This window comes from Gossypium hirsutum, chromosome A06, assembly GCF_007990345.1.
Source record: "Gossypium hirsutum isolate 1008001.06 chromosome A06, Gossypium_hirsutum_v2.1, whole genome shotgun sequence".
Classification (NCBI taxonomy): domain Eukaryota; kingdom Viridiplantae; phylum Streptophyta; class Magnoliopsida; order Malvales; family Malvaceae; genus Gossypium; species Gossypium hirsutum.
Window position 1 is genome coordinate 7554056 of NC_053429.1, and position 72089 is coordinate 7626144.

The 72089-nt window shown below is 32.0% G+C and overlaps 2 protein-coding genes, 1 non-coding gene and 1 pseudogene across 7 annotated transcripts; 2 read left to right on the top strand and 2 right to left on the bottom strand.

The window, feature by feature from the left end:
• The first annotated feature begins 7025 nt into the window (after nt 1–7025).
• On the top strand, nt 7026–11955 carry LOC107962522 (filament-like plant protein). Of its 5 annotated transcripts, none has more exons than XM_016898936.2 (5): nt 7026–7311; nt 7999–8158; nt 9177–9372; nt 9493–10925; nt 11058–11955. In XM_016898936.2, the coding sequence occupies exons 2-5, from the start codon at nt 8048–8050 to the stop codon at nt 11457–11459; spliced, it is 2142 nt and encodes a 713-aa protein (XP_016754425.1). In that variant the 5' UTR covers nt 7026–7311; nt 7999–8047; the 3' UTR covers nt 11460–11955. The 5 variants fall into 5 exon arrangements, with proteins under 5 accessions (XP_016754425.1, XP_016754428.1, XP_016754424.1 ...); XM_016898939.2 differs by having other exon boundaries at nt 7054–7226; XM_016898935.2 differs by having other exon boundaries at nt 7055–7298.
• Nucleotides 11956–15388: 3433 nt separating this feature from the next.
• Nucleotides 15389–15460, top strand: TRNAQ-UUG (transfer RNA glutamine (anticodon UUG)). The gene has a single exon. It is a non-coding gene; the product is annotated as a tRNA-Gln (tRNA).
• A 2000-nt stretch (nt 15461–17460) lies between these two features.
• LOC121230377 (uncharacterized) lies at nt 17461–18722 on the bottom strand (annotated as a pseudogene).
• A 7972-nt stretch (nt 18723–26694) lies between these two features.
• On the bottom strand, nt 26695–40103 carry LOC107962524 (protein transport protein Sec24-like At4g32640). The gene is made up of 25 exons (XM_016898942.2): nt 39862–40103; nt 38784–39719; nt 37666–37908; nt 37368–37442; nt 37129–37227; nt 36908–37019; nt 36355–36482; nt 35613–35732; nt 34718–34798; nt 33682–33759; nt 33455–33547; nt 32821–32875; nt 32606–32682; nt 31763–31834; nt 31505–31588; nt 30710–30829; nt 30532–30600; nt 29592–29669; nt 29336–29474; nt 28887–29051; nt 28507–28652; nt 28256–28435; nt 27529–27617; nt 27372–27403; nt 26695–27218 (listed from the first exon to the last, which is right to left on the bottom strand). Exons 2-25 carry the CDS (start codon nt 39648–39650, stop codon nt 27112–27114), a joined length of 3309 nt encoding a protein of 1102 aa, XP_016754431.2. The 5' UTR covers nt 39651–39719; nt 39862–40103; the 3' UTR covers nt 26695–27111.
• Between the last annotated feature and the right edge of the window lie 31986 nt (nt 40104–72089).

Genomic DNA, 72089 nt, shown 5'->3' on the forward strand with positions numbered 1-72089 from the left:
TGTCTTTTCATGATAAAGACTGTTTTGGATCTGGATCTCCACCCATAGTGATGTCTTCTACAACTAAATTGTCTTTAAAACTCACTTTTTTAGTATTCTGATCACTTTCGGAATGAGAATCACCGTCTCTATTGATACTAGAAAGTTGCGAATTAGAGAGCATCATAAAGTTTTTCTCAATTTATTTTAATTGTCATTAATTTGTTAGCGAGTGACGACAAGTGAACACTGACATGTAAAATATTTTTGAATGTATATATATATGCAACTTTTTTTACCTGTGAGGCGAATTTTATTATATTTTAGCTTTATATGTTCAATTTTAATGTTTATCCCATTAAGTGTAGTCTTCCTTTTAATTGGTTAATGCAAGCGTTGACTTTTCAAATTTTCAAACAAAGTAAACTATAAAAAGTAATATATTATTATGATGCACCGACCGGTGCATCATGTTTCATCAATATGATTGAAATTGGTCGGAATAAGACGGTACGACCGGTTCGAATTTGAATTTTTATCGATTCAAAAACGATCATTTGATGTTCCGTTTTAACACTGGAACAATGCATACTGACCGAAACGGCTAAAACCGATGCAAAACCGACCATCATGCAAAGAAGACCAATGAATGTTAACATTAAGTACTTTCATTAATAAATGAAACATGTCTAATTATGATTAGTTGAATTTAAAATTTTGAAAAAATTATATAATTAATAATATTAAAAGAATAAAAAACCTAAAACTAGAAAATAAAATTTTCAAAAAAAAAACTTCTTAAACTTTTTAAACAATTAAAATTTTATATTATAACATTAAATTTTAAACAAATAAGTAAAACTTTTTAAGAAATAATTAATCTAAAATCAACTTTATATAATTTATAGTGACAAACGGCAAGAATTTAAGTATGCCACATAATATTATATTCCATAATTGCTATTTCGGATTGCTATGGTATATATGATTTAATCACATAAAAGTTGAGTAACAAGATTTACCAAACTTTTCAAAATATGACTACAAACATCAATTAAAATAAAATGTAATAAAAAATTTTAATATTCACTTATAATATAATAAAATAAAAAATTTGTTCTTTAATTTATGTTTATTTCCAAGTTGCTCTTTAATATAATATAATACAATATTTTTCATCATTTCAGCTATGATTCAATTGAATGATTTATGTTGATTGATATCTGCATTATTATTAATGTAAGAGAACGTGACCTTAAACACATTAAAACGTATTTATCATTCTATTTAAAGATTAAAGAAAGATAAATATTTACCTTTTAATAATTTTTCGAATTTGTGTATATAGGGTAATCTTTTGAATATTAATTCTCTACTGATTTTTGATGAATCCAAGCTTTTAATAAGACGTGCATCCAAAAAAATCACAACTTTTAAATCTAGAATCAAAGTTTGGTTCCATTTTCCATGGAAACACTAATTAAAATACAAAAAAAAATACTGTTTTAGCCGTAAAAAGAAAAACATTTTACCCTGAAAAAGAGGAGCAGATATTTTATAGGCAGCTAGACCAGATAATAATATACCACAAAAGTCCAATAATTTGATAGCCTATTTTGCATTTCATAATCACATTATATATTTAATAAAACTTGTATTTATATTATTTTTAATTACATTTAAATTATATACCATAAGAAATGGGTACAAGTACAACATGCAAAATCGAAGTATATCGTTATGCATCTGGGCCTTCACCACTGTATATTGTCCTCCACGTGAATTCGAAGCCATAAAATAGACTAATCAGCTTCACTTTGTGACTCACTCCTATGAACAGAGTTACAGAAATAGGGTTTTTGGACTCCAGGTTCAGCGGTACCCACTGTTTTATTTTTAAATTCATTTAATGAGAAATAGTTTTATTTGTAATAGATTTACTTTTACTTGAAATGTGTAAATTAATTGCAAAAAAAAAATATTCGAATTTTTTATTTTTTAATTATTAAAAATCTTTTCATTTGGAAAAAAATGATAAATTATTTTATGTACCCTTCTCACCACAGTATTTATGATCTCTTTCCAATGATTTAATGACATAACATTTTTTTCTATGTCATTAACATATAATTTTGGCAATTTTTTTTTACTTTGAACCTTGAAACTTAAACCTAAACCCTAAATTTTGAACCTTAAAATTACATGTGATATCATGAATCGGATTAAAAAAAGCATGATTTTTTTTTAAATATTTTTTTTATTTTATATGCTAGGGATAGAAATTACATTTGCATTAGGATAAATATATAGGTGCTTGATAGTGAATTCAATTAGGGTACTAAAAAATGGTAATGTTTGTTGGTGTACTATAATGTATGGAAATTATAGTTGGAATATCTCGTCACCTTTGCAGGCAACCTGTGCTTCATATGTTGGCAGTGTTAACTACTACTATACTTTCTATTTTTTGCAAATATTTCAGTACCAAATTCTGTGATAACTTTTTTCAGCATGTGATTAATTCTATAATGGATATAATCTTAATATATATCCAAGTTGATAATATAATGATAAGATGATCTCGGTTAAGAGGATTGTTATATAATTATAGTAAAAATAATTTGACTCAAGATTCGACCCAGAATCTGACCCAAAAAACTCGTGGTATAAGTAATCCCAGATACTCCATTTAAAAAGGGGAAGACACACGAAATGGTACATGGCTTATACTCTTCTTCTCTTGAATGTTTTATGTCTCCTTACTCAAAAACCTTCTTCAAAACCATCCTATCTTCTCTTTTTTCACTCCCTTTGATGCACAGTATCAAGAAGGAAGAATATTTTTGAAGCTTTATTTGGCATTTATTAAGAATTGTTATTGAAGATAATGTAAGAGATATTTGTTGAATATATTGATGATAAAAGGTATTTTTCCACCTATAATAAGAAGATTACAAGGCAATTTTCCTTGATAATATCAAAAGCATTTTGTGATGATTTTTGAATATAAATGAACCATGATCATAATTCTAATAACTTATGTTTTTTTCTAACGCCGAAAGTTAAATTTTTTTTTTGAATTTTTCAACGTCGAATAAGTATTGTTTAATCTAAAGTGTTAAAAAATTTTACTAACAACTTCTAATCTTTTTGGCAAAGGAAACAAGAAATCTTAGAGTTTTCCTACGTTGAATAACAACAGCTAAGAGTATAAAATAATAGGTAGAGAGAGACAAAAAGCCCAAGAATTAGGATTAAATTGATACATTTTATAAATGTTGAGGGCCAAATTTATTAAGCTTTTAAGAATTAAAACTAAATTGATAATAGTTATAAATATTGAAGGACTAAATTTCTTGTTAGACCAATAAAATAAATGTTGCGTCAAACTTTTTTATCTAGCGACTAAAAAATCTAATTTAAAAAACTCTAATAACTAAATTGAAAAAAATTATTGTTAGATGACAAATAAAAACACTCTTATAGTTGAGTGACCATTCATGTAATTTATAACGGCTACTCCATCCAGCTGTTTCAATCTCAATGACACAAGAGTAAAAAATACGAATTCAAATAGTTTGGTGATCAAATTGAAAGTTTTAATATTTCAATGACTAAAATAAAAATACAAGAAAAGTTCAGCGACTAATTAAAGAGTTTACCCTTTTCAATTTTTAGCTTTTTACTGTAGCCGAAGTATGAACTGTTCACCCATGTAGTAAGAGTAAAAATTTCTACTTCTTATAGTTTGTTAAGCTCCTCCAAAGCTTTGTTCATGTCTTGATAATTAACTAACTCTTAGCCTTGATGGTGTTTCACTTGTCCTCACCTACGGTAAAGATCTCAATCAAATTTCTTTATCAAATTAGCTCTTGTAACTCAAATTTAACCGCGCTTCAGCGTATTTGAATTTAGACTTGATTATGGGTCGGGTCAGGCTGATGTCAAATTTTAGGTCTATTTTTTAGGCCGAGAAAAATGGATCTAAAATTTTACTCAAGCCCAACCTAGATAAAAAATGCTAAACTGAGCCCACACATATCAATTTTTTATATAAAAATAAATTTAAAAAATATAATATATCAAATACACTAAAAATATTAAAATAAATGTTTCCCAACAAATTGAAAGTACATTAAAAAAAATCTTTATACTTAAATAACTCTAAGATAGCTATAGCAAAATTAACAATAAAACAAGAGTTATACAATATTTAAACAATAACAACAAAATATTAGCAATATAATAATAAAATGATAGCAAAATAGCAGTAGAGAAAAAAATTAGACAAATTCGGGTAGAGTTGGGCCTGGGCCAAGAAACTTACTCGAGGCCTGACTTGTTTAGAAAATAAGACTTTTTTTCCCAAGCCTATTTTCCGGGCCTATATTTTTGCCTAAACCCTCCTATTTTTTGGACAAGCCTAAGCCTAAGCGAATGGCTCGACCCATAATTAGATCTAGTTCGAACTCACGTCCTTCTACATTGACAATAATACTAATATTATCTGAATGGCAAAATGATTACTTTTGTAACTGGTAACAACAAGTCTGTGGCATAATAGCAATATAATTAATGCGACTCGAATTCAGGTTACACCTGAAACAGTAAACACTCTAACCATCAGATCAACACATATCATAACATTTAAATGTATTATATCATATTTTAAATTAACATCACATCATTTAATTCACTCAACGCCATAAAATTATTAATTTTTCAATTATTACAAAAAAATATCATAATTTACTTGTTTTCTTAAAATATAAAAACCAAAATACATTCCTCACTATAATGAACGAATCTATAAAGTACTTTTGCCATGGGAATTGTAATCAGTTTGATAAAAGATTCACTTACTTTGTACTTATCTCATTATGGTTTGATGAGTTTATGTATTAAATGATTTTAAAATAAAAAGAGAATTTTACCTATAATTACTTAATTATTATTTTATTTATTTTATATTTTTATCATTATTTTATAATTAAAAAAATTAAAAATTAATTAGTTATAAAGATAATTTAATTATTGTGAAATTAAATTTTAAATTTCATTATATTTTAATAATATGTTAAATATAATATATATTTTCAATTATATATGTAAGTTTATTTTAAGTTAGAAGTACACCCAAAAAAAATTGCAATTACAAAAAAATGCATTTTAATAATTACAACCAAAATTAATCATGATTGGATTTTTTAACTAGAATATCTCTAGACCTAAATTAAAATAAATATAGGGTAAATTAAAATAATAGTCATCCAATTATGCCTTTGGTTTTATTTTGGTCACCTAACTATTAATTTTGTCAATTTAGTCACTCAACTTTTTTAGACTAAATATTTTAATCACTCTTCCATTAGTTATCGTTAGATGAGTGACGGAAAGTTGACATAGACTTTTTTTATTGGCCTTATAACAAATTTAGCCCTCCAGTATTTACAATTTTTATCAATTTAATCATAAATATAACAAATTCAACAAATTTAACCCTCAATGTTTGCTAAATTTATTATTTTAGTTTGAATTTTAAAAGATCAATCAAATTATCCCTCACCATTTAGAAAAATTATCAATTTAGTTCTAATTTTTTAAAAAATAAAAAGAAAATTATTTGTAAACATTGAGGGTTAAATTTGTCGAATTTTTTAGATCTAGGATGATATTGATAGAGTATGTAATATTGGAGGGCTAAATTCGTTATTAGGTCCAAAAAAAGCCCACATAAACTTCTTGCCGCTCATCAAAAGACAATTAATGGGAGAGTGATTAAAATATTTAATTTCAAAAAATTAAGTGACTAAATAAAAATAATAATAGTTGGGTGATAAAAAAAAATAAAAGACATAATTGAGTGACTATTTTCCATACAAATATAGAACCCGTAGGACATACACAAAAATAAATATGGACTTAAAATCTACAAATAATTTACTTAAGACTTAAAATTCTTAAGGTCTTAACCTCTCCATTCAAATGAGGACACTTTGAGATAAAAATCATTTTTTTCTTTTATATTTTATTTCTTTTCCATCAAAATCTTCTAAATAATGAGAACTAATTAATTTTACATAAATATAACTTCATTAATTTATCTCAAGGTGAATACATAATAGAATTAAATATAAAATTAAAATACTTCAGTTTAATTGAAATATAAAAAAAAATTATAAAAGAAATAAAATATATTTATTTTTATGGTACATCAATATCTAATTAAATTTTTATTATTTTGTGTTAAAAATAAATAAATAATACATAGATAAATTATAACAATGACATAATTGTCTTTTTATTTAAATTTTGTTTAGTAAATAAATCTCAAATGGATTTATGATATTTTTTTAAAACTTGAGGGGATTAAACAGATATTTTTCAAATCATAAGGGATAAGTGTACCTGTTTTGGTAGTAATCAAGTTGTCGATCTCTAATTTAGTTATACACTTCAATACATTCGAACTCACATATTTTTATATTAATAATAATACACATATCAATCGAGTTATACTCAATCGACTCACTAACATAATATTTAAATATTTTTCCATTTAATTAATAAATCAATCGGAAAGAAAGTATAAGTGCAGCATTTTCTTCTCCAAATTTGAACCGTGTGATGAAATGAATCAAACCCACACAGAAGACAACAGTTAAAAATAGCAAAGGCTAAGACTGAGACACTCAGTAGACAGACACACACAAAGATTCATTTAACAGACAAATTCAATTAAAGCCTCCATTAATGTTCTAAGGGAAGATGAAGCCCAGTTTCATTTCAAAAACTAAATGAATAAAGTAATTTGATTTAAGGACCAAAAAGCAAGAAACAGGAAAAGCTGAAAAAAGTTGGTCCTTGTGTTTGAGGCTAAACTCATCATCACATTCAGAAATCACATGCTGTTTATCTTTTGTTTAATACTTTAATACTCCTTTTAAAAGGATGGTAATGTTCCCGTAATCAAAGTTTTAAATAACAGACAAAGCACTTTTCCAACTTTAAAACTTGAATTTAAGATTTTATTAATCTTTCCATCTACCTTTATACTATATTAATTTGAATAAAAAACAAAACCCAAAGAAAAAAAAAATTTAAAAGCATTGAAAAGGCCAAGAAATAGAATAGAAATATAGAAGCCTGCATTATCTAAAAGCTTGTTCCTTGTTAGAGTATTGTTTTCTTTTAGCTGATTAGCTACTGACATTCCAGAGATTTTTCCTCCCAGAGTTTGTTTTAAGGTTTTAACACTGAGATTTTAAATCTGAATCCAACTTTGGGTTTTAATTTCTTTTCTGAATCCTAGTCAAAAGGTATTTGATTTGGGTCAGTTCAGCTGCTCTCATTCCTTCAAAATTTTCCTTTTGTTTTATTTTATTTGGTATTTTCAGTTGGTTGCATATCTGGGTTTTATTTAGTTTTTGCTGAACTTTAAAGAACAGCTTTTTGAGCTTTTTTTAGCTTTGATTTGTACCTCAAGTTTGGGGACCTTTTTTTTATTGTTTGTTTTTTCCAGCTACTGTTACATTAATTATATTTTATTTTTCTTGGTAGTGTGGTTTTTAAAAGATTTGATAGAATTAGATGGGTAGTTCCAGTTTTGTGATTCAAGTAAGTGAGCTTTCTTTACGGTACATTTCAAAGTACTATTGATGGTAATTAAAACTGCCGCAGTCTATAAAATTTAAAGAGCTTTTTGGGGGTTCTTTAAAAGTTCAATCAATTGCTGTTTAGGCTGGAGAGTGGAGACAGTTAGAGACAAGAGGGTTAGATTTGAAGCAAAGCTGAGAGAGAATATTAAACCCAGAAATGTTGTTGATTTTTTTTTAATGTTTTAGATTGTTGAAATGTTTTGCTTTTTAAAGGTTTGCTCATATTCTTTTAGGGAAATAGATTTTGTCCTAGGCTGTTCCTTCTTATCTTTATTTGAGAAGATTGATTTTCTGGTAACTATGTGGTGACATTCGAACAATGATTTGCTTCTTTTCCTTTTTTGTGTCTTTGTGTTTGCAGATGAACAGTCCTTGATGAGCTGATTGCTGTTGGACTATTGGAGTTTGATATGGAAAAAAAGAGTTGGTTGTGGAAGAGGAAGTCTTCTGAGAGAAGTCCTGGTGAAACTGAAAGTTCCGGATCAATATCGTCGCAGTCCGAGAGATTTTCAGATGATCAGGTAGTTGGATAATCTCATCCTTAATCATCATCAATTTTAGCTTATATACTTTTCTTTCATCATCTCATGGTTTAGTTACTAGATTCTTTAGCTGTGCTCCCATTAATGTGAATTCTGGAGAGTTTCTGTTTGTATCATTCATGCTTAACTTTGTTTATATCATTCGTATGAATCCATCTCTCTTTTTCAACTGCCAGAAATTCCTTGATGACAGTTTCGACTTATGCTCCTTTTCCTTATAGCACTGAATTACAGTTCATATTTTTCAACATAGTTGTCTTCTATTTCTCTTGTCAAGTTGATATATCTATAGTAAGACATTAATGGGGGTAATGGGGTTATTTCATCTGATAATCATGTTAGTTACCTATCAATTGCTTGAAGTTCTTCTGCCGTTACTTAGGCAAAAGAAGTAATATCAAGTAGAGGAAAGCATATTGGGAGGTTAAAACTGTGTTTTAAGGTGCTTTTGGTGCAATGAGTGATGCTGCCATTAGGATTAGAGGGCACAAATTAAATGATCTTTTTGGGTAATGCATCTTTTAATCTGATACCTTAAGCATATTGTCCAAAATGAAAAGTTACTAGTTTTAGTTGAACAAGGTGAAAGTTGATATAAAGCAACCTGCATGATTATTCAGTAGGCATTTTCTAAAGCTACATGTTGCCTGTCGGTTGAAAGCATCTTGTGAAGCATGATAACAAGACAGGTAGAGACGATGTAGTTACAGTCTCATCTCCGGCTAAAGTTTCCATGTTTCCATTTTGAGATGGTCTGAGCTGCTTTGCTCTCAAATTGTATTCTTGGAAAAATTATAACCCGATGTCTTCACCAAAGATATGCTTATTTCAATCAGATGTAAATAGAAAATAGAATAAAGCTTAAAGCAGTTATATTTCGATGAGTTGAAATTGTGCCCGAGTTTTCTATTAAGGAGATAATTTTCTAATTTGAACCAGATCCAGTTGGTTGTCTCCAATTCAGATTGATTTTCATCTCTCTAATTTGTTGAATCAGGAGGCTTTCAAGGCATCATCACCTAATGATTGCACAAAATCACCGGAAGTGTCGTCAAAAGCTTCAGCCGTTCCTGAAGAAGTTAATGATAGCATTAGGAGTTTGACAGAGAAATTATCAGCTGCTCTAGTAAATGTTAGTGCCAAAGAGGATTTGGTGAAGCAACATGCCAAAGTTGCCGAAGAAGCTATTGCAGGTATTACTTTACAAGTTTGGGAACTTGTTCTAAATGGTTCTTTTTCTTTTCCGTCCATCTTTGTTTTCTTGGTTATAGTCTACTTACTATAATCTAGTTATATTTTTTATTGAACTTCAGGTTGGGAAAAAGCTGAAAATGAAGTAGTGGTATTAAAGCAAAAACTAGAGACTGCAGTTCAGCAAAACTCAGCATTGGAAGACCGGGTGACTCATCTTGATGGAGCTCTTAAGGAATGTGTTAGGCAGTTAAGACAAGCAAGAGAGGAGCAGGAGCAGAAGATCAATGAAGCTGTCGCAAAGACTACCCGGGACTGGGAAACTACCCAATTTGAACTCGAAAGCCAGTTGCTTGAGCTCCAAAATAAAGCCGAATCTGTTAAGTCTGAGCCCCCTCCTCCCTTCAGTCCCAATCTTTTGCATAAGTTTGAAGCTTTGAAGCAGGAAAATTCAGCCCTCAAGCTTGAGCTCTCATCTCAGTTAGAAGAGTTGCAAATCAGAACAATTGAAAGGGACTTAAGCACCCAAGCAGCTGAAACAGCTAGTAAACAACACTTAGAGAGCATAAAGAGGGCCGCAAAGCTTGAAGCAGAATGCCGAAGACTCAAAGCCATAGGCTCTAAATTGTCCTTCACAAATGACTGTAAATCCCCTGCCTCCTCAATTAATGTTGAATCCTTCATGGGTAGTCAATCCGACAGCGGAGAACGGCTGCATGTGGTGGACACTGATACCCAAAAGATGAGTGGCCTGGAGGCAAACAAAGGAGAACCTAGTTGTTCCGACTCATGGGCGTCAGCCTTAATTGCTGAACTTGATCAATTCAAAAACGAAAAGGTCATCAACAGAAATGTCCCTAGTTCTTCTATTGAGATTGATCTCATGGACGATTTTCTTGAGATGGAGCAACTTGCTGCATTACCTGATACCAAGAATGAAAATCAATTTCTTGAATCAAAAGCTACAGTCAAACAATCCAATGATGGTGATAGCTCTTTGAAGGCTGAGCTTGAAGCCATGATTCATCGAACAACAGAACTTGAAGAGAAGTTGGAGAAGATAGAAGCCGAGAAAGCTGAACTAGAAATTGCTCTTGCCGAAAGTCAAGAAAGTCTAGAAGCATCGGAACTAGAGTTGAGGGACAATGAATTAAAATTGGAGGAGTTGCAAAGAGAGCTCAGCAAGGCAAGTGAAGCAAAGCAACATCTCGAGTCTCAACTCAGTATCATGGAAACAGATGCAGAGACAATGTCAGCGAAGATTGATGCATTAGGAGCAGAAATTGAAAAGGAAAGGGCACTGTCAGTGCAAATTTCAGCTGATGCAAATGAGTCAAAGCAGCTTCTCGAGTCTCAACTTGTTAGCATTGAAGCAGAGGCTCGGATGATGTCTGCAAAGGTTGGTTCATTGGAAACAGAAGTTGAAAAGGAAAAGGCATTGTCAGCAGAGATTACAGTGAAGTGTCAAGAATTGGAAGAAGAGCTTTCAAGAGCGAGACAGGAAGCTGAGCTCCAGCAAACTGCAAACTCGAACGTTGAAGTGAAGATAAAACAGGTAACTCTTCAGGCTTCATGCATTGATGAAATTACACTAGCATAAGACATCTCTATGCAATTATCGAATTTATTAGAGTGTTAAAGTTATGGTATGTTGCATCTTTCTGATGGTCATGAGACCCAATGGCAGGAGGATTTGGCTGTTGCTGCTGGAAAACTTGCTGAGTGTCAGAAAACAATAGCATCTTTAGGGCAGCAACTGAAATCTCTTGCGACACTTGAAGACTTTTTAATTGACACCACGAGCATACCGGAGTTCTCTAGAGGAGTGTCGTTGATTCCGAAATCCAGTGAACCTTGGAAGTTACATTCTAATGAAACATATTCACCTAAAGCAGATCCAGAGTCAACAAGAGTTGGTGCTGACCATTCTAGCCCTCAAGTAAATAAGAATGATGAAAATGGCAACACACCGCCATCTTCATCCTCGTCTTCAATTGTGTCATCAACTCATGCCAGTTTAGAGAAGAACCGAAATGGTTTCGCAAAATTTTTCACTCGGAGTAAGAATGGGATCCAACTAGAAATTTAAGAGATTTAGATTAGTGTAAAACCAAAGAAATCATTTGTCATTTGAAAAGGTAGTGGTTAAATACTGTTTAATCACCATTAACTAGTTCACCTTTAGGTTGTCTCATATATAAATGAATGGTTGTCTGGATTCTGGATACAAAGTTTGAAGTTGAGAACCTTAATTGCCAGTACCTGGGGCTATAGTTTCTCCATCTTTTGAAGAAAAATACAGCAAGTTCCTTCAAGTTATTAAGAAGTTATTTAGTTGTGGTTGATCATCTAATCCATTTTAATCACTGTGGTTAGTTTCTTGGGAAAAAAGGAAGAAATTAATATTGTTGGTTTTGCTGCAGTGCTTTGTTTATGAAGGCTTGCAAATGAAGTTTATGTCTGGCCTGCATGGTTACATGTAATTTGATATGGATTCTGTTGTACCATTGGATTCTGTTTTTTCATTGGATTCTAAATTTCCCAAAGCAGGAATATAAAATGTTCATTGTTCTTGGAATAAGTAATAAATGATCCTTCAAAAAAAGTATGTAATTAAAGAGCACATGTTTCTTTAATCATTCTTATGAATTCAAATATGAAGACTCTAGTTTCTAGGTGACATTGGATGAAGCAATTGACCAGTTGACCAATTGATGGAGCTGGTAGGTCTAATTGAACCCATAAATTTGCTAAAACAACCCGATTTAGACGTTAGGTCCTAAGTTACATATTTGAACAAAGACTGCTGCTTGAAGTGAGTATTCAAAATTATGATTTTAGGTTATATTTATGTATATTTGGAGAAGATAGAATGTAAGATTCTTTTTAATAATAAGATTATATATTATATTATTTAGGTAATTTATATTTTTTTGTTTGGTTTATTTGGTTGAAACTTAAAATTTTATTGTTTAATTTACAGAATATAATATTATCTAAAATATATTTTATTAAACTATCCTTATTATAATTTCTTCCCTACAAGTTTAGTTCTTTAACCTTAGCCAAAAGATATTGGTACGAAACTAATAGAGCTCTTCCTTTGGATTCCTTATATTCTCATTTTTATTATAGAAACTTAAATCTCATTATGTATCTATACCTATATATACTACTATAGAAATGGAAAAATCGCATAAAATGCGACTGGAGTGGTAGAGTCAAAGTCGAAAAGAGGATCCTTTACTTTTTTCTCTCATGAGACTTTCATCCCGCATGGCTCCTAAGTGATAAAAGTAAAGAGCTTATTTTCTTTCTTCTTTTTTTGGTTACCTTCCTCAAGTATGTATAATATCGAATTTGTTTGATTTTTAAAACAGATTACTAATCTTTTAACTTTTTGAGTAATCCTTCATTAGTTTCATGGGTTGTCTCATGCCTTACAATTCACCATTATCTAAGTTTAAATTGATTATGTTTCGCCTCTTACTTGGAGAAAGAAGATCAAATAATTCCCAATCATTTTATATAATTCACAAAAAAAAATTTCAGATATTTAATATCTTTCTCTTGGATGAGATCTCGATTCCAACTATAATTTTATTAGACATCTTACAACTAACTTGCTTAATATACTATTTATATTAAATATGATAACCAATAGTTTTATCTATTTTTGTTAATATATTAAGTTGAAATATTATAATAAATTTAGAAAAATATATACATAATATGTTTACTTAATATATATAAAAAAAGTCATACAATGAAGAGATAAAATTAACCAAAATTATAAAAAGGAAGGGTAAAAACAGGGGGGAAGGCAGGAGGCTGGCATGGGCCCGGCCCCCTAAAATGTAAAATTATTTTTTAGGTTCTTAATTTTTTTTAAAAAGTTTTAAATTAGTAAAAGTAAAATTACACTTTGGCCCCCTTAAAATTATAAAAATTCGATTTAATCCTTTACAAATTATAAAGATGTAAACTATAAAAAATTAAAATTTCATCCGGCCCCCCTAAAAAATTTTTCTGACTTCGCCCCTCGATAAAAATATCATAACATGAAGAATACCTTTGGAATCGTACATTATTTAAGAAAGAGCCGGTATAGAGATTACCCCTATATTTTGAAATCTTGATATTATTACTAGATAGATTAGTTTGGCTTATTTGTCTAGTACGAAAGATTCTAATGTTTGGTTGTCAAAATATAAGATTATTAAAGAGTATATTTGATTAAATTGTTATTGTTATAAAATTTACTTTTTAACAAGTTTAATTCTTTTAAATTGATTTAAATAGTAAAAGCAAAAGATAAAATTACTTAAAATTACCTCTATATTTTTAAAATTTAACACTAATGTGAATACGAGATTACCACCTCATCCTAATGTTTGAAATTGGAACATGAAAATCACATTATGCAATATTATATTTATACCAACAATGATCTTTGAGCACTAAACGTGAAAATATTATGTAAGAACATAAAATTGGCCCTCAAAAATTGAAGTGGCAATTTAAGATTATAGAATAACAATCTTTTGTTTGGATTTTGAAGATTATTTTGAGTTAAGAATATCATATTAAAATGTGGTAATAGAGGGATAATCTCGTTACCACATCTTCTTTAGGTTGTGTAAGATTTAGGATGGAATGTTGACTTTATGAAAAATTTACCCTTCTTTTATAAATTTAATTTAATTGAATAACCCTTATTTGTCCTTTTTAACGTATCTAAATATCTGGATATTACCTTCAATTTGTACCAAACTTTACTTAACACTTTATAGTTTTACATTTGAATTAAATAGTTATAATAATAAATTTACCCTTAATATTTATTATTTTTGTCACTTTGGTTTAATTCTTTTTCTAGGATCACTTTTATCCTCAACTTTAAATTTTAATCAAACTGTTTTCTTTTAGATAGAAAAGTTAATCGGACAATTAAAAAATTTAATATGTATACTTCATAAAAATAATAAAAATTCAACAAGTTACAAAAGTGTTCAAAAAAGTTTTAGAACAATTATTCATGTTAGATCATGTAGATAGCCACGTAGGCTGCCACATTTGTGCTATTAAAATTATAACAGTTCAATCAACTTTTTCGTCTAAAAGAAAATAATTTGACTAAAAATTAAAAGTTGTGGGTCAAAGTGATAAAAAAAAAAAAGAGGACCAAAGTGATAAAATGGGTAAATATCAAAGGCTAAATTTGTTTCAATGCCAATTAAAAATACATATACTTATTATATTTTTTTAATTTTATAAGAAAATTATTATTTATTATTATTTAAAAAAATATTTTGAGAGATAAATGTTATTTTACTAATTTTATTGCAATTATAAAATTTCATCGACGATAAAAGAAATAATTTACATAATAAAAATGTCAAACTGTTTGACTTCTTTCCAACTTAATAGAATGTGCTTTTAATGTTTTGTTAATCAAATAATAAAATTTTATATTCTAACTAAATAAACCAAATATGATAATGTATTGAATAATCTTATATTTTGTAAACTAAACTCCTCTCAATATAAAAAAATTATAGGCAAAAAGAATGTTAGTGTTACGTTCAAATTTGTTTTTTGCAAGTGAAGCTTACTCCATTAGTTCCTTCCACCGATGATGGATTTTTTCTTGTTTTATTATAGACATCGAATTAAATTAATTTTTGTACTAATAAAAAAGAATTAAATAATATCAAATGTCAACAATATTAACATTTATTGTTTAACGAAGTTAATATTTTCGAAATTTTATGATTTTATAAATAAAATGTTTTATTCAAAATTGGATTGCAAATAAAAAAATTTCATGTCATTTTTTAAATATAAAATGTTAATTATATTATAATTTAATCTTATTTAATTCCTTTAAATAGTATAGGAACTAAATTATTTTGGTTATATTTAGACGGTGGTTTCACCAATTAACATGTATCAAATGCACAAGATTTAAAATTTCTTTTAGTTATTAATATTTATAGGGATCATTGTTACCAGTGAGGTTCTATGGTGTAGTGGTTAGCATTCTGGACTTTGAATCCAGCGACCTGGGTTCGACTCCCGGTAGGACCTTTTTGTGGTCTCTTTCATAGAAAAGAGAATCTCAAAAACATAATTTTTTGAATAAAGTACTTCCCATCTTATTTTGAGATAAAGGTTCAATCGAAGTGTTGAAGCTTGCAACATCAAAGGAATCTGCTAGGATTACATTTTGTAATGGAAAAACCCAAAGAAAACCCCAGAAGTTGTATTTTTGCTAAGGAACGAAAAATAACTGGAAACTAAACTAAAACCTGGACCAAGGAAATAACGAACACCAACACATCCGAGGTGGCAAGGAGCCCCACAAGAACAAAGATATGTGTCTCAATCGAAGATCGCGCATATTGGCACTTGCATTCACTGCTGAAAATTAAGCTTTAGACCAAATAAATGTATAATGTTTCAGCTAAATTTGTGTGCACACTTTCTTACCTTAATAATTTAGTCTTTGGGTAGCTTTCATTTCAACCTTGGAAAATATTCTTCTTTGTTTGCTTGAGTGATATGGGTACTTGATTTTATGGCTTCATTAAGAGATTGGTGCAGTTTCAGGGCGTTAGATGGGGCTTTGGGGTGCCAGGCATTGGAAGTGGCCAAATATGATATTCAGTACCGTGACGGGTGGGCTGGACAAGATTTGCTCACAATCATGCTTCTTCGTGAAAAGGTTAAAAGGTCTTTTTCAATCTCGATGTTTATCTCTTTACCTATTAATCTTTTGGGAAGCTTTTATTTGCGTTAGCTTGTTGGATGTGCTTGTAGGCAGTGGAAGTGTTGAATACTTTGGCTCGTGAATTCAAGTCTATGGGCACCATGAAGAAGGAGCTCACAGAATTGCAAGGAGAACTTGCAGAAGCTGACATACAAGTAGCCAAAATTAGAGGTTAATGGAACTGCGAGGTAGATAAACTGTGATTCTTATAATTTCTACTATGAGAAGCATGCAACAAGGATTACAGAAAAATCCAATGATTCTGGGTCAGACTTGAATTAATTACCATAAGCATCATAGTAATGATAATAGTAAAAAAAGAACAACCACAATACGTTCGGATTCAAATTGATTGCTTCGAGCCATGGGTTATTTTTTGTGGAAACATTGGCAAATCAAGAAGTTTTCCAGAACACCTGTGCACATAGAGCATGTCCTCTGCACCTTGGTTCAGTGAAAGGTCATATCCAATGTCCCTACCACCATTAGTAAGATTTGAGGAAGTTTACAGCCACTCGGTATCGTATTTTTCTGAAAAGGAAAGACATATATTGATGAATGGTTTACACACTAGATATGCTTTCACTGATATCCAGTCCATCAATGTGTTTAACCAGTTGTAAAAAAATGTTTCAAGAACATGTGTCAGAGTGGGAATACACATCAGATGGAAAATGTTTAAAATTGCCATCAACGCGATTGCACAATGTGAAGATGAAGTCATTGTGTTAAAACAGTATCTTCCTTATTGGTATTCGAACATCTCAGTTTGGTTAAGTTCTATACACCGTCATCAAGGCTCCAAGGATACTGGGACCCTTATCCTATTGATATGGAATTTCGACCACCGGGTTTGGTACTGTTGACGTCGGGATATCAAAGCCTGGGAAAGTACCAAAGAGTGCACAACACATCTTCACCAGGTTCATGTATGCTTTTACCTTTCATCAACAACGACAACAAGATTATTATATAGAATGTTGTCACGGAGGCATGTCTCATTTTTCCATTATTTGGGTAGTGGATTAGCGGGCTTGAGTAGCTAAAAACCTAGTTGAAAATTGAAACCCCCCTTGGCTACATAACCAAATGACTTTCTGACAACATTTGGTAGCTATGATAGACCATTCTCGTGATAGTGCTTATGACTAACCTTTTGAAAGCAGCTAAACTTGAAAATTCTTCAAGAATATGGTCAGTTTTTGCTTTTGTATTGTCTTTCAAGACTTGAGCAACGAGACCATGTCAGTGGCATTAAGCATTTATATGAGCCTGTGTCTTTCCTATCATTGGTGTTTGAATGGGCAGACATGTATGATACTTTATCAATAAAATTTATTGATATACTAATCAACACCTTATTACACAAGAAAGAAACTAAAAATCCAGTATATACAGAAGCAATCTAAACCCCTTATTACCCCATCAAGGTTCTTCACCAAAAGGGAAAATTTTAGATAGCAGAGCCACAAAAGGGGCAGAACCTGAACTCGGGCTCAACAAGCTTGTCACAAAAACGGCAGCAGATGAAGAATCGATCTTGGGAGGTGGAAAAGACAAATCCTGAGGGAAGAAAAGTTTGCAATTGTTACAATGCAAGAGTGGGTCTTTCCCAGGCCATCTCCAAACAGGCACAAAGAAAAGCTTCAATACTTTCTCATACTCCACAAGATCAGCTCTGGAACCACAGTTTATGCACCTTCCCACACCTGATTTCAGCACTTGTCTTGCTTGTTGCTCTAATCCACCCACAAAGAAAAAGAACATCTTCTCTTCTTTTTTTTTGAAAGGTAGGATTGTTTGCCTGTGTTCTTCTGGGGTTTGATTGAAGCTCTTGCGGGGGCTGGGTTTCGCCTTTTATTGATGAGAACGGAAGTGTAGGAATATGAAGTTTAAGCTAAAAAAGGAGCAAAGTGGAGAGTTCTGGGTTTTTCTTCGGCATCAAGGTATTGGGCAGTGTAAGGTTCTAGAAATGAGTTCTAGAAATGAGTGGGCCTTTTATTTTTTTTTTTTTTTTATGGAAACTTCATTTAGCAAAGAAAAGGTATAAGCAAAACGGGAACACAAGTCCTATCCAGCCAAAAGCCCATTAAGTTATAGACTCACTCACCTACATTGAATAGAGAAAGTTTGATCCCATGCCCATTAAAGCCCCAAAATACTAGTAAACCTAATGACACAGAAAAGCACTCTCATTGCTTGAATCAAACCTCCCTATCAAAATTGGGAGCAAAGAGATTCTCGTGATTGTAGAAATATCTCTAACTTGAATCAATAGATGTAATAGAATTTTAGACAAAATTAAGTTCTTGTGGAACCTAATAGACCAAAATCCGAGTGGTCCAAAGACATTAAAAAAAAAAAAAAAGGGAGCAAGATGGAGAGGCGTTTGTGTGCTTGAAATGAGGGATGCTGGATAGCAGTTGAATTGTTAAAAACTTGTGGTGTAAGAAGACAAATTTGAGGGAAATAAGATACAGACTTGAGGCGTGACTATTCTTTAGGTTTTAATTTTGCCTCTAGAATATAAAAAGTCTTAAAACAACAAAAAAATAGAATAATGAAAATAGCATTATTGAGTTTTATATGTGCATAATGTGTTTTTTTTTATTAAAGAAAGTGTCACTTAATACATAATTTATGACATAAATTATGTTTTTCCATAATATAATAATTATCCAAAAACTATGTTTGTTCATTACGAGTCTTTTGCAGAAAATTATATTTTTTCAAATAAATTTGTTCAAACACAAATAAAAATAAAAATAATTATAATTATAATTATCTCAAAATATAAAAGTAATAATTATATATAAAAAACTATTTACATCATCAAATTCAAGCTCAAAGTGTCTTGTCCTTTTACCATATCCATGTACATAAAACTCAATAGGTAATCACCCAATTTAATTAACCAAGTTATAAAAAAAAATTCTATTTAAATTCTTTATACTATATATCTTCCTTCAAGAAAAAAGGACATTGCAAACTATTATAGGGGGAAGTGTGTGACTGACATAAGCAAAGCAACGATGCAGCAAGGTAATGAGTGGGCGGAACCACCACCTTGCCTGTTTAGGATGAGGCACGATGCCGACAGGGGCTTAACTGCTGGGCAACTGGACGGAGATGCAAAAGCAGTGTAGAGCAAGGATAAGCAAAAGGACCGATGAGCTTGTTGCTAAACGTCAGCAAGGAGGAGCAAAAGGAGTTGCCTTGGAATTGCAAATGAGAGAAAAATAGGGGGAGATTTTGTTGTGAGTCTCCTTTTATTTTGAAAGTATTAATATATATATTTGATATGATTGTGAGTTTGAACTATTTGGTTAAATAAGAAATCGATGGTTTCGTATTATAAAATTATGAGAGGATTAAATCATTGTAAAATTAATTGAACTAATAAAAAAATAATTGAATTGATTAAAAACTATTTGAATAGGATTTTTATTAATTTAAATATTTAATTTTGTGATTATAATTTATAAAATGAATGTTTGGGTTTATATTATTATTTATTATTTTTCTGATTTTTTATTTTTATTTGGGGATTGATGGTCTAATTTGTTTAACAGTTGATTCTTACAACATTAATATTTTAATCTCTCAACTTAAGAACTTGTGCCTCATTGATACCTAATTTATTTTTTGTACCTAAATGATATTTGAACTTAGAAAATGTTAATCAAGTTGTATTCTATTGTAATTATATTTTGTTTAGCCCAAACTCGAATTGAATTTGAATTTCATGACTTCTCATATTATTATGTCATAATAATTTTATTATTTTATTAAAAATGAGAAAGAAGATAAAAAATAGTTTTTTTAAAAAGGTTTTGAATGAAACAAAAACATCATAAAATAATCAAAAGATTAATTAAGCTCATAATTAAAAATTACAATGAATATAACCCCTAATCGAAAATTATTATGTAATAAATATAAAAATGTTGGAAATTAAAAAATAAAAAAATTTATTAAATCTATAAAAAAAGTCTTAGAAGAAAAAGTAAAAAAATAAATAAATCCTTAAAAAAATTATCCTATAGGACATCTAGTAATAATAAAAAAAACAACTAGAGCCTCTTGTTAATGGAAATTGTTGTAACCATTAATAAATATTGACATGTGACATGCCACATAGATAATATGTTGACTTGGCATCCCACATCAATATATATTTAAAAAATAAAAATCCTAAAAAATTATTATACATGTATTCCCATAATGAATTTGGAGACATAATCATCAAAGTTCATTTGAATCTAGACACTAATATGTTTAGGTTATTTTAGATGCAATTCAACATTATCATAAAAATTATTAAAAATATAAATAATCATTATTAATAAAATTATAAATAACCTTTTTTCTAGAAATTATGGCAACCCTAGTTTACAAACACACAATCAATACACAATTTCAACTTCGCTAAAACACATAATCAACCTTAAAAATTCAAGAGTAGTTTCGAAATTCACATCGTATACATTATTCTTTTGAGAACATTTTGTTTTGTTGATAGTATCACATGTACATAAGTTTATGTTAATGGAACAAGTCTTGTATATGGGAGGAGAAATATTGATGAATTATTACAGGTTGAATTGAGTAAATTTGAGTTCAATGTTGAAATTCGATTCACATGTGGATGATTATATGTTATTTTTTTTATGTTATTTCAACTATTTAAATTCCTTCGATGGTTGGTTATTATGAATTGGAAGTGTTTAAAGTGTGAAATTAAATTTAATAATAATAAATTAAGTGAATAAAATATCAAAAATTATTTTTGAAAATCGAATATAGCATCGTTTATTTGGACTCTTTGTTGGTTCAAGTAAAGAGTGTTATATTAACAATCAATTAGATTGGTTCAAGTAAAGAGTGTTATATTAACAATCAATTAGATAGATTCCAATAAGGAAATATTTTCAATACACCTATCACATTCCACAAATGTAAATTTTCAAGTCATGTTATCTCTATTATCTTGCTTAAAATTGTTTCTTGTTGTATCCTACTGTGTTAAAGCTTGCTTGTAAGTTTTCTCAACCTCACCTCCAGAAACAGTGGAATTACTTGTTGTTTGGGGTTTTGGAATCACAATTTTCATGTTGGTTGCATGTCTTGTTTGACATATCTTTCAATATGAAGAACGAGAATTGAACTTGAACACATTAGCCTAACTACAATGATTAGAAAGTCAAAACCATCCAACTATTGTTTTTGTAATGTATCTTTCCATGTCGAAAAAATCAATTTTAAGATTAAATTTATTAATTTGAGTCATTTAAAAAGTTGAAACGAGGACGTCATGAGTGGAATATGGGAGTGAGAAATGAAATTAGTTAGTAATTATATTGATTAGGTTATTATACAAATAATACAGGGAGTAAATTGTAAGGTTAATTAAATGAGGAGATTTGGTTAAAACTTTATGTAAGCCCTTATTGTGCAATTAAGCCAAGGATTAAAAGACTAAAAAACCATTATTAAATTTGGTTTAGTGGATTGTAATGAAATGATTGCTTGATTGCCACTATTGAAATTTTGAGAAAATCATGACCATTGAATTTTCATTAATTATGTTTAATTAAAATGTAAAATTATAATATTAACATAATTAGTTATTGATCTTTCTCCACCGAAATATCTTGAGGAAAGTTTGGTCTCTCATTTCTCACTACTGCCGTAGCTTATAACTAAAAATTGATGAGTATTTCCTTTTGATTTTTGTTGGATATTTTGATATAGATGATAGATAAACATAGCACAAGTGTGTTAAATTCATGAATTAACTTTTAAGTTTTGATTATATCTCCATTATTGGATTGGAAGTTTAGATGTCATGGTTGAAGAGGGTTAAGTTAACTTATGTTAAAAATCATGTTAAAATTGTAGTGGGTGGAGTTTGTTGAAGTTGAATTAAGTTTTAGTTGTATAGATAATTATGTATCATTAAATACCTAGGAATAGGAATTTTGAGGTTTGATAATGATTAATGGTAAGGCCCGATCAAGAAAATTAAAAGATGAAGGATTCTCGGATATTAAGGTTTAAAAATAATTTATTTGTAAAGTAAGCAATTATGCTTGATTCTTGGCTTTATGTTTGTTGAATATGAACTATTGTTATTTTTGTAATTGAATTCTCAAATGTAGGGCGAAAATGAGACTATATTGTCGAGGATCTAAGGTGATAGCAGGCCATGAATAGCAATATCGGTTTGTGTTTGCATAATTTATTTTTGCTATATTTATTAAATAATTAAATTAAAAAATAGAAATATAATTGATGACATATATATATATATATTTTCATGTTTGAGGACTTGATGGTAATTGAAATAAGGTGGAATATACTCAGTTAAACACAAAAGTGTGTACTGATTGCATATGCATATAATTTTGTTTGTGATTATGTAATGAAAATTATAAACGATATGTGCCATAACGATATTAGACTTTGAATGCTACTATGAATTTATAAATTTAGTGTATAGTTAAATGATATGATTATTAGTAAATTTTATAAAGTTATATGTTTGAAATGTGATATTTAATGATTTTTTTTTGTGATTGTAATTTAATTATTAAAGAAAGAGGAAAATGTCCTATTAACAGTGTCGGATAAAGTTATGGGTATATTTGACATGTCATTGGGCCTGCCTTTATCAATTAGTACATATTATTGGTTTAGATCTCAAGATTAACCATGCAAGTCTTGAGACTAAGTGCCCTGTATCTTGAGACAATGGCACATTGAAACTAAAATAGATTTGTCATGTTTCAAGTCTTGACACAATAATCACTTGTCTCGAGACATTCAAACAAATAGGCTAAATGAAGAAAATAGGGACAGGATGTCTCAAGACATGATCCCTAATGCCTCAGACATATCTGTATCAAATCAAAATAGTAAGTTAAGGAAGGTTTGTCTCTAGACATAGTATCATTGTCTCGAGACACGTTATTAAGTTTTGATATTAAGAGTTGGAATTCGAATCCCAACTCTATGTTTGACCCCGTGTAAACCCTAAACAATATATACATGAGATCAATTATCATTCATTGAATTATTTTTGTGCGAATAATTAAAAATTATATGCTACTTAATTGTTCGAATGTTGTGTTATTTGTCAAATGATATTGAATTAGTTGGAGTTGCTTCGATAATATAATATGATGTCATATATTTAAAGCAAACAATCAAATCAAATGCGGACGTGACATGTTGACTCCAAAAATAAATTATCTTCAATATATCAATCACATTCCATGAATGTAGATTTTGTAGTTATGTTATGTCTATTATCCTATTTTGGATTGTTTCCAACCAATATCATATGGTGTCAAATCTTGCTTGTAGGTTTTCTTAACCTTACCTCTAAAAGGCAGCAGTATTAATGTCCGTTGGGGGTTTCAAAATCACAGTGTTTTAATAGTTAATACATTGTCTCTTTTTATATATATAAATAAAAGATGAGGAATAATATATTTATATCGGTGTAAAATTAAAATAATTTTAATCATTTCATATATTTTTTGTACGATTAATATTTTAATGATTCAACTATTAAATTTATCAATATAATTGTACTTATCATATATGTAAAATTTTGAATCGATCCGATATTTCTGTCATATTTATCAAGAAAAGTGTATATACTAATATTTATTAAACAATTGAAATTTTTTTACATAAAATAAATAGTTAAAAAATTTTAATTTATGTTAAATTTGATATGCATGATTTATATGAATGAAATATGAAATATGATGGTTAGATCGTTAACATAATAATCATACAAAAATATATAAAAGGTGTAAAACTATTTTTAGTGTAAGTGGATCCTTTCCACAAATAATTTAAATTTTATTAACAACAATGTATAACTAAATTGATGGTAACGGCAATGAAAATAAGTAATATTTTTAATAAGAAATTAAAATATAATAGTTGATTTATTGATTTTTATATTTGAAAAGATATATGTCATAAATAAAATATAATGGAGAATGAATTATTCAAGTTTTATGAATAATAATTTATTTTATCTATGTAAATAAAAAAATAATGTAAAAATAGTAAATATTTAATTTAATAAAAATAATCAATTAATAAATTATACATTAATAAGAAAAATTAATTTTATCGATAATAAAAATAATTAATATTTTATTTCAATGAAAAAGCAAAGATTAAATAATTAGTTTTAAAAATTTTAATGAGAAAATAAAAAAACCTTATATATAAGAAAAATTGATAGAAAAGTTAGTTAATATTTAATTAATAAAGACAATCAATTAAGGAATTTTACTTTTTCTTATTATTTTAATAATGATAAAAAGCAGGATTGAATCATTTAAATTTTAACATTTTTTTTTTTACTCTACGTTTGATAAATTGAAAAATTAAGTGTTAAACTGAATTTTTTAAACACTTTGATAAACTATAATGAAGATTATTAAAAATTATAGAAAATGATAAGTAGATAAATACCAGTTTATCACTTAATGGGAATAAATTCAATGGTTTATTTTATTTTATTTCATTTAAGATTATATTATAATTTAATTATATTTAGTATTTTATTTTAAATAAAATATTAAATATATTTTATAACTTAAATTCAACACTTAATTTTTCGAATTCGATTCGATAGGATAATATAATTTTAAATAAAATAAAATAAAAATGGTAGATATTCTACCTGCTTTATCATTTTTTACACTTTTTTTGTGAAAAAAATTATACCCAATGAGTTATCTTAAGTATTTAAAAAAAGGATTAAATTGTTAAAAATATTAATTGTTAATTTATTAAATTTGGAAGTAAAAGTTTAAGCAAATAATGGATGAAGAATAAAAGGATCCTTGGATTCAAGTTTCTGGGAATCTTATGAACAAAAACAATTCTGGGTTTACATGTTGCATATCGAATTTCAATTGTTAAATTGTTTTTTTGATCGAAACGATTGCTAAAATCCAATTTTGGAAGAGAAATAGTCAATAATAGTTACAATTAGGCCTTATATATAATACAGCCAAAAATCCGAGTCTGTCAAGAAAATTCAACAGCTTACTAAAAGAAAGTGAAATGGCGGTTGGAAAATCCGATCTAACATGGCACCTGGTGGCGGCACAATGGGCACAAATGACTCGTCTCCAGCCACCTAAAAATGCAGTGGCTGTGATATACATGTCCGCAAGGCATCGACGCCACTTCTTCACCTTCCAGAACCTCATCCAAACAGATACTACATTCCCATTGTTTCCTTGAACTCAATCCCTCAATCCTCCCCCTTTTCTTCAACGGCAAGAAAGCTTCATCCTCCCCCAATTTCACCCTTTTCAAGGACTGAATAAATGATCTACTCGCCGGCTTGAAATTCAACGCCGCTAATGAACCATCATCATTGGTGGCCTGAACCAGTAGTTCGACAAGCAAAGTTATCGTTTGGCGTCGGAGGTTAAAAGGGTCGGTGTTAATCTCCCATGCAAAAGACAAGATATCATCAATGGCAGTTCGAAGGAAGTCTGGGGATGCACCCGTGTTGGCCAACATTAGAGACACCACCTTTGGGCCGTACTCTTGTGATAAGAACCAGTCTCGACGACATATGAGTGATCGATGAAAGGATTCCAAGGTTGTTCCGTGAGGTGAAACGTATTGAAACGCCAATCCTATGATGAAAACATGGTGTGGGATCCGAGAACAGAGTTGTTCTAATGTACTATCTTGTTCTTGCCTAATCTTGAAACAGTAATTGGAAGCCATGGGAAGGGGATTTGGGAATGGGGCGTTTTTTGAGGGAAGGGGGTTGTTGGTATGTGAAAAAACAGGTGTTTTAGTCGAAGTAGTGGGCTTTTCTTGATGACGGTTTTTGGAGCAAGAAATCACCGACTCTTATATACGCTTTATTGTCCTTGATGTTCATGTCAGTTGGCTTTTATTTATCCCTTCCTTTTTCTTTTCCCAAATTTAACCCTTTGTTTATCCAGTTTTATCCTTTATTATTTATTTTCCTTTTGCACTCTATTGTTTTTTGTTTTGCCAAATTTAACTCAGGAGTATCTCTTACAGGGTATGGGAATTTGCTATATTGCATGTTCCTACAAATTTTTTTGTGAACAGTTAATAATTCTCAAATCAATTCAACCATTATAACTCTTTTTCCTTGGCCTTACAGAAATTGAAGGTGAATGATTTGGGGCGTTCACCATTAATATTGGTTTTTAGTCCAAACTTTTATTCTGATACAAGTCTCTAGTTGTTCATTTTGATTTTGTTTCTACATTATATTATTTGATTTCACTTATAGCTATAAATTACTATGAATGTACATTACACAAATGTTTTATGACTGAAGATAGCAGCCCTGTAGGTCATAAATGTTGTAATTTAAATTTCAAACTTTTTGAAGGCTCAAGTTACTAACAAGTACTAAAGTTTGAATCTCACTAGTATACACCAGGTAAAGTTTATTTAGCCTTTAAATGGAAAATAAGGGATAACCAAGAAAAAAACAATCCCACGAATGGGAAGCAAAAATCTGAATATATATATGTATATATTCAATTATTTTTACTTGAAGTAACTTCCACTGTAATATCAAGTAGGGTGAAACTACAAAATCCTCTATTTAGCAAAACTTAGCTGAAATTGGGTTTCTAGGAAAAAAAATAATTGATTGAGATCCTAAATATCAGAAATACGTCTCATCTCCAAATGCATCACAAAAGTTGGATGATCATAAACAAACTGATAAATGCATAAACCCCCCCAAAAAAAAGGAAAAAAAAGAAGCCCCATTTTCACTCAGAATTGCTACTCAATATGTATGAGAAACTCCAAGTTGGAAGCCATTTAGATGCTTGTCATCTGACATGCAACTACTTGCTCTGTGCTCCATGCAATGCCGAACAAAAATCTGGTACTCTGAGCTGAATCAATCAAACTTGAAATATTATGACATTTTCATTTGGATTTGCCGATGAATATGTACGAGAAACTCGACATAAGAGGGACTGCTTGCATTCTTGTCTTCTACCATGCATGAGAAGAACAGCATTCCTGGAAAATGTAACAATTTCAAGTCATGACAATGTCATAATTGCATAATACACCTAGTCAACCTATCCACATGTATTTTGGCTAATATTCCACACAGATTATTTTTCAAGCAGTATCATAGTTTGCATGAGAGGGAAAGTTTTATGCACTGACCTGATGGATCCCCTTTCTTGCACAATGTCAAGCTGTGAAACAATATAAAGATTAAATGCAATTAACAGAGATATACTTCAATTTTTTTATTAAATAAATGGAATAAAGATTTGGTTTAGGAATAAAGTAAAGCTAAAGAAAGAACCATTAATCATACCGGAGATAGGAACATCTTTGGCGCCGAACCACATTTACTACATCATTGAACTTCTTTGATAATGGATTGTCATATTGCTGAATCACAAACTGAACATACAGAAATGTTGAGAAAAGGGCGTAAGTGTCCGTATTAGGCATGCAAAAGGGTCAAGACACAAAATAACAATGAACAACTAATTACAAATTAATACTCCCATCCTTTTCCATAGTTCCTTCCAAACTTATTACAGGAGATTCACTAACCCAATAATCCTAACAATTGAATCCAAGGCCACTTATTTGAGTGTCATACTATTAAGTTATCATGCAGAAGACCTTTCAAGACAGTTATCATCCAATAAAAAAATTACATACTCCCATAAATCACAAAGAGAAGTTCACACTATTAAAACAAAAAGGAAACAAAGAATGCAAGACCAAGTGCCATCATAAAAGGAGTTTAAAAGCCACTAAAATCAAAACATGGATGTGACAGATTCAATATATAATGAGCAATCTGACTTATAGCATTTAATAGCGAAATTATTCAAATTAGGGTAACAATAATACATTTGCTTATCAAGGCCAATGCATAAATCTGACCAGGCTGGAAACACAAATTGAGATGCTCAATAATTTGTGTGATTATGGGCATTCTCACAAGTTGTTTCTTTTTAAATTAACCTGTTAATGAGGATTTATGTGGACATACACACTTCAGGAAAAGAAGAAGAAGAAGAGAAAACCTGAGTAGGGGCTTCATCAACTGAGGTAAAGCCAAAAAGTTGTTGCAAGATGCTTGAATCCACTGAGCTCCCAAAATATATTAAAGCATCCTCACCATTCTCCAGAAAATAGATTCCATCATCGCTGACATGTTCACTAGATAGAGGGATTATAGGAGGAAGAACAGACTCATCTCCTTCCTGTCAAACAAGCATAAACTGTCTGTTAGCATGGTTGAAATACTCTGGACTGTAAAACTAGAAATATTTACCTTTGTACTAAGGTTGTGAATAGCAAACATCCTAGGGTAAACCAATGGCACTGCCAAAGGAGTAGAAAGAGAGGAAACATAATTGAACCAGAAGGAACGGTCATCTATTCTGCCATCATTCCGCAATCCTGTACTCTTCATTAGTGCTGAAAAAAGAAAAAGGGGGAAAAAAATGCACCAACATTATCAACCAATGGAAAACATTTAATTTTTTTTTCTTAAGATGACTGAACCACTGCCATAGTATATTCAAGAATGGTAGAGAGAAGAAGTTTGAAGATGCAGGTTGACTCAAGATAATAATAATAATGGAAGAGAATGAGATAACCAATAATCTAAGAATGAAATCAGGTATATAATTAGCAAAAAAACATATATACCAAGGGTGTATAGGGGAAGTAGCTTCAGGGCCTCAGGAAGAATAAGCTGTCCAGATGATGATACAGTGGCGCAAAATTTACGATATGAAAACAAAATGTTGATGCAAAGATTTGTCACTTGTTCCCTCACTTGCACAAGTGGGCTTGTAGGAATTTCAATGGCAGCTGCATCCAAGGTAAATTAGAAAAAGGCAATACATGGTCAGTAAAGAAAAATGCCTCAAAAACTTTTTCAGATAAAAAACCAACACCTCATCTGTATAGAAAAGATTCGATTCATAATTTGAAAAACCATGCAGACAAGGAGAATCTTCAAATAATAGTTTGAAGCAGAGAAAACATAACATAAGAGGGGAAAGAACAATTGACAGAACCAATAAACATGCACAAGCAACTCACCAAATAGGTAAAAGAAAGTAAAGGAAGATGTACAAAGCAGACTCAAATACCTCGTTTTAATAAACATGCAAACTGAGTATCCAAGTCAGCAGAGCGAAACAAATTACTTAGCATATTTGTGCATGGCAAGGATAAGTTTGTAACTCGAATTCTTCTTTGGCCATAAACAGTGGTATAGAGAAGGGCACACTGGAAGGTGAAAGCCAGAAAATTATAGAAGAGTTAGACCTATCAACTTCATGAAATTAAAAGAAAAGGAAGGAGGCATGATGGACATTAAAAGTCCAGGCAGTATTAAGTTAGAACCTGAAAAGCACATTCAGAACCATCTTGTAATTTGTCATCATGCTTTAGGGTTACCAATATACATTTGTCACAGTCAATCTGCATAACAGAAAGGATTGGTCATGAATGAAACAAATTGATAAAAAAGTCAAATTGCTAGGTGAAACTTAATCATGTCAACAATCCCTCCTAGCAATAAAACATGCAAAACCCCTCTCTCAAGAAAAAAGTTAATACATATAAGAAGCAAAGTAACCAAATTCATGAGCTCTAAAAATATGGCCCACAGGAGCACATAAATACATATGCGACCTGGGAGTATGTTGAATAAGGAATATCTCATAATTGGTTATATGATACTAAATATGAAAACTACATACAAATTGTTTAATATAAGAATTGATGTATCAGTATCTTAACCTCAGTTTTCTTCAAGTAACCAAGTTACATACACTCAACACCTCAAACAGATTATGAAGGTATAACTCTTCAAACAGAACACAAAACAAAGTAAAATTTAAACATGCCCATGCGGAAAAATATCTATAAACCAAACATATAACAAACAACGAAACCAACCATCTAGAAGCATTCATATACAATATTGACTTAAATCACAACACCACAAAAATGTAAAATCTTTTTGATAAAAGATTATAGAACCATCGATTCAATTTCAAACACTGGGGGATTGTAACTAATATTTTAGTAATAAATCCTTCAATACATCAGTTCACGAAATAAGACTATTCACCAGGTAGGAGCATTTTATCCCAAACAATCACCTCTATGAAGCTTATGCTTTCCTAAGCTCAACTTCTCAATCATTCTCTAATTGAGAATCAGATAAAAATTGTAGTGAAAATCATTCTCTAATTGAGAATCAGATAAAAATTGTAGTGAAAAAATTGCTAAAAGACAATAATGACAAATATAACAGTATTTTTCAAAAAGCACAAACCCCAGGTAGGTCAATGTCGGTCGGAATGCGTTTGCAAAAGTTTCCAGAGTAATCTTGAACTTGAATACCCTACAAGTATTCAAAAGGGAAAAAGATCAAAGTTAAATTACCATCATAATGTGATGAGAATTATCAATATTTCACTTTATGAAACAGACAAAACATCAGAAAATGATACCTGGCTGCATCTCACACGCATTACAGCCTCAAAACCTTGGGGCCTGGTGATGTTCCATCTAAGGTCATTGTAGAGCTTTGCAGAATCAGATACTGCAGAGAAGGGGTAATAATAATACACCTGTAATTTAGAGAGAAAAGTGTTGAAATGCGAGTCTTCCACTCAAAAAATAACTATGTTCTGCTGGTACTGAGGACCTAATACATAGAAGCTCAACAACTACGGATTTGATAGTGAATAATAAATAGATCAATACACAGTCAGGCTCTCAAGTTTCACCAAACATGCATCAGGCCAAAAGTTAGTTACTGAGATGGCACTAATTGGAATAGAATTTTAAAGCCAGCCAACATGCAAGGTTTGCAGCTAGGCAGTTTGCAAACTTTAAAACGTTCCTTCAAACATGCATGCTCTCCTAAATGAATTAATGGTTAACAGCTACTTAGGTGAATGCTGATTTGTAATAAAAAATGTACTCTGTTTTACAATTTCAAGCAAATTAGTCTCAACAGTTTTTGTTAAAAAGTTATAATTTTAAATCGCAATACTTATTCCAAAAGCTTGAATTTTGTCAAGGATAATGTATATAAGAATTTTCAATAAGACTTTAAAATTATAGAAAGTAAATTAAAGTGAGAGAACAGTGCAGGTGGAAATTCAATTTGAAGCAGCAAGAGTAACAACCAACTTGTACATTCAGCATTTCTACACATGTATGGGTTTTGGGGGATAACAATTTGTATTACATTATCAAGCAGTGAAACGGGAAAAATCAAGGTAAATATCAATTAATACCTGGCCTCCAGTTGTTCTTGGTATAACGGAGATGGAAGCAATGTCGACATATGTTTGAGTAGTGACAAATACATCAACACAAACCTGGCACATATTGCAATATAAGAGCATGGTAAAATAAAGAGAACTAAAAAGCAGTTATAGCCATAGATCAATGTAATGTAACCAATATGATTTTAACAAACATTCATCATGCAGAAAACAATTTTTTAACCATTTTACAATGATATTAGAAGAAAGAAATTACTTGAGATTTACCTGATACTCAGCAAATTCAATTGCCATTGTCTTGAGAATTTTGTCCGCTGGAAGAAGTAATTTATGAGCCTCCTAATCAAATAGAAACGAAAAAAAGTTTATAAAACAGAAGCACAATGTTATCTTTCATCGGGAAAAAAGTAGTTCCAGCTTCAATAACAAGTACTAGGAATCTCATCATACAAACAAATATATTATTGGAGGTTCAATATGAAAGAGCATAAAAACAAGATAATCATATTTGAAATATGAAAGCGTTTTGCTTATTTCTTCTTTCTCCTAGATGGAGACTCACGCACACCCACAGTCAAGTGAAAGTCACAAGTCCACCATAAAGGTGACTATATGAGATAACTATACGCAAGTATAATCAATAACCACACCCAAAAGGCCTAACTTTTGAAAACCTAAAAAAGAATACAAGAATTAGAAAGCAAGTCAGTAGCCCTGCAAAAATATCACCTTTCGGATAGGAAAACTTGAATATGGTTAAGCATGGAACTTGAAAGAAGATTATCGATATGTTCATCAAAAGATAGAGAAGCATTTCAATTAATAAATCAACTTCTCATGTAGTAACCATCCCAATCTTCTGAACACACAAAAGAATCAATATGCAAGCTAAAAAGATAAAACAGGTTCCAGAGATGAGATGCAACAGTCATAACTCAGAAATCAGACAAACAAACACAAGGTTCCACATTTTTGAATGTAACTGTGCAGGGATAACTGCTTCCCTAAAAGAACAACTATTCTAAGCTTAAAAGAAATAAAAAAATAATGCACCATTATTCAATAAAATGCAGAGATAGAGAGTGAACAATTTTAAAAAGATCTGCAAACCTTTTCTCCAGCAGATATGTTAGTTCTTCCTTCAGCCTCTCTAGAAGAAAGGGCACCAATGCCAACAGACGGCATGACTGTCAGGAAAATTATATATATACACATCCATTAGAGAACCGTAGAAAAAGATACGTCAACTTTTATGGTATAAGAGGTAAGAACTGTTTTATATACATCTCAAAACACGAAAATGTTTTGTACGTATATAGGCTTACCTGACTGAAATACTAGAAGCTTGCCCCCAGTACTTTTCACGGCCAAGTATGAAGCCTGAAATATAAATAGAATAGTGAGATATAAAATTTTACACGTTTGTATACAGGAATTACCATATATTCTAATCATCATCAGGCCTTACTTTCAGGATAACCATAAAAGTCTAACTTTGATCAGTCATCGACCTTTCTTCATCAAGTACAAAACCAGAAGCCAAATACTTCAAAGCAAGCCAAAGTTACAATCATAATTTGCTTAAGCAGAGGTTAAGTTTTTTGCTTTTAAAAACCATGAAGCAATCACTCTTCATTAGATTCTAGCAATAATTAAAGCACTTGTTAACTAGGAAACAGATTAACCTACGACAAAAACCATGTGATTCTAGCTATAGAATAGCAGTAAGTTATTTGACTTGCTATACAATTTGGAAAGCATATGCAAATCCCATTGCCACCTGGGGCTAGCTCGGGTAGTAGGATCAGTGGGGTTCGGGAAACTGTGTGATCATAGGCTTGAACCCCAGTGATCTCTTCTGGTATCAGATAAAGATATAAATTATCTCATTAAGGATTAAAATCTGCAAAGCAAAAGAAATGCTATACTAATTTATAATATAAACTTGTAATGACTTACCTTGATTGCAGCACCAAAACATGACTCAGCAGTTGTACTACTCTGAAACATTGTTGGGATGTTTTCAAGCAATAGTTCTAAATGCTGGCGGCACTGAATCCTCGGAACAAAAAAAACCAAGTCAGAACAAAATACTTGAGAGGTCTTAAATATGACATCATAGTAAATTAATAATTAAGAAACTTCAACTGGTATAAGAAAAAAATTCTCATATATTAAGAACTAGCCTCAGAAAGCTGAACGATAACATCTGTTTCAAGAGGGGTATAGACGTCTTGTATGTCAGGAACAATAAGCATCAATGGCTGCAAAATTTAAGGCATCAAAATCAGCTAACATTTTGAGGAGGTTCTTCAGTAGATAAAATCAGAGAAAAAGATCATATAAAAATTAAATGCAAAGAGCTTTTAGTGATAAATAAAATTTGGAAATGGACACAACGCATTCCTGTTATATTCAAAATAAAATCTCGATTTCCAGAGACAGAAACAGCTAATGGAGGAAGATGGACCAAGCGAGATGGTCTCCTCAAGAAAACCATGAAGGTTAAATAAAACCTTCTCACAGCAACCCCAATCCCCCCATGTAATGTGGGCTCACAAACACATTTGACACGTTATTAGCACCATGTTTCTTTCTATCCCCACCGACCAAGCAGGGGATTTTGAGATAAGTCAAAGCAACTACTGTTTGTTACCATCCCAAGTAACATGGATTCACAAAATACATTTTACACATTATTAGCAACGTGTTTCTTTCTATCCCCACCAACCAAGCAGGGGATTTTGGGATAGGTCAAAGCAACTACTGTTACTATCATGATCTTAGATATTGAGATGAGTAAACATAATTTCCACAGTTTAACCACCTTTCTTATATGCGTGTGCTACTTAAACCACTCATAGAATTTACTCAATAAAACCACTTAAATAATAAGAGAACCATCCAAACTGCAAGCACCAAAATCATATTTCTGCCCTCCTGTAGGTAGCACCAAATTCAAGCTTCCAACATGCAAGCCAGCCCAGAATGTGTTTAGTTTGCCGTAGTTTCATCAATGGCAATACTAACAAAAAGAAATACTTAAAACCTCTTAAATATGTTAGGATATTCTTTAAGTCATTTTTGCTAAATTGACTTCTCTTTCACAAATATATAGCACATGATGAAACCAAGAAAAAGAATCTTCTACTCAGTACAATAATAGCCAGGAAGATGGAATGTTTGATACAAATGGAATGAATGATTGTAACTAATACTGACCTGTTGTAGGGCCCGCTTTAAATTATAAAAATGGATTGTTGAGTCAAATGTTGCTATTCCCACCAGAGTTCGAGGACCTTCCTGCAATAAGCAATTAATACCTCAACCAACTGAATTTCCTTGCCTTGTATGAGTGTTCAGAATGAAAAACAGCAGATGCAAGCCATGTATCAACTCAACCAAAACTGGAAAACAGATCTCATTCGAAATATAGCTATTACCCAAATCAACAATCCATATTAGATTTTCAACCATTAGATACTCACCTACAACAAAGCTTAAAATCCTCAGCTGCAAATATCCAAACTGACTCAAAGGTCAAGTGGAGCCATTTACAGTTCACAACCTCTATTTTGTTATTACAACAAAAATTTATGTTTCAACTTTTTTCTTTAATGCATAAACAATTTAGTTTGAATTTTCAAGCAAACAAAGAAATGCAAAACACACAATCAAGAAACTGAAGAAAAACTAAAAATTGGACCAGAGGGAGAAATGCATTTTAAAAACACAGCTCAGTTCTTATTTACCAAGGCAGAGTGGTGATCAAGAACTTAGCATTGAGATACAATTATTTCTATGAAAATGCTTACACACATAACTCACACAATAATAACAAGAAAATAGGTCACAGTCATGATCGGTTCTGATAATGGAAACAAACAGTAGAAGCCCATATCTTTAGCAATAAACAGGCAACAATTAATGCACAATTTTGATACAATAATCTAAAACCTTTTGCAATTAACTATTAACAAAAAAATAATTGATCAAAACACACAATATAATCTTCTCAATATAATCGCCATATCTGCCAATAAAATGCAAAGAGAATAGGGAACAAGTAAACCATAAGAAGAAAGAACCAAAGACCAGTGATTCTAGAGAAACTCACTGGAAGATCAGAAATGACTTGATTAATGGCACTGCAAGCGGCAGCAGTAGCACCAGTCTGTATGGCATTCATGGATACATCAATTAGGAAAAAGTACACAGCTGGCATTGGATCACGGACCTGGACATGAGAAATTCAGAACAAACAAATGAATTATCTTCTTACAAGTTAAAAAAGAAACAAGACAAACCGCAGATGCAAGAAATAAAGAAACTAAGAAAGCCCCAGGTGAACCCTGATCACAATAATTTCACACAATTAAATTCTAGCAAATGTTAGCACAATTTTTTAACTGTTATTATTATTATTATCATCATCATCATCATCATCATCATCATCATCATTATTATTCAACCTTTGTCATTTTTGGCCATCTTGATCTTTTGGATATTACCCTGAATGCTTGATTAAACAAAGTTGTACAGGAAAGATCCAGTATCTCAACTACTTTACCACAGTATGGCACTTGATCAGATAGAAAAGTGAGGCAAAAAATGCATCTTCCTGCTGGGGAGACATTGCTTTGAGTTGGGTATAGGCATATCATCCTCATTATGCTTTAATCAAATGTTTACTAATCACACCATTCATATATGATCCAAAGATGCCCACATACATCTATCTTATAATTGATACTTGAGCATTTAATAAAGAAAAAGAGATAGAGAGGGCTACAATTAAAGAAGATAGAAATTTAAAAGTTAATCAATTAAAAAGTACAAATTTATAAATGTTAACAAACCATGTACTCCTTTGAAGCAACAAATTCAACTGCTCCTCTACACAGCTCAGGCCTTTCATCAGCATCTCTACGCCTGCCATCAGGACCAAGGTTGCAGTGGTAGTCACGAGGAGTTTCATCAGTAAACCCTGAACGAAAATAGTACAAGCAATTACATTGCCACCTTACTACATTACAGCAACACAATCAGAGAGCAGCAATAGAGAAGGATTTCTTTGGTCATGGTATTTGCTTGATATATCAAAAGCATTTTATGCTTGAAAAGAGGAAACCTTAAAACTGATAAAGTCCAACAAACTAAGAATAGAAGCATGCATCCGTTTGTAATCTAAGGAACCCTACAGCTACTACCAAAAAAGAGCTCTCAAATCATTATTATTATGACTAGTCTCCTATTTAGCTCCCAAAGTCTAAGCACAACTAATCAATGAAATTTTGTCACTTTTTGACAGTGACACGATGCAACAGACTGGTATGAATATAAAAATAAGTTAAAATACACAAGATACTGCAAAATATATGAGATGAGCACACAAAGATGATTAATACTGACCACATAAATTGCAGATAAACTTTCTTCCCTGATCAATGAACTTCATGAAAGGATTTATGTAACCTTTGCAACGGGAACATCGAACAGGACCACTTTCCCCAAAATCCACAACCTATAGTAAGAAATGTTCAAAATATGATAAGCAGATCAAATTACAAAATCCATTTGACAACCCGACAGATTGCATAACAAGCTAGAAGAACAAGTACAACTGGCATTACTTGAATAGGGTCCTCTGACGGATGAGGAAGAGCCATTGGCTGAACTAACAAAGCCAACTGCATAGACGATGTTGTCAAAAGGTCGGCTGTGCAAGGGATCTATTAAATGGAAAGAACAATCGATAAGCACTCAAAACATCACAAAGATTACTGGTGGTGAAACTGCAGTGCAAACTTAATCAAAGTATATAAAAGAGTACCAAAAAAAGCCACAATTAATTTATATAGCTTGTTATGACCTGATTGATGGTGCATCTCATATAACGAGGACTGCAATTCCCAGTGTCTCTGACAACGTAATCGCTAGTAGCAGGCTTCAAAAGATTACAAGTGATCAGGAGAAGAAACAAAATTCAAAATTCAGTTATATGTCAAAGCTGTGATTGCATTATGCATACATGCAATGACAACACAGTAAAGAGAGCCAGAACAATGGGCCTAAGTTAAATGAAGATCAAAAGGAATAGCAAATTAGCAAATTCCTGAGTGAATTAAGTAATTTTCTTTCCGTTCTTCTAAAATGATCAAAGCTTTTACCGGAGGAGGATTTGCCGAGTTGCCTTGGCGAGTTTCATACACGATTGGTGAGGAACTTGGAATGGGAATGGGCCTTGGAATTTGATTAGGATCAATCTTCGATGGCCCTGATAAAGGGGCTCCCAGTTGGCCGATAGCAGGTGGAATGGTAGTCATAGCTTGATTTGTAGGTGGTTGTGGCATTCCAAACATTCTTGGAGGTTGTGCTTGAGTAGATCCAGGAATAGGAGGAGCCTGGGCTCCCTAAAACAATTCAAAAAATTCAGAATCTAATTAGTGATGGGAGTGAACAACTTCCAAACACCACTTACCAAGCCAAAACATCCTGTACTTAGAATTTCCTGCACCTCATATAGAATGCCTTAAAATGGTTTCCATTTCCAAGCAACTTCATAAACCTGGCTCAAAGGTTTTAAATATCCACCAACACCAAAATTTCATATGCCAATTGATAAAATTCAATGTAATTAGTGAAGTTCAATAACCAATTTCCAATTGGTTTTGTTATTATGCAAATGCCATTGGTTATACAGTAACAGAATGCCTAATTTTTGCACAGTTCTGTAAGTTTCTGCACAATTTAACTTTCAGCAATTGGCTACAGAACCTCATATTATATCTGCACGTCAATTCTCAAGCCAATCCAATATTTATGATGGTTCAATGAAAACAATATCTTTTTGGATGAATACTGAATGGATGAGATGTTGAAAATAATAATTAGAAAGAAAAAGTTTGAACAACATAGCTATATACTGTAAAGCAATTTACAAGGCATAAACAATTTAATTGTAGAAAAGTAAACCACATCCATCAATTTTCATTCTTCCATTATAAGTTTACTAAAATCTTTCTTCATTTCTATATTGCTTTAGATTTTCTTCAAATTAACAGCTACTAATATAATGCCAAAAATTCCAAACATCAAAGAGGTGCAGATAAAATTTTAGTTACTAAATGCATTATGAAAAGAAAGGAAATCAAAGACCTTGTACACCTTATACAGATTGCTAAATGACCAACTCAACAACAATAAAATCAATGATATACTCCAGTTGTTTACATTTCTTTATGGGAAGAATTCTGAAAGCATAAACTGTAAAGATTGTAGTACTAACCTGCTGAGGCTGCATCGGCCAAGTCTGTGGTCCATAAGGAGAACCTGGAGGTGGTGGTCTAGCTTGAGGCACAGCTGAAAATGGTGATGCTGAAGGCATTGGTTGAACTGGTGGGGAAGTAACAGCTGGACTTCCCAAAACAGAACGCATGGTTGGAGCCTGAGCAGGAGCCCTAGCTGACATCATAGTTAGTGGAGGTCCAACAGGAGGTTGTGAAGCACTTGGAGCAAGAGGAAACTGGGATGCACCAGGCAAAGCTCCCGAAACAATTGCTGGAGGCCCATTACTCAAAGGACCAGCAGGTGCACGAGAGAGGGGCGCAGCTGGACCAGTCAAAGGTGGAGATGACATAAAAACATTCGGGCGAGCACCTGGCATTGGTGGTGCAACTCCACCGCTAGGTGCACCTGAAGATGGGAAAGCGCTAGAAGGTAGAACAGCACCACCTGTTGAAGAAGACAAAGAACCAGGAGGAGGTCTAGACCCAAAAGGGGAAGAGTGACCAGAAGGTTGACCAAGGGGTCTCCCTGGGGGTACATTTGCAGGTAAAGCAGATTGTGGTGGTCCAGTAGGAGGCACTGCAGGTCTTCCCATCATACCAGGTGGCGGACCAGGCCGTGCCATTGGCGGCAAGGCACCGGGGAATCCAGCTGAACCTCCAGATTGAGGAAAGGGAGGTTGTTGACCAAAAGGGGAGGGCCTAGGACCAGAATTGGGCATTGAAACTGGCCGATTTAGGTTCAAATTCTGCATGTTATCAGCTAACGAATTGGGATTGGTTTGATAATTAGGATTAACATTTCGTGGTGGTGGTGGTTGTGAATTGGCGCCGGGTCTAGGTGCCCCTGGAGGCACAGGAGCTGCCATAATTAATCAGAAACAAATTCTAATCCCCTCTTTCAATAACCGTCTATATATTTTGCAACACGATCAAATCTACACAAACCAAAACAACAAAAACAACAATTCTTCAAAAATTCTAAAAGATACACAGTAATAGTAATCGCAAATTAACATATAAAAGAAACTAAGATCGAATGTAATAAAATTGAGAAGAATAAAAAAGGAAATTAAGTACCTGATATCGGAAAGAAAAGGAGAGGTCGGATCTGTGGATGTAAGAAGATAATTAAGTTTAGATCTGAGAGTAGGGTTTTAGAAGGAGAGATCGGAGAAATTAGGGTTTTTTAGGGAAGTATCGGAGCGACCGGAGGTATGGATCTGGGGAAATGATCGGAGAAGGAGAGAGAGACAAAAAAGGCAAATAACGAGAGCGAGAGAGAGAGAGCGACGGTATTTTAACGTTGGCGAAGGAATGGGAGACAAATTTGTAATAAATCTTAATTGTAAAAAAATTATAAATAAAAAAAGGTATAATTAAGGAAAGTATTTTATTTGTCTGAGACTGTTGAAAAAACACTGATTACTTTCACAGACTTACAAATAATAGCCATTTGGATTTATTTACCGGTTTTTCCTTCTGTTCCATTTAAAAATAAATAAATAAATAAGTCACGATGTAGCCTTAGTTAAATTGTAATCTATATTATTATTAGCCTTAGTTCAATTGTAATCGATATTATTATTCGTGTAAAGAGATGTGAGTTTGAAAGCGTTAAAATGCATTATCCTCCTATTAAGAGTTGGGAAGAGGCTATAGATAGTTTTAAGTATTGTATAAGAAAACTTATAATAAGATTAATGTTTAAAAATAATAATAAATAAATTTAATTTATCGTACATTTTTAAACCATAAAAACTTTTTTCTTTTTTCTCCTTTGTAACACCCTTAACCTATATCTATCACTAGAATAGGGTTACAAGAATGCTACAGCAAGTTAACAACAATAAACAAGTAAAATCATAATTATTTCAATATAATTTTTCAAATACCATAAACCAATTGATTTATAAAAATATCTTACATCTACGAGGCTTAAATCGAGCTTTAGGGACTAAAGAATTAATCTTAAAACCTTTAGGGACTAATTTGAAACAAATTAGAAAATTTCAGGAAAATATGAAAAAATTCAAAAACAGGAGACACACAACCGTGTGGAATGCCCCAGGCCATGTAACTTTCAAAGTTGGGACACACAGTCGTGTCCTAGCCCGTGTCTCTGCCCGTATAACTCATTGAGTTGGGTCACACGGTCGTGTCGCAAGCTGTGTGCCAGTCTGTGTAACTCTCTGACTTAGGACACATGGTCATGTCGGAGGCCATGTAACACACTGACTTAAATCACATGGCTGTGGTGGCACACGGCGTGTGGTAGCCCGTGTCCCAAGCCGTGTTCACCTAAATAAACCTTAAACATCAATTTTACCATTTCAAGTTTTCTTGGACTCTAAGTAATCCATATACCAACCATTAGGGTCATTCAAAATGCCATTAAACAAGCTCAATTCATACTAATTCAACCATCTAAAGTGCTTAACCAATGTACCCTCATTGGTACCACAAGTATACACAGTTATACCACGATACAAATCATCAACCAAGACATACAAATTCACACAACTTAAACTTCTAACCATTATGTCTATCATAGGCATCTCAGTTCATAACAATGCAAAATAACTTATTAATCAAACATATGCAATAAATTTGTACCAAAGACATCTTCCTTCATTCACATATATCACAATAAGTTGTCTACTTACACTTAAGCTCATTCTTTATATATATACATGCCAAAACAAATGTTCAAAAGCTACCAAAATTGGATGAATAGTGTGACTTGAGTGCTGATTTGATCGTCCAACCTTCAAAAGTGTCTACAAGAAACATAAATTAACACAAGTAAGCTTATTGAAGTTTAGTAAGTTCGACGTACAGAAACAATAAATCTTATCAAAGTAAATATAACAATTCAATAAAAAATAATTCAATAACAAGTGTTTACTATCATCTACAATGTCAAACCGGTGAATTGCATAATTCAATTCAAAGCTCAAATAATAATTTCTGGGAAAATATATATGTCTACAACGAGTTAATTCAAGATGTCAAATACATGTCATGCCATTCAAAATCATTAAATAAGTTACAATACAACGATTTACGACCTAATGAATGACTTACAGATATGACTACACAAGTAATCCAACCGAAACACGCCAACTGCTCATAAGAGCTAATCTACCCAATAACACGTCAAATGCTCATAAGAGCTAATCCAATCGATAACACGCCACGGCAGTAAGTGCCTAGCCCCCAAGTTATATATCCGCTCCCATAACACGCCAAATCAGGATAGTATAACACGAGAGTTCGCAACAAATGTTGAACTTCGGTATACTTAGGAAAAATATATAAAGCTCTCCACATCAATCTCCACTTCAACCTCGCATAACATGCCATCATTCAGTTGTACTCTATCTCGCTTTCATTCGGCCCAATTATTGATATCAACAACATTTTCCCAAACAACTTACAACATCAATAGAATAATTTATATCCACTATTTCATATCATGTCATCGTAAATTTCATATAGATATTAAATTAAAATTCGTACAAACTTACCTGGACTGAGTTGTAATAGTTGCAGAAGTTCATGAATTATTCCGCTATTTTCTTTTTTCCACAAAAATCAATAGTAACTTGCTCTAAAATATAAAATTCTCAATTATTAGCTTACATTTCATATTCCAATTTATTCTACATTTTATACCCTTTTATTTTTCAAAATTACACAATTGTCCTAACTTTTACAAGTTTTGCAATTTAGTCCTTTAACCCAAAAATTATCAAATTAACCATTTTCTCAAGTCAAAATTTATAGAAGAATATTCGAGACTTCTAAAAAGTCCACAAAACACCTCTTATTCACCAATAAACCTTGAAATTTTGATATTTTAACAATTTAATCCTTAAATCAAAATCTAATAAAAATCACTTCACAAAACAACCAAATATCACAATCAAAGCTTCAAACACATAATTATCATAAAAAAACATTCAAGATTCATCAGTAGAAACTTCTAAAATTTTTAACAGATTCAAAAACAGAGGTATGAGCTAGCTAGACCTAGTTACAATGATCTCAAAAACGTAAAAATTATAAGAAACGGGTATCAATTTCACTTACATGCAATGTATTGAACTTGGCCGATTATCCAAGGTTTGCTTTCATGGTTTTTCGGCAAAGGATGAAGAAAAATGAAGAAGAAATGTCTATTTCTTTCAATTTGTTTTATTTAAGTTTGATTTATTTACAATTTTGCCATTAAACATATATTATTTTATCATTTTCATTTCAATTGTCGTCTAACACTATCAACTAGGGCTAATTACTACATAGGTCCTTCCTCATATAGTAATTAAGCTATTTGATCATCTAAAGGTAATAATTACTAAGTTTTGCATCTTTTTCAATTTAGTCCTTTTTTCTTTAATTAGCTATCTAAACGTTAGAATTTCTTAACCAAATTTTAATACTACCCTACACAATGGAAATTTATGATCCTGAAACCATTGTTTCATCACCACTAAAAAATGGGTTGTTATACGTTTGTTTGTTATCTTTTGTTTTGCTCAACGGCGGTGCCAGCCTCCGGGCTAGCTATTGTCTGTTTTTTTCCCCTCCCACAAACTCTTTCTTTCTTTATTCTTCTCATTCATTCGACATGCCTTCTCTTTTTTTCAATTTGCAGATCTATTTTGTTGGTATCTTTGTTGTCTTCACTAGTTATGATGGATAGATGATGATGCTTGTTGTTCGCTAAAACTCCACCGGTCACCAGTATTTTCTTGGAAAGTGGGTGGCTTTTCATCAGTTTCTTAATTTGTTTATATTTTGAGAATATTTCAAAATAATAAATGATTTCACGAGTCAATTTGGACTCATGTTGCCTTAAGTTTTATATTTTTTTTTGTTTTTTTCTATTATTTAATAAGTTTTTAGTTTTAAAAGTTTTTGTCTGCTCTTGTAGCACGGTTTTTAGTCTTGCTTATGCATGTAATATGTAACAGCCTGAGTTTTAGTGGTGTCGGAAACAGTGGTTCGAGATCACTAAATCCGATAAACAAGTTTTAAAATTTAGTAAATAAATACATATGAGTCAAGTGTGATGAAAAGGGAATTTTTGGATTAGTGGATTTTGTGATTTAAAAAGAAATTAATAAGTAAATTGGGTCTAAACCGAGGTATCGAGACCTCAAGTTCATAAACCAAGCCATAAATATTTTAAGAAATATTTATGGAGTGTCATTGAGTTGGTATTAAAATTTCGTTAGAAAACTTTAACGTTTGGATAGTCAATTGGTTAAAAAGAACTCAATTAAAAAAAACGCAAAACTAGTTAAATGATTATTGAAAAGCTTAGGTGATTATTAAGAAGAGTTTTAAATAGTAATTAGACCAAAAATGTTTTGGTCTGGACGGCAAGGGGCATGAAATCAGCAGGAAATTGATGAATTAAGGGCAAAATTGGAATATTGCAAAATTTACTTAATAAAGCTAGGACTAAAGTGGAATTATCTAGATTTCTCTTTATTTTTCTGCATTCTCATCAGAAAAAACACCATATAAGGGTTTCCTTAAGCTGGTTTTTCATATCTTTACTGCAAGTAAGTTCAATTCTTGATTATTTCTTGAAATTTTTGTGTTTTTGTGACTTTTACAACTAGGTCCACTTGTTGAATTCATTAGTTTTTGATTCTATGAAAGAAATTGAAAGTTGCTATGAATATGTGTTGGAAGTATATGATTATTTAGCATGGAATTAGAGCTTTACATTGTTTATATGCTGATTTTATTGAAAGAATTGAATAGAAAGTGAATGTTTGAGACCTTATTGTAAAAGAGTTTGAAGTTAGGGTTCTATGTGGAAATTCTGAATTTCAATAGTTGTGAGATAACTTTTAATTTCTAGATAAATTATTAATTGGGAAAAATTAGCTTAATTGAGGGGTTAATTGAGCAAGGACTGAATTGTATGAACTGTGAAATTTGGGGCAAAATCGAAATCAACATTTGCACTAAAACAGTTTTGGACAACAGCAGTAGTCTAATTTTGAAAAATCACCAAAAATTGTATAAATTTAATTAGAGAATGAATAAAATATGAAATTAAAGCTTATTGAGTCTGGTTTCTTATAGAAGAAACGGTGGAAATAATGGAATTGTAAATCAAGAGATATAATAAATTTTATGAGACAAGATCAGAATGATTTCGGGTTTCCCTGTTCTGACTTTGGAAAATCATCAAAAATTGGATAAAAATAATTGGGAGCTTAAATTTATATGTTTAAAATTCTGAATGAGTCTATTTTCAAGAGAAACAAACAGGAACATCATCCGAATCCTGTACGAGATAATTAATTTTTAGTGAAGAAGGGTCAGAACTGTCAGACAGCAGAACAGGGGTAACTTTAAAGAATAAACTGTACTTATTGGCTAAACCAAAAATTTTGAAAATTTTATGGTAAGAAGATATGTGAGTCTAGTTTAAGGAAAAATTAGCAAATCCTAATTTGGAGTTCTGTAACTCAAAATAAAAAAAATTTAGTGACTATGACACAGATGGACAGCATTGAATATACATAGGTAAATAGTGAAATTACAAATAATGTTACTTATAAGTGGGTTATAAACACTAAGGATGTGAAATAGAATGAATGTGAAGTCAATACTGATAAGTGAATGATTTTACAATGGTAGATCGAGAACCCGAAGCAAATCGAGGAAAAGAGAAAGTAGCTGATTAGTCCCTGAATTTTCACAAATTTTGCAAATCAACCCAAGTAAGTTCATATGGTTGAACTTTCATAATTATTTGCTAAACTAGGAATGGTTAAATGTATTATTTTATATATATTTGTTATTGAATCATGAATATTGTAATAATATGAAAATCAAAGCAAAAGTTCAAATTTAGCAGAACGCAGGATTGAGTACTGTTGTTCAGTGAATAGTGACGAATTGACGGATGAAACCATGATTATATCATGGCAAAGTGCAGGTGTTCAAGTATAAGACCATAGCTAAGCTATGTCAATACGACAAAGTGTTCAAGTAAAAAATGTGAAAGTGCAAGTCTATAGTTGAACTATGGCAAAGTGATAAAGTGTACCAAATATGGCAAAGTGATAAAGTGTGCCAAATATGGCAAAGTGAAATGTGACAACGAGTGAACAACGTACTCAAATCCGTAATATGTTCTCTAATTTGACAAGTGTTGGTAAATGATAGTTGAAGCTAAATGCTGGAATACGATTGGATATTTGATGTTTTAAAATTGAGCTCAATGAAATGAATTCATCATGTGAAATTGTGGTTGACAAGTGAATTTAGTAATTGTGTATATTGTATAAGTGTATGAATGTTTGGTAAGATTTATGTTTTATGCCAATGAATGTTTGGTAAGATTTATGTTTTATGCCAATGAACTTACTAAGCTTCTATGAGCTTACTTGAGTGTATTCAATGTCTCTTGTAGATTGATGTGAAAATATACGGAGGATCGGATCAACATTGAGGATCACACTATCCAGATTCTCTCCGGTAGCTTTTGTAAATTTTCCTTTTTAACTTATATGGCATGTACATGGTTTGATGATTATATAAATGCTAAGACTTGTTTAATGAATATATATTAAAGTAAAGAGTGATGAATATGTTAAATGGTATAATTATAATAGAAGTATATTTGGTATCAAATTGGTTAAAAAGGATTGGCTGGTTTAGATTGGTTTCGATTTTAAAAATTGCAGGGAAGGTTGAATATTTATAAATGGGTTATATTGAGCTTATTTAAAAAAATCCTATGGTTTTGGTGTAATTCCGGTTTGGTCCCGAAGTATGTTTTGGGCTTTGGAGGCTCATCTAAAGAACGTTATGATATATTTTGGTAAGTGAACAATATTTAATCCGTAATATCAGAAAATTAATTCGGTAAAATTCGGTGATGCCTCGTACCCTATTTCGGAGACGAATATGGGTAAGGGGTGTTACATAATCTTAGTTTTACAAGTGATTTTAGGGATGGTTTTTTTGTCGTCCTCTATAGTTTGGTGAATACTCGATTCTTTTGTCGATTTTTGCTCGCCACTTTGAACTATCCAGGGCTAATTTTCTTACTGTGTTAAGTGCTTGCAATCATTCCAGATATGTCATGCTTGAATTGTGACAAAGCCAATTGTCAATGTGTCAGAATGTTCTATTGATGATGAGGCTAAAACCTTTGTTTTGTTGATAGAGTTTGGCCTTCCCCATCTACAATGAGTGTTTGTTATTTTTTTCTCCGAATTGTATGGTTCCATTGAATTAATGAATTTACCTTTCAAAATAATAATAAATAAATAAATTTGTTGCATAATTTACATTATGTTGGATTGGGTGAAATACCATTATCCATTATAGCTATAGGTATTCGTGGCAGGTGGATTTATTATTCAGGTTTACGCAAGATATTAATATATTTTATATTTATTCAAGTCCAACTCGGTTTAAACTATGGTCTAAAATTTTATCCAAATTCACTTATATTTGTCATATAAATTTTTTAATTTTATTAAAAAATATTTATATTATTTTTATTTAATAATTTTATATATTTTTCATTTATTAAAATTATATATATAGACATATTAACCTCTTTTTTAAATAATTACATTATAATATTATATATTACTATAGTCTTAGTTTTATATGTTTAAATAATATAATATATAAATAACATAATATAATACATTTTTTTATATTATTATAAACATAAAAAATGGGCTAGGCTCGAGTCTGACCTATATTTTAAACAAGCCTAATTTTTTATCGAAACTCATTTTTCGAACCTAATATTTTTACCAAAAACCTCCAAATTTCGGAGAAACTTTCGATATTGAGTTGATAGTCTAACCCATGAAAAGATTTAATTAGAGTTTTATTTAGTGGGCCCACTATGAAGCAATCGCTTAGTTTGTTGTAATGAATTATTATAACATATATTGAATGAGCTTTATTTAAGAAAAAATCGTAATAGGCATTCAGTGACTTCCCTACTAAATATGTTATTTAGGCTATTCAAGCCTCAGACAAAGGCGTAGCTAGGGGGCTAGTAAGGGCCTCGGACCCTCCTAAAATGGAAAAAACTTCAATTAGGCCTCTTTAAAATTTATAACAATTTAAATTAGTAAAGGTAAAATTGCACTTTGACCCCCCTAAAAATGATAAAAATTTGATTTAATCCTTTCAAACTTATAAAGATATAGATATGAAAATGGTGAAATTATATTTTTACTATCGGAAAACTATACAATTTAATTTCAACCCCCCTAAAAAATTTCCTGGCTTTGCCCCTAGTCTCAGGTTAAATACAATTTTGACTTCACATTATCATTTTGCCCCTCACATTTTTAGCCTTTTTACAGCACTCTTGATGCCATCACACTGATTTCCCTTTTTCAGTTCTTTCATTTTGTCTAGAAATCTAAAGATTGCTAAATATCACTTTCCATTTTCAAAGCCCATTGTCGCCTTTTGACCTTAAATTTTGCCTTCCTTACTAAGACAAGTATTGCAATTTGGGTTTAATCTTGGTTCATAGATAAGAATGGCAAAAACGATTTTTTTATAGCCTATTCTCTTTAATTGAGTTTTTTATTCTTCTATCTAAATTCAACGTAAATTATCTTTTTCTTCCCGTACCTTTCATACCAAGTATTTTATTTTTACCTTTTGTCATGGACTTCATAGTTTAGATTTAGTTTTAATGAGTCTATGTGCTTTTCTACATTGAAGTGAAAGAGATAGGTTAAGCGTCGAAAGCAAAAGTTGTCGAGAATTGATCGCTTCTAAGCAAAAAATATTTAGAACTCTAGTTTGTGCTCTTAAAATTCTAACTTAACTTGTAATTAGTGATAATTTATTTCCTTAAGATTGTTAGTTGTTGACAAATTAACTTAATTTGGTGATTGTTAGCACTTGGTTTGATTTCTTATGATAGTGTGTTTTGAGATGATTCAATACTGCCATAATACTAGTGTCATGATTTTATGTAAGTTTAATAATTAGTTTAATTGTTAAATTGTTGAAAGTCATTAAACATATTAATAACAATCTTTGTGAACATAAATGGATAGCTATTTTAATACAATTGTCATGTCATAGGATATAGAGCTATTTAAAGATTTGTTTATGTAGGTTTGTTTGCGAGTGCTCGGGAGTATCATCTTGTTGTGCTTGGCACATACTTTGTGTGTTGGTGGACTAAGTCATACTTTGCATGCACCTAAGTATTGTTTATCATATAACAATGGGATTTACAATGATATATATGTCAATAGATTATTTCCCTTTTGATTGGTTACTATAGTTAAAGATAATAAATTGATTAAATGTTTTGTTTGTGGTGAGATTGTTGCTAATTGTTATATTAATAAAAAATTGTTTATATAAAACAAATGAATGAAGAATTGTAAATAATGATAAAGGGCAATGAAATTGATATGAGAATATTTTATAGAGTAATATGAATATGACTTGTTTTTTGAAGTATTGTTTTAAAACATGTTTTTTGTCTTGTATATTCAAGTATAGATACGATTGTGCATTAACCTTAATTATATGTTATTTTAGAATTTAGTATAATATCAATGAGCTCTAAAAAGCTCAACATTCAGGTTTTCAAGTCAATGCGTAAGTTATAGATAAGTTTGTGGTCAAGCAACATCATTGTGAAGAGTCTTTGCAAATCCTTACTTTTCTAAAGACATTACTCGGTATAGCTTTGGCAGGTACTTAAGATTTTGGTATTTGGTCGATTTGGTTGCTTGATTGAGATTTGCTAAATGATTTTAATTTCTTTATAAATATAATTTTATTAAATGATTTATTATTTGTCTGTTTAAATTTTATATTTTAATGTATATTGAATGAATGATTGATCAAACAAGTTACTCTAGGACCATTATGTCGCCTCAGGTTCGATCAGACTTCTGGTCGGGTTTGGGGTAGTGCAATTTTGGTATCAAAGATATAGTTTTAGCCAGTTCTAGGTCTAAATCAAGTTCATATAGATAGAGCATCTAATGTACATGCCACCTGGGAAACTTGAATCGTAATTTTCTAAACTATGCGAGACTTTAATGTTGTTTTTTTTTACCTTTAAAATGATTCGAGATGTCTTCTAATTCTAATTATGAACATGGTTATCAATTATTATAGAATTTAGTATTTTCTTGAAGTTTTTCAGAACGTTTTGAACTCTTAAATATTTTATGATACTATTAAACAAACTGTTAAATATTTTAAGAAAACTTTATTTTTATGTTTACTTTTATTTTTAAAGGTTTTTGGAAATTTTGAGTGAAAATTTTAAGACGAAAATTTCTAAGGAAAGAATTGTAACACCTCGAAAAATTTTGATATTACGTTTTTTTTCCACTTTCAAACCCAAACTCTAGATTTATGACTTGGATATGTGTCCATATGTTTTTAATCATCTGAATTGGTTTCTAACTATGTTTCAATTCTTTCAAAGTTTTCCAAATGGATGATTTGGAAAAAAAAATTATACAAGTAAAGAAAATGCTTCGGTAGTACCTTTTATCTGTACTGATCATTAAGATAAGTAAGAGGCATTACAGTCTATTTCAAGAAGTCGAATGCTAAAAAGAAGGGAGGTTGTGCATACTTTTGAAGATGAAGACTATGTGTTGGCTATGTTCCAAAAAAGAACAAAGATAGCAATCTCAATGCTATCAAGATGAAGATGCCATTCTTTCTAGGCAAAAACAATCCTATTGCTTATCTTAAGTAGGAATAAAGAGTTAAGTCAATCTTCAAACGTGAGCTGAGATGAAAAACATAATGAGAGAAATATTTGTAATGTCATTTTATTACCAAGAGCTCCATTAAATACTCAAATCCTAATTAAGGCAATAAATCTGGGCTACTGATGCGTCGCTGAGAGCACCAAAAATATTCTATTCCTTGTAAAATAGTAAAAATAACAGTAAAGGGGAAGTAGGGTCGAATCCTCAAGGACCGGATTGTACAAATGCTCGTTTCTTGAAATCTTAGACAATTTCTTGGCCAAGAAAACTTGCGTTCCTAAAAAATAAAAAAAATGGAATTAAGAATTTAGATTTGGAAAAATAAAATAAAAATATAATTTAAAGTGAGTTGAAATTGCGAAATTATATAAATTGCGGAAATTAAAATGAAGAATATAAAAATAAACAGAGTTTGAGGAAAAGAAAGTTTCTTATGTGGCAAGATTTCAGCTTCCGGTTGTCTCGTTCCACCTTGAGTTCAATCATTGGCTTTTAAGTAACCCTTCTCGAGCAGGATAAGCCAGTTATAGTGGAAGAGGATGCCTACGACCACCAGCTCCAAGGATTTAGATTTAAAATTTGGCAGAGCCTGACTCTAGCCAATAATCGTTTTTGTGGGACTATCTTCTGCTAGATCATCACTTCCCAACGATGAATACCACGCCGTTTTGTCTCTTGGATTCGCCAACCTCTGACACAGAAAGCCAATGAACCGACTGTGCAATCTTTCCAAAACGTACAAAGCAGTCGTTCCTTGCACAAGTTGAAGAAGTGATGAATACCTTGTTGAGAAGGCTAAGCACGGGTTCTAAGCCTTATAAACCTTTTTGGGGAATTTTGACAACCTTCGGCTAGATTGGTTTAGTGGCTCATGATTTTTGGGGAAGAAATAAATATAATAGAAATGAGATTTTTATTGAAGAAAATATGGAGAGAATAAATGACAGAGTTTTTAGGAGAGGGAGTGTTTACAGAAAAAAGAGAGATGTCCAATATGTGCCACTCCATCCCCTATTTATAGTACTAGAAAACCTAGTCTATTCCTAATTAAATTTTAAAAGATAAATACAAATAAATAAAGATAATTAAAGATAAATAAAAATAAATCCTAAAATTAAATCTAAATAATTATCCTCAATAATTATCCTAATATAATTGAAATTAAAATAGAGTCTTGTGTTATAAAATCTCTTCTTTTGTATTTTAGTCCTTGGGTCTTCCATGTTTGCATTTTTGGCACCACTTCTCTCTTTCTTTGCATGTTGGCCCATTATATCTTCAAATTCTCACTTTTTGCCTTTAAATTTCCTTTTGCCTCCAATTTAGTCCCTAAAAGATAAAATATGATAAAATAACCCAAATTAGTAGGATCATACTCAAAATAAACATGCAATTAGCACATAAAATATGTCGTTTTAGAGTATTATCAAATTCCCCCTACTTAGCCCATGCTTGCCCTCAAGTATGGTTCATGTTCATTGTGAAAATTAAATCCTGCCATGAAAGAAATACTACTCCAAAATTTTATAAAAATTAGTCAAAATACAAATGAAAAATAAAGAGAACCCTTAGCTTGCTTTAAGTAAAATTTAAAAAAAGTATTCTAATTAACACACACAAAAATTAAGATCGACTTGGATTATTTCATGAAAATTAAGTAATTTACAAAACCTATCAAAACACCTTATTTATTTCTCCTTTAGTCTCCAAATTTTGTTAATACCTCCTTCTTCTTCTTTTTTTTTTCTTTTTTTTTTTAATTTTATTTATTTATTTTTACTTAGAAATATATTGAACCTTTTGACGCGAAGAGAGATGACAGCAAGCACCCCACTCCAGTTACTCAGCCTAACACATTACTAATTTTTATTTTTCTTAAGAACATATCGAACATTTTGACGCGAAGAGAGATGACAACCAAACACCTCACCCCAGTTACTCAGCCCAACACATTCTTAAAAATTAATTCCGGTTAGTGGAGTTTTACCTAATACGTCACACAACCTTTTGACGCGAAATAGGATGACAACCCAAGCACCCTACCCCGGTTAGTCAGCTAGTCACGTCTTAAGCTGCACTCATAACCACAGAAACATTATGATTAAACGAAATTTTAATTTTGAAGTACTTAGGAGCAACAATCAAGTGTCAAAAATAAGTTTCGATAACCACCTTAATAGCCATGAACATATTTTAAGCATGCAATTGTATTAAGTGTCCTCTTTGTATTTAGACTTAATCAAATTTACTAAAAGCAAAATAGAGTTAACTCCATTAATCATAATTATTTAAACTAAAAGAAATAAAACAATGGAGATGAAATCTATCAAGCAAAATCATAATTAACTCAGTAGATAAGAATTATGCATGTGAGTCAAACAGTGGGCAAGTCGTGGTCAAATTCTTGGGCATTAAAAGAGGCAAAATATTCTTAAAAAAAAATTATATGGGCAGCAACAACCGAATCAGCAGTAACAATAAAGATTCAGCATCTAAAACGACAGAAATAATGAGGAATGCCTCCCCCTACTTAAAACACATAGTCCTCAGTGTGGAATAAATAAAATAGGAAAAAAAGGTGTAGAGGAACTCCCCATGTAATTACTGTCGTTCGAGTATGATGGCAATGAGATCCACTAGTTGCTGGCCACAAGTGTCGAGTAGGGGCTGTTTGGCTGCAGATTTGTCATTCCTCCTTTCTTCCTATCTTCGTTTCAGTTTACCTAGAAGAAGAGAATTTTATTAATATCTGAAAATAATAAATAATAAAATAATAAGATAAAATAAATAAAAATAAAAATTGGGTTGCCTCCCAACAAGCGCTTGTTTAACGTCGCTAGATTGACGTCTCAACTAGTATTGAGGCTGTTCCAGCTGAATTCTTTCGTTTGTATGGGTTTGGAAATTCTCCTTTTTTATCACATCCACCATATTTGGGTTTAATCGTCCTTGCGCCCTTTTCTTTGGTTTCATATTTTCCTCCAAGGGGTTGATACCTTTTAAGTCTGCAATGGTCTCATCATTCTCTAAAAATAGGCATTTGAGATGCTCGGGAAGTGGTTTTAATTTCAGATCTTGTGCCTGCACAACAGAAGGTAGAAATTTAGTATTCATGGGAGCTAATAATTTATTAACAGATTCAAAATCATCAAACATCATTTTAAATTTATCTCCATAAGATGACTCAAAAGTTTTTTCTACTGATGAGTCAATTATGTCGACGCGGTTTACGTTCAAGACTTTACTTGGGTAACTAATAGTGCCATAGACGTTAAACTTCACAACCTCCCCGTTAAACTCCATCGTGAGGGTTCTGCTTCGTACGTCAATTTTAGTATTTGCAGTACTAAGGAAAGGTCGTCCCAACAAGATGTTTGAAGACCCAGGAGTATTATCCTCCTCTATTTTTATCACATAGAAATCTGCAGGGAAGATAAGCCCATTGAATTTGACTAATACGTCCTCGAGGACTCCTTCAAAATGCACAATAAACCTGTCTACCAACTGAATGATAACACATGTCTTTGTAAAAAAAATCTGCGTTAAGTGATTCATAAATAGAATAAGGCATAACATTTATGGAGGCCCCACACATGGCCTTCTTGATTCCCAAATGGCCTATTTTGCATGGTGTAGGGAACATACCCCTATCTTTACATTTTGCCTGCATTTTTCACTGTAGTACTGCAGGTACATTCTCACCAACACTTTCCTTTTCATTACTTGTTAGTTTTCGTTTGTTGGTACAGAGTTCTTTAAGGAACTTGGCATACCACGAAATTTGTCTGATGGCATCCAACAGTGGTAAATTGATCTCGACATTTCTGAATGTTTCGAGGATCTCCTTGTCTTCTTTAACTTTTTGACACTGATTTAATCGTCCTGGAAATGGAGGTTGGATTTTTGGCTGTGGGGGTTTCACTCAGACCTGTTCATCTTTTTCGGGATTTTCCTAGGTGATTTCTTGGCTAAGATTCCTATCAGGAATTGGTTCCAATACTTTTCCACTTCGCAATGTCACTGCATTTGCGTGTTGTCTTGGATTAGGTTCTGTTTGTGATGGTAACTTCCCTTGTGAGTTCAATTGTTCAATTGATATGGTCAATTCTCTTATAGATGCCTCAGTTTTCTGTTGAAAATCAAGCATATTAGCTACTAATTTATTGACCAAAGTTTCTAGAGAATTACCTGAATCTTGTGGCTGTTGTGGTACCCGATTTTGGTATGGCTGGTTATATTGTGGATTGGCGCCATAACTCAAGTTAGGGTGCTCCCTCCATCCTGGGTTATAAGTAGTAGCGTAAGGGTCGAATCGCTTTTATGGTGGCCAAGGAAAATTTCCCACAACATCTAAATGAGCCATAGTATCACCATTCAAACTGGGACAAGCATAAGTTGTATGTTCAGGGGTAGTACATATTCCGCATAACTGGGTTGTTTTTGCTTTTTTTGTAATAAGAGAATGCATCATATTAGTAAGTCTGTCAACTTTATCCTCTAAGGTTGAATTACTTAACTGGTGAACCCTTCTAGGGGTTTTAGGATTGGCTCGAAATTGATGAGAATTTGCAGCCATCGTGGAGATTAAGTCTCTTACTTGTTGTGGAGTCATGTTGACCAACGTTCATCCACTCGCGGCGTCTACCATATTCATCTCCATGAGTTTTCGGCCTTCATAAAAGTACTGGAGCAGAGATTATTCTATTATACCGTGTTGTGGGCAACTTGCACACAACTTTTTAAATCGCTCCTAGTAGTCATACAGAGACTCTGCGTCTTTTTACCTTATTCCCACGATTTCTCTTCTTAACTCGGCTGTACGCGATGTTCGGAAAACCTGTTGAGAAACAAACGAGACAGATCAGCCCAAGTCGTTACAGATCCAGGAGGTAAATAAAATAACCATTCCCTAGCAGAATCTGCTAAGGAAAAAGGGAAAGCACACAGTTTAATTTGATACTCAGTTACCCCCTGAGATTTCATACTAAGGCAAACCATATGAAATTCTTGCAAATGCTTGTGGGGATTTTCATTCTGTAACCCCTGAAAAGGTGGCAGTAGCTGGATCAAGCCTGACTTTAATTCAAAATTAGTATCTATAGTAGGATACGTGATGCATAGTGGCAGTTGTTCTGTCGGTGCTTCGGCCAGTTGCTGAATTATTTGAGCTATAGGCTGAGGTGCTAAATTACGGTTTCTGTCAACCCTAGCGTTAAGCATTTCTTCTGGGGAATCGACTTCTACTTTTTCGCCTTCAAAAGCTTGAGTAGGGTTTTCGTTAACCCTAGACTCTGCTTCGTCGTCGATTCTGATTTCTGGCGGTAGATTACTTTGAGTCCCAACCACCACTGACTACTTTTTCTTTAGCTTTGTTTCGTTGCGATTAGCTCTCGCAGTCTTTTCAATCTCTGAATAAAACGCAAGAGTTCTTGGAGTAGATCTGGTCATAAGAAACAAAAAACAAGATTAGTACGTTACCGATCCCCAGCAACGGCGCCAAAATTTGATGGGTCATTGAAAGCACAAAAAATGTCCTATTCCTTGTAAAATAGTAAAAATAATAGTAAAGGGGAAGTAAGGTCGAATCCTCAGGGATCGGATTGTACAAATGCTCGTTTTTTCTTGAAATCCTGGGCAATTTCTTGGCCAAGAAAACCTGCGTTCCTGAAAAATAAAAAAATGGAATTAAGAATTTCGATTTGGAAAAATAAAATAAAACATAATTTAAAGTGAGTTGAAATTGTGAAATTATATAAATTGTCGAAATTAAAATGAAGAATATAAAAATAAATATAGTTTGGGGAAATGAAGTTTCTTATGTGGCGAGATTCCAGCCCTCGGTTGTTTCGTTCCACATTGGGTTCAAGCCTTGGATTTTAAGTAACCCTTTTCGAGCAGGATAAGCCAGTTATAGTGGAAGAGGACGCCTACGACCACCAGCTCCAAGGATTTAGATTTAAAATTTGGTGGAGCCTGACTCTAGCCAATAATCGCTTTTGTGGGACTATCTTCTGCTAGATCATCACTTCCCAATGGTGAACACCACACCGTTTTGTCTCTTGGATTCGCTAACCTCTGGCGCAGAAAGCCAACGAACCGACTGTGCAATCTTCTCAAAACGTACAAAGCGGTTGTTCCTTGCATAAGTTGAAAAGATCACCTATTTAGGGACATGGACGGAAGCGTCATCCCTGTAATGCGGAGAAGTGATGAATACCTTGTTGAGAAGGCTAAACGCGGGTTCTAAGCCTCATGAACCTTTTTGGGGAATTTTGACAACCTTCGGCTAGATTGGTTTAGTGACTCACTATTTTTGGGAAAGAAATAAATATAATAAAAATGGGATTTTTATTGAAGAAAATATGGAGAGAACAAAAAACAGAGTTTTTGAGAGAGGGAGTATTTACAGAAAAAAGAGAGATGTCCAATATGTGTCACTCCATCCCCTATTTATAGTACTGAAAAACCTAGTCTATTACTAATTAAATTCTAAAAGATAAATACAAATAAATAAAGATAATTAAAGATAAATAAAATTAAATCCTAAAATTAAATATAAATAACTATCCTTAATAATTATCTTAAAATAATTGAAATTAAAATAGAGTTTTGTGCTATAAAATCTCTTCTTTTGTATTTTAGTCCTTGGGTCTTCCATGCTTGCATTTTTGGCACCACTTATCTCTTTCTTTGCATGTTGGCCCATTATATATTCAAATTTGCATTTTTTGCCTTTAAATTTCCTTTTGCCTCCAATTTAGTCCCTAAAAGATAAAATATGATAAAATAACCCAAATTAGTAGGATCATACTCAAAATAAACATGCAATTAGCACATAAAATATGTCGTTCTAGAGTATTATCAGTTACAAGATGTCAAATTCGTTGCTAGTACAACTTCCGTCAAAATACAGTGAATATATCAACCAAACAAACATTTATGACTTAAACACATTCATAATACAATTCACAACTAAATCTAAGCCTTAATCGAGCTTACGAAAGCTCTTTTGTTGACACGAGGACCGAATTGCAGAGTTTTGAAAATTGAGGGCCAGCGTCGTAATGTCCGACCATTCAACGTCGGGACGTCACAAACTTTCGGCTGACATTGTGATGAGGAAAGTTCATTGTCTCAACATGGACTCTGTTTTGGTATATTTTAGGCCATTTAGTACCTATTCCATGCCAAGCTAAACTATTGGCCAATTGGTGAATAAATACACACTTATATCCTGCACAAAACTAGTCCAAAAGCATGTCTAAACATTCATCTAACTATTTCTAAGCTTTCATTCCAACAATTTTCACAAATTAGGCAACAAAAAGTTAATCCAAGCTATACCAATTCAACTAACCAATCATTGGTTCATAACCTTCCCAAAACATAAAGAGTACATGGTTGTGCCACAGGACCATGTATGTCACACGGTTGTGTGTCAAACTGTGTGTACCAAAAGTGCCTTATAAATCTAGTTATATATGTTCACTTAAGCCACAAGCAATACAATATGCCAATTATTAAGCCTATTCAAATACATCAAAAACCTGCCAAAAACATAACATATGTCATTCATCCTAAGTGCCTAACCAATATGCCACAGTTAGCACCTCAATTCAACCATTCACAACTTAACATTCATCACTATTCATGCCACAATGTTCATACTTAAAACCCACATATGATCCTCATTCCAAATGCCAAGATTTTATCAAACAAAGTTCACCAAAATGACCAAAACATAATTTTCAAATTCATGTCAAAGTATGACAACACACCTTAAAGTTTAACATTACATACCATTCACATCAATTTGGCATAAAAGCACAATTCTTAACTTCTCATCATATAACAAATCGCACCTATTTACATGTCACTTATAACCAGCCAAAATGAGTAAAAATTTACCAAAAGAGTTGACGAATGAGCTCCAAATTCGACCTTAAAATTAATAGGTTTGAAAAATGAGGTATCGAGACTCGTTTTCATAACCCAATCCAATATATACGAGATTTTAATTTAGGTGAATTGAATTCTAGCTTGAAAATTTTAGTGATTAGATGGTTAATTAAGGTACAAAGAATAAATCGTAAGAACCATAAAAGTGGATCGTTATTAATTTTTATGTGTTAAAAAGATTAAATAATATTAAATCACGAGTTTAAATGTCAATTAGGCCATTACTAATAGTGATGGATGGCTATGTGGTTATATTTGAGTAAAATAGATGTTAATATATTAATTAAGTTAATATTATACATATGATAAATAAAATAAAAACAACCATCATAACCATTTACTTACTTATACTGAATTTGTTCAAACAAAAGAACCTTCGAAGTCATTTTTGTAGACTTCACATTCGATCAAGCTTATCATCTATGCATGGTAAGGTTTTTGAAACCCGTTTTTCATGAATTTTATGTTTTTAAGATTGTTGTAGCTTAATCTACGAACCAATATTTTTAACACGGGTATTAAATCGTAAAACTACTAAAGTTTTAAAATATTTTCATTTATGGTTTTTTTATGTTTTTGTTATTAAATTACTTGGTTGTAAGCTTAGAATTGATTAAGGACTACTTTGTAATGTGAAATTTTGTTAGTTTTGATCTTAGGGACCAAAATAAAAATATTTGGAATTGACATGAAATTTTTGTAATTATTGAATTTAGAGGGTTGAACAAGGATGAAATTGAAATTTGATTGAAAAATGGAGCTTAAATGTGAAAGATATGATAGTTTTAGTTCTAGGGACTACATTAAATAAAATGTGAAACTTTAGGGTAATTGTGAAAAATGAAAGTAAGAAGTCATATACATGAAACAATATGTTATAAGGTATTTAGAACTGATAAATTGAAATGAATTACTGTATAGATTGAGATTCGGATCAACCAGTAGGATAATTAAGAAAAATGAGAAATTGTGAATTAATCCTTAACATATTGTTTACTGTTGTATTTCTAGGTAAGTTCATATGATACTTACTTTATTAATTTATGATATGTTTGTATTATATTGCCTTGCTTATTAGTTTAGACCGTTGAATATAATGTTTTTGGCATCTAAATGACTAAATTGAAAGTTATGAAACATATGATAAATACTTATAGATATTCAGAATAGAATGGATTAGAAATTATTGTATGAATGAATAATATGTACAGGATTATGATATAATGTTTAAATGGTTTATGGATCGTTATTTGAAATATGAAAAAAGTATATAGTTACAGAGATAAAAATGATATGACTTCGATAACAATTCGTGTGAATTTAATAAACAATTGAAATGAAATTGACGTGTTATTAAAGTTCCAAAAAGGAAAACAAGTGTCGTGATCAGGGGTAATTCGATGGCTTGAGATCCAGCATATGTTGTGGACTCTCTGAAGCTAGTGTTAGCAGCCCTGATTTAAAGCTAGTGTTAGCAACCCGAGTTGTAAGGCCCCTAACCCAAATCTATCACCGAAACAGGTTTACGAAGCATTACTGGAGTTTACAGATCAAATAAACAGATATTTCATATAAAATAACATTCATATCAGAAACCAATCAAAAACAAATATATTGTCACTTATGCAAGCCTTCGAGACCCAAAATACACTTTAGAAATAAGTCGAACTACATCGGATACTCAAAGGATTTTTCAGAAAACATTAAAATTTTTCAAAGGTGTAGGAGACACACGCCCATGTGGCCAGGCCATGTGGGTATTCGAAATAGGGGCACACGACCGTGTCCCAACCCGTGTCCATACTCATGAACTCTCTAACTTGGGTCACACAGCCAAGCCACACACCTGTATGCTAGGCCGTGTGAGCATTCTGTTTTGTGCAAATTAAAGATACAGTGGACACATGGCCATGTCACCTGACACACGGCTGAGACACTCGCCCATGTGGACAAAAATAGGTCATTTTCCTGGCCATATTTCTCACCCAATTTGTCATCAACCCAAATCAACATTTTGGACATCAACAAGCCATAACAAGACATTCAAATCAAGCCAAAATCAATACTTAAACATGTGATGCTATTACATACCAACAATATGTCCTTAGGCCCTTTAAATGACAACATAACTCATATCAATCAAATAACTGATTTCACCTACATGACCAAATACATATATGCATAATTTACCAAATATACCTATTGAACCCAACCATTAATATACCTATAAGATTTCCATCATTCAACCATTTCAAACACACATCAAACATGATAAGGCCACTTACATACACATCAAAATTTATCCATCACAAGCCATTCAAATGGCTAGTTCCAATAAAACATTTATATGCCATCATTGGCCAAATTAACCTATACATGCCATTATAACCAAAATTAATTTACTAATCATACCGAAAAGGCTGATGGATAGTGTGAAGTTACTCCTACCAACTTCCAACCAAAATGAGCTTCTGAATTACTATAAAATATGGAAAATAACATAGAGTAAGCATTTAAGCTTAGTAAGTTCGTATAAAAAGGAAATTAACATACCATTTAATCACATTTAAGGTAAGCATGCTAATATATCCAAACCAGTTTAGCCAAAAGCCTAAACACATATCCTCAACATGTTAACCATGTAACACTTTCCATGTAATGGCCTAAATTCAAAGTTATCGGAATAGTAGTTTCGTAACCACAAATCCGATTTAAAGAGAAATTTATTTCAATATTTTTGCATGAAAATAGACATGATAGGAAAATCGTATGAAAATATTGATAAAATTTTTTTACTGATTTAGTGGTTAGTTAGAAAAAGAAATTATTGAAGAAATTGGGTAAAATAAGGTATCGGGACCTCTATCTCGTAAAACCGAGTCAAAAATAATTTTATAAATATTTATGAAATGTTAGTAATGTGGTATTAAAATTTTGTTAGGAAATTTTAATGTTTGGATAGTTAATTAAATAAAAAGGACTAAATTGTAAAAGGTGTAAAAGTGGATGGGATGATTAAATAGCTTAAGTGTCTAATGAGAGAGGATTTAAAAGGAATTAGACCCAAAATTTATGTGGGCTGGACGGCAAGGGCATGAAATCAGCAGGAAAATTGATAAATTAAGGGCAAAATTAGAATATTGCAAAATTAACTAAATAAAACTAGGACTAAATAAGAAATATCTAGATTTCTCTTCAATTCTAGCAGCTAAAAACGCCATAGGAGGGTTCTCTAAGCTGGTATTCCATAATTTTTGCACCAAGTGAGTTAATCCTTGCCTTTTTCTTGTAATTTTTGTGTTTCTAAGACTTTTACAACTAGGTCCTACTATTAAATTCATTAGTTTTTGATTTCATGGATGAAATTGAAAGTCACCATGGTTGAGTGTTGTAATTTTATGATGAAATAGAATGAAATTAAAGCTTTAATTTGTTTATGAGATGATTTTATTAGGTAATTTCAATAGAAATTGATTTTTAGGACCTAATTGTGAAAATGTTTGGAATTAAAGTCTATTGCTAAAATTTTGATCCCTAAAAGGTGTAAACTAGTTTAAGGTGATAGAATAAAGTGTTAATTGAGAAAAATCAGCTCAATTGAGAGGCTAATTGAGTAGGGATGACATTGTTATTTATTAAAAGCTTAGGGGAAAAATGGTAATAAACAGCTTGCACTAAAACAATATTGGACAGCAGCAGTATACTAACTTTGAAAAATCACCATAAATTTTAGGAAACTAATTAGAAGATGAAAAGAATATGAAATTAAAGCTTATTGAGTCTAAATTCTCCTAGAAGAAATAGTGTAAGCAATGGATTAGATAATCATGAGATATAATGAATTTTGTGAGACAAGGTCAGAATGAATTTGAGTTCCCCTGTTCTGGCTTTGAAAAATCATAAAAAATTTAATAAAAATAATTATGGGTTTAAATTTATATTAATAGAATCATAAATGAGTCTATTTTCAATAGAAACAAACGAAAACATCATCAAAATTCTGTATGAATAGATAATTAATTTTTAGTGAAGAAGGGTCAGAACTGTCAGACAGCAGAACAGCAGAACATGGGTGACTTTAAAGAATAAACTGTACTTATTGGCTAAACCAAAAATTCTGAAACTTTTATGGTAAGAATATATATGAGTCTAGTTTCAAGGAAAATTAACGGATCTTAATTTTGAGTTTTTTAGCTCGAGTTATAAATAGTTTAGTGATTATGACTCAAATAGACAGTTTTGAATAAACTATAAATAATAATAATGAAATTATCGAAATTGTTGCATATGAACATGAAATGTATTAAATTGATAATTAAATTTATTTATTTAGATCCAAAAGTTTCAAATACGAAGCTAGATCGAGGAAAGGAAAAAGTTCAGGATTAGTTGATTTTTGTACATGAACAAGTATCAAGGTAAGTTCGTGTAACTTGAATTATATTCTTAAATGCTTGAAATGTATGTTATTGATGTGAATATGATTCAAATGTTCATTGTATGAAAATTGATGAAACATTGATATATTTGATAAAAAGGGGGAAGAAATCCCGGTTGAATGAAAGGAAATTTCGATAGATCTCTGAAAAGGAATTGACGGTAAAAAGGATTTAGCCCGGACCGGTGATCCTATCCTGATATCGCCCTCCCGAAGAATATGTGGAAAATGGATTTAGCCCGGACGGGTAAATTCGAATTAGGGTCTGAATTTAGCCTAGACTAGTAATTCAGATCCAAGCTCATTAGAGTAATTGTCGTTGCAAGGGATTTAGCCTAGACTAGTAATCCCGACAATACTCTATGAGTTTATATTACAGGGGATTTAGCCTGGACTGGTAATCCCGCTGTAAGGATGAGATTCGCGGGAGTGTGCTCTCTGAAATGGAAATGTGCGCACATGAATATTAATTGACGGACCCGAAAATGTACACTAAAAATGCATATGAAAATCCATCGAAAATTCCAAGAAATTCAACGGGATAAATATGAATATATATATAAGGAGATGGAAATCATGTATTGATGAGCTTATCAATCATAGTATATATTACTGGTACATGGAAATTACTGTACTAACTTGAATGTTGAGTTTGTGCATGTTAGGGTAATAATGTATTGAATGGATATAGGAATGTTTATTGAATTGTATTGAAAATATAAGGTAAATATAATTCTTGTTACATGAGCTTACTAAGCACAAAGTACTTACCCTGTTTCCTTTTCCCCTATTTTGTAATGTTAAGAGCTCGGAGGTCGGATTTGGTCACAGTCACATCACACTACCAACCTCAGGATTTCGGTATATAAATAAACTGTATTTTGGAAATCAATGGCATGTATAAGCTAATAAAGTAAATGTTAACGTGAAATGAATGTAAAGTTAGCCATTAGTATGGTTAAGAAACCTGGTTTTGGGTATGTGATGACGTTATTTTATAAATATGCATGAATTTATCTTAAAAATATGTTGAATTGGTTTGGTTGATGTAGATTGATCTCGATTTAATATTGTAGAGAAGGTTAGATATTTATAAAGAGGCTATATTGAATATGAATAAAAAATCGTAAACTCCGGTAATACCTCGTACCCTATTCCGACAATGAATCCAGGTAGGGGGTATTACATTTGTTGGTATCAGAGCTACGGTTTAGCCGGTTCTCGGACCGACATAGTAAATACGGGATTAGCTATACATGCCATTTAAATTATTATTGATAGTGTGATATCTCCTGACCATTTAAATGTGTTTTTCTTATAGTAAATGTCTACCGACTGAGCTCAATCTGAAGAAGCTGGGAGTCATGCTCTGGCTTCAGTACAAAGAGAAGAAACTAGCAGTAGAAGGCCCGAGATAGAGGGTCGAGGGGAGGAGGCAAAAATAGCCTTCTTTCAAATTATGAATGAATGGTTTAATCAATACTTAAGAACTAACCCTGTAGTGCCGCAAGTTCAAGCTCCCCCTCCTGCTCCTCCACCGGTTCTCAAGATCCCACACAGGTACTGAATCTGTCAGAAAAAAGAAAGCTCCAGTGGATAAAATTTGAAAATACGGGGCCGAAGAATTTCGAGTAGCAGTTGATGATGATTCCGAACGGGCTGAATTCTGGTTAGAAAACACTACTCGGGTTTTGGAGGAATTATCTTGTACACTAGAAGAATGTCTGAAATATGTCGTCTCACTGCTAAAAGACACAGCTTACCATTGGTGGAATACTAAAGCTTCAGTTATTTCGAAAGAAGAAATTACATGGGAATTCTTTCAGACCGAGTTCAGAAAGAAATATATCAGCCAGAGGTTTCTTGATCAGAACAGAAAAGAATTTCTTAAGCTGAAACAGGGTAACAGATCAGTAGCTGAGTATGAAAGAGAATTTGTTCAATTGAGTAAATATGCTCAAGAATGGGTACAGTCAGAAACTGAAATATGCAAACGATTCAAAGAAGGGTTGAATGAAGACATTAAGCTACTGATCGGAATTCTTGAAATTCGAGAGTTTGCTACATTGGCAGAGATAGCTTATAAAGCAGAAGAATTGAGCAAAGAAAAGAAACAGGCTGAGAGAGAAACTCAAATTTTTAGTAAAAGACCAATGGGAAAATTCCAGTTTTCTGCTCCAAAGAAATTGAAGAAGTACCAGGATCGTCCACCTCAGCCACTGGGTAGTCGAGTAGAGAGCGGGGTTCTCAACACACTAATCCAAGACCTTCCACTCCATCAGTGGCCAGTGTTGGCAGTGTTGGCACTCCTAAGCCGAGATGTCAGTACTGTAATAAAGCTCATTTTTGTTAATGTCGATTAAAGAACGGGGCTTGTTACCGATGTAGTTCTTTTGACCATTTCCTCAGAGATTGTCCAGAAAGAGGTGAAAAAGAAGCTGAGCAGATATTAAAGCTAAGTAATCCAGTTTCGAAGGGCAGCCCACCTCGACCATCTGGTAATGTCAGTGGTAGCCGAGGAGCTACGAAAGATATTGCAGGCAGGTCTAAGGTACGAGCACCTGCTAGGACATATGCCATTCGTGCCAGAGAAGATGCCTCAGCACCCGATGTTATTACTGGTACATTTTCTTTATTTGGTACTGATATTACTGCATTGATTGATCCTGGTTCTACGCATTCATATATATGTGTTAAACTTGCAATTGTAAAAAATTTATCTGTTGAACCTACTGAATTTGTGGTTAAAGTCTCGAACCCCCTGGGTCAATCTATTTTGGTGGATAAAATTTGTAAAAATTGTCCACTGATGGTAAGAGGTTATTGTTTCCCGGCTGATTTGATGTTACTGCCATTTGATGGATTTGACGTGATATTGGATATAGATTGGTTAATCCAGCATGATGCAGTAGTAAATTGTAGACAAAAATATATTGTGCTAAAATGTCAGAATGGTGAGTTGCTCTGGGTTAAATCTGATCAGACAGAGGGGTTATCTGATGTGATTTCAGTAATGGCAGCACAGAGGTATGTCAAAAAAGGGTATGATGCTTACTTGGCTTATGTACTCGACACCAAGGTATCTGAGTCAAGGATACAGGCAGTGCCAATAGTATGTGAATTTTCTGATGTGTTTCCAGAGGAATTACCAGGGTTGCCACCAAAAAGAGAGGTGGAATTTTCTATAGATTTGATTCTGGGAACTACTCCAATTTCCATAGCTCCGTACTGGATGGCTCCTACTGAATTAAAGGAGTTAAAGACACAGTTGCAAGAGCTTGTTGACAGGGGTTTTGTCCAACCGAGTCATTCAACTTGGGGTGCTCTAATTCTATTTGTGAAAAAGAAGGACGGGTCTTTAAGACTGTGTATCGACTACCGATAGGTTAATAAAGTAACCATAAAGAATAAGTACCCGTTACCCCGGATTGATGATTTATTTGATCAGCTGAAAGGTGCTACTGTGTTTTCAAAGATTGATCTTCGATCAGGTTATTATCAATTACGGATAAGGGAGTCAGATGTGCCAAAAACAGCCTTCAGAACCAGGTATGGACATTATGAGTTTCTGGTTATGCCGTTTGGGCTAACTAATGCACCTGCAGTATTCATGGATTTGATGAACCAGATATTCAGACCGTACTTAGACAGATTTGTAGTAGTATTCATTGATGATATTTTGGTTTATTCTCGAGATGAAGAAGAACATGCAGAACATTTGAGAATTGTGTTGCAAGTTTTGCGAGAAAAGCAGTTATATGCTAAATTCAGTAAATGTGAATTTTGGCTTCGAGAAGTGGGTTTTCTTGGACACATTGTATCTGCTGAAGGCATCAGGATAGATCCAAGTAAAATCTCAGCTATTGTCAATTGGAATCCACTAAAGAATGTATCTGAAGTTAGAAGTTTCTTGGGTTTAGTTGGTTATTATCGGAGATTTGTACAATGATTCTCTATAATAGCTTCTCTAATGACTCGATTATTGCAGAAGGATGTAAAGTTCGAATGGACTGATGAATGTCAGCGGAGTTTCAACCGATTCAAAGATCTACTAACGAAAGCACCTGTATTAGTGCAGTCTGAACCGGATAAGGAATTTTTTATTTGCAGTGATGCCTTATTAAATGGTTTAGGTTGTGTCTTGATGCAAGAAGGTAAAGTAATAGCCTATGCTTCAAGACAACTTAAACCACATGAAAGAAATTACCCAGTACATGATCTTGAATTAGCTGCTATTGTATTTACACTGAAGATATGGCGGGATTACTTGTACGGTGAGAAATGTCATATTTATACTGATCATAAAAGCTTGAAATATTTGATGACACAGAAATATTTGAATTTGAGATAGCGCAGGTGGCTTGAACTGATAAAGGACTATGATTTGATTATTGATTACCATCCGGGTAAAGCTAATGTTGTAGTTGATGCTTTGAGCTAGAAATCTCTATTTGTTTTACGAGCTATGAATACCCGGTTGTCACTGACTAATGATGGTTCTATCATAGCTGAATTGAGAGCTAAACTGACATTTTTACAGCAAATATATGAAGCTCAGAAGAATGATGAGAAGTTACAGGTTAAACGGGCACAATGTGAGTCAAGTAATGATTCTAAATTTCAGATTGGTTCTGATGGTTGTTTATTATTCAGAGGTAGGATATGTGTACCTCAGAATTTAGAGCTCATACAGAAGATTCTACGCGAGGTTCATAACGGTAATATGTCTGTACATCCGGGGAGTAATAAAATATATAATGATCTGAAAAAGATATACTGGTGGTCGGGAATGAAACATGATATCTTTGAGTTTGTATCAAGGTGTTTAATATGTCAGCAAGTTAAAGCTGAACATCAGGTACCTTCGGGGTTACTTCAGCCAATTACTATACCGGAATGGAAATGAGAAAGAATCACTATGGATTTTGTATCGGGGTTACCTTTGTCTCCGAGGAAAAAAGATGTTATTTGGGTGATTGTTGACCGGTTGACAAAGTCAGCGCACTTTATTTCGGTACGTATGGATTATTCTTTAGATAAACTAGCTGAACTATATATATCTAAGATTGTCAGGCTACATGGAGTGCCTGTCTCTATTATATCAGATAGAGATCCTCGATTTACGTTTCGTTTCTGGGACAAATTGCAAGAAGCTTTAGGTACTCAGTTGTATTTCAGCACTGCATTTCATCCTCAGACAGATGGTCAATCTGAGCATGTAATTCAAGTATTGGAAGATATGCTTCGATGTTGTATACTAGAGTTTGATGGTAATTGGGAGAGGTATCTACCTTTGATTGAATTTGCTTACAATAATAGTTATCAGTCCAGTATTAAAATGACTCCGTATGAAGCTTTGTATGGTAAAAAATGTAGAACACTGTTATATTAGACAGGACTCAGTGAAAGGAAGATACATGGGGTTGATTTGATTCGGGAAACAGAAGAAAAAGTAAAGGTTATTCGAGATAGTCTAAAAGCAGCTTCGAATCGTAAAAAATCATATGCCGACCTTAAACGAAAAGAGATTGAATTTCAAGTCGGTGACAAGGTATTCCTGAAAGTGTCTCCTTGGAAGAAAGTTCTTCGATTCGGTCGAAAGGGTAAACTGAGTCCAAGATTTATCGGGCCATATGAAATCATAGAAAGAATTGGACTGGTCGCTTATCGATTGGCATTACTACCGGAACTTGATAGAATCCATAATGTTTTTCATGTATCGATGTTACGATGATATCGATCAGATCCTTCACATGTTATTTCTCCGATAGAAGTGGAGATTCAACCGGATATGACTTATAGTGAAAAACCGGTCAAGATATTGGCACGGGAGACAAAAGAGCTTAGAAATAAAAAGATAAATTTGGTGAAAGTATTGTGGCAAAAGCACGGGATTGAGGAAGCGGCATGGGAACCGGAGGAGACAATGAGGAAATAATACCCAAACCTCTTTACTGGTAAGATTTTCGAGGACGAAAATCCTAAAAGGAGGGGGGAGAGTTGTAATGGCCTAAATTCAAGGTTATCGAAATAGTGGTTTGTAATCACAAATCCAATTTAAAGAGAAAATTATTTCAATATTTTTGCATGAAAATTGATATGATAGGAAAATCGTATGAAAATATTGGTAAATTTTTTTTACCGATTTAGTGGTTAGTTAGAAAAAGAAATTATTGAAGAAATTGGATAAAATAAGGTATCGAGACCTCTATCTCATAAAAACGAGTCGAAAATAATTTTATAAATATTTATGAAATGTTAGTAATGTGGAATTAAAATTTCGTTAGGAAATTTTAATGTTTGGATAGTTAATTAAATAAAAAGGACTAAATTGTAAAAGGTGTAAAAGTGGATGGGATGATTAAATATCTTAAGTGTCTAATGAGTAGAGGATTTAAAAGACAATTAGACCCAAAATTTATTTGGGCTGGACAGCAAGGGCATGAAATCAGCAGGAAAATTAATAAATTAAGGGCAAAATAGGAATATTGCAAAATTAACTAAATAAAACTAGGACTAAATAAGAAATGTCTAGATTTCTCTTCAATTCCAGCAGCTAAAAACACCATAGGAGGGTTCTGTAAGCTAGTATTCCATAATTTTTGCACCAAGTGAGTTAATACTTGCCTTTTTCTTGTAATTTTTGTGTTTCTAAGACTTTTACAACTAGGTCCTACTATTAAATTCATTAGTTTTTGATTTCATGGATGAAATTGAAAGTCACCATGGTTGAGTTTTGTAATTTTATGATGAAATAGAATGAAATTAAAGCTTTAATTTGTTTATAAGATGAATTTATTAGGTAATTTCAATAGAAATTGATTTTTAGGACCTAATTGTGAAAATATTTGGAATTAAAGTCTATTGCTGAAATTTTATTCCTAAAGGTTGTAAACTAGTTTAAGATGATAGAATAAAGTGTTAATTGAGAAAAATCAGCTCAATTGAGAGGCTAATTGAGTGGGGACGACATTGTTATTTATTAAAAGTTTAGGGGGAAAATGGTAATAAACAGCTTGCACTAAAACAATATTGGACAGCAGCAATAGACTAAATTTGAAAAATTACCATAAATTTTAGGAATATAATTAGAAGATAAAAAAATATGAAATTAAATCTTATTGAGTCTAGTTTCTCCTAGAAGAAATGGTGTAAGCAATGGATCTGATAATCATGAGATATAATGAATTTTGTGAGACAAGGTCAGAATGAATTCGAGTTCCCCTGTTCTGATTTGAAAAATCATAAAAAATTTAATAAAAATAATTATGGGCTTAAATTTATATTCCTAGAATCTTAAATGAGTCTATTTTCAAGATAAACAAACAGGAAAATCATCCGAATTCTGTATGAATAGATAATTAATTTTTAGTGAAGAAGGGTCAGAACTGTCAGACAGCAGAATATGGGTGACTTTAAAGAATAAACTGTACTTATTGGCTAAACCAAAGATTCTGAAACTTTTATGGTAAGAATATATATGAGTCTAGTTTCAAGGAAAATTAACGGATCTTAATTTGGAGTTTTTTAGCTCAAGTTATAAATAATTTAGTGACTATGACTCAAATAAACAGTTTTGAATAAACTATAAATAATAATAATGAAATTATAGAAATTGTTGCATATGAACATGAAATGTATTAAATTGATAATTAAATTTATTTATTTAGATCCAGAAGATTCAAATACGAAGCTAGATCGAGGAAAGGAAAAATTTCAAGATTAGTAGATTTTTGTACACGAACAAGTATCAAGGTAAGTTCGTGTAACTTGAATTATATTCTTAAATGCTTGAAATGTATGTTATTGATGTGAATATGATTTGAATGTTCATTGTATGAAAATTGATGAAACATTGATATATTTGATAAAAAGGGGGAAGAAATCCCAGTTGAATGAAAGGAAATTTCGATAGATCTCTGAAAAGAAATTGACGGTAAAAAGGATTTAGCCCGGACGGGTGATCCTATCCTGATATAGCCCTCCCGAAGAATATGTGGAAAATGGATTTAGCCTAGACGGGTAATCCGAATTAGGGTCTGAATTTAGCCTAGACTGGTAATTCAGATCCAAGCTCATTAGAGTAATTGTCGTTGCAGGGGATTTAGCCTGGACTAGTAATCCCGACAATACTCTATGAGTTTATATTACAGGGGATTTAGCCTAGACTGGTAATCCCGCTGTAAGGATGAGATTCGAGGGAGTGTGCTCTCTGAAATGGAAATGTGCGCACATGAATATGAATTGACGGACCCGGAAATGTACACTAAAAGTTTATGTGAAAATCCATCAAAAATTCCAAGAAATTCAACGGGATAAATATCAATATATATATCAATATATATATATGAGGAAATGGAAATCATGTATTGAGGAGCTCATCAATCATAGTATATATTATTGCCACATGAAAATTATTGTACTAACTTGAATGTTGAGTTTGTGCATGTTAGGGTAATAATGCATTAAATGGATATAGGAATGTTTATTGTATTATATTAAAAATATTAGGTAAGTATAATTCTTGTTACATGAGCTTACTAAGCACAAAATACTTACCCTGTTTCCTTTTCCCCTGTTTTGTAATGTTAAGAGCTCAGAGGTCGGATTTGGTCAGAGACACATCACACTATCAACCTCAATATTTCGGTATATAAAGAAACTTTATTTTGGAAATCAATGGCATGTATAAGCTAATAAAGTAAATGTTAAAGTGAAATGAATGTAAAGTTAGCCATTAGTATGGTTAACAAACCTGGTTTTGGGTATGTGATGACGTTATCTTATAAATATGCATGAATTTATCTTGAAATTATGTTGAATTGGTTTGGTTGATGTGGATTGGTCTCAATTTAATATTGTAGGGAAGGTTAGATATTTATAAAGGGGCTATATTGAATATAAAAAAAATCGTAAACTCTGGTAATACCTCGTACCCTATTCCGGCAATGAATACAGGTAGGGGGTATTACATTCCATAACCAATAAACATGGATGTATATATCACTAGGTAAGATTCACATACGTGTATCATCCATATCATATTTCAATATATCATGTAATATAATTTCCATGTAATTCAAGTATATACCTGTAATTGTTCATTTGAACTCATATTGTTTCATATCAGA

Coding starts and splice junctions, on each gene's coding strand:
- LOC107962522 (XM_016898936.2), top strand. CDS start 8,048: ATGGAAAAAAAGAGTTGGTTGTGGAAGAGGAAGTCTTCTGAGAGAAGT. Junction 9,373..9,492: donor TGCCGAAGAAGCTATTGCAG/GTATTACTTTAC, acceptor ATTGAACTTCAG/GTTGGGAAAAAGCTGAAAAT. Junction 10,926..11,057: donor TTGAAGTGAAGATAAAACAG/GTAACTCTTCAG, acceptor ACCCAATGGCAG/GAGGATTTGGCTGTTGCTGC.
- LOC107962524 (XM_016898942.2), bottom strand. CDS start 39,650: ATGGCAGCTCCTGTGCCTCCAGGGGCACCTAGACCCGGCGCCAATTCA. Junction 33,548..33,681: donor TTATCGTTCAGCTTTCTGAG/GCTAGTTCTTAA, acceptor CCGAGGATTCAG/TGCCGCCAGCATTTAGAACT. Junction 31,589..31,762: donor TTGAATTTGCTGAGTATCAG/GTAAATCTCAAG, acceptor AATATGTGCCAG/GTTTGTGTTGATGTATTTGT.